The 71925-nt window shown below is 46.5% G+C and overlaps 3 protein-coding genes and 2 pseudogenes across 3 annotated transcripts; all 5 read left to right on the top strand.

Moving 5' to 3' along the window:
* Nucleotides 1-22520: 22520 nt before the first annotated feature.
* Nucleotides 22521-23457, top strand: LOC125549329 (germin-like protein 1-3). The gene is made up of 2 exons (XM_048712767.2): nucleotides 22521-22751; nucleotides 22846-23457. Exons 1-2 carry the CDS (start codon nucleotides 22616-22618, stop codon nucleotides 23373-23375), a joined length of 666 nt encoding a protein of 221 aa, XP_048568724.1. The 5' UTR covers nucleotides 22521-22615; the 3' UTR covers nucleotides 23376-23457.
* Nucleotides 23458-23625: 168 nt separating this feature from the next.
* Nucleotides 23626-25379, top strand: LOC147981875 (germin-like protein 1-3 pseudogene; annotated as a pseudogene).
* Nucleotides 25380-34691: 9312 nt separating this feature from the next.
* Nucleotides 34692-35702, top strand: LOC125547257 (germin-like protein 1-3; annotated as a pseudogene).
* Nucleotides 35703-43302: 7600 nt separating this feature from the next.
* On the top strand, nucleotides 43303-44500 carry LOC125549330 (germin-like protein 1-4). Its single transcript, XM_048712768.2, has 2 exons — nucleotides 43303-43523; nucleotides 43619-44500. Exons 1-2 carry the CDS (start codon nucleotides 43388-43390, stop codon nucleotides 44170-44172), a joined length of 690 nt encoding a protein of 229 aa, XP_048568725.1. The 5' UTR covers nucleotides 43303-43387; the 3' UTR covers nucleotides 44173-44500.
* A 6211-nt stretch (nucleotides 44501-50711) lies between these two features.
* On the top strand, nucleotides 50712-56794 carry LOC125546106 (SNF2 domain-containing protein / helicase domain-containing protein / F-box family protein). Its single transcript, XM_048710249.2, has 8 exons — nucleotides 50712-51416; nucleotides 52106-54619; nucleotides 54707-54914; nucleotides 54998-55249; nucleotides 55322-55381; nucleotides 55760-55890; nucleotides 56269-56383; nucleotides 56470-56794. The coding sequence occupies exons 1-8, from the start codon at nucleotides 50956-50958 to the stop codon at nucleotides 56635-56637; spliced, it is 3909 nt and encodes a 1302-aa protein (XP_048566206.1). The 5' UTR covers nucleotides 50712-50955; the 3' UTR covers nucleotides 56638-56794.
* The last annotated feature ends 15131 nt before the right edge of the window (nucleotides 56795-71925 follow it).

The following is a 71925-nucleotide window of genomic DNA, read 5'->3' as shown; positions in this document are numbered from 1 at the left end:
GTACGGTTCATATTTAACCGTCTGGCAATAATACCGCCCATACTAAAAGTGTTATCACTGTATAAACCTTGGAGTAGAACAATTATATCAGGGATACTATGTTTTCCACAGTTTCCGCGTCCAATTAAACAACGACTAGCAAATAATGCAAAGTAACGTAAAACAGGAAAATGTATGCTAGTGATTCGTGCATCGGAAACTTTCCTGGTTTCTCCTACAGTGATATTATTAATAAATCCCTCCACATCATCATGGTGTGGTTCTTCTGTCTTGCCCTAAAAAGGGACTAAACAAATACGACAGAAATCAAAAAGTGACATCTCCTTATGCTCATCATATAAATGAAATTCCACCGTAGGTGGTGAGTTCCTAGGATGAAAATAAAAGTTTTACACAAAGGTATTTGTGAGTAAGAGATACTGATCGCATTGGCCGTGCAGGAAAGCGGTGAGGCCTGCATTGTGAGCCAATTCATGAAAATCTTCATAGATACCGGCTGCTCTCAAGAAATCATCAGAAGGCCATTCACACGCTTCGGTGCCTTTTCCTTTGAGCTTTGGCTCGATGAGCCCCTCAATAATCTCCTCATCATTTTCTGAAAAATTCTGAAATTTTTAGTAACTTCAAACAAAAGTGAACCAACTTCAATAAAACTGATAGCAACTACTCCTACAAGTGCCTAGAGCCTATATCAAGCATTAGAACAACTTGGAACCATATAAATTTGACATGCAAGCTCAAGAACATGGTCACCTATGCAGCACCAATTTGCAAGGAATAGAGCACTAGAACAAAAACTAATTGGACCAATGAAGGAGTCACATACCAAGGAACAATCTCCCCAAGCAGTTTTGCGAGAGGTGCTTTGAGCAAGGAGATCGAAAATCACAGCAAAAGTGGTTGGAACTCGTGCTTGAGTTGATTTTTCGGGTTTGTGTGAGACAGAGGAAGAAGATGGGTGCTGGGATAAGTGGAGGAGGGCCACCGTGGGCCCATGAGGCAGGGGCGCGCCCTATGGGGGGCGCCCACCACCCTCGTGGCCAGGTGGCAGCTCCTCCCATGGTAATTTTTGCACAGTAAATCCTCAAATATTCCTGAAAAAATCATATTAAATTGGCATGGCTGAGGGAGTCCTGGATTAGGGGGTGTTCGGATAGCCGGACTATACCTTCAGCCAGACTCCAGGACTATGAAGATACAAGATTGAAGACTTCGTCCCGTGTCCGAAAAGGACTTTCCTTGGCGTGGAAGGCAAGCTTGGCGATACGGATATACAGATCTCCTACCATTGTAACCGACTTTGTGTAACCCTAACCCTTTCCGGTGTCTATATAAACCGGAGGGGTTTTAGTCTGTAGGACAACATAAACAACAACAATCATACCATAGGCTAGCTTCTAGGGTTTAGCCTCTCCCGTCTCGTGGTAGATCTACTCTTGTACTACCCATATCATCAATATTAATCAAGCAGGACGTAGGGTTTTACCTCCATCGAGAGGGCCCAAACCTGGGTAAAACTTCGTGTCCCTTGCCTCCTATTACCATCCGGCCTAGACGCACAGTTCGGGACCCCCTACCCGAGATCCGCCGGTTTTGACACCGACATTGGTTCTTTCATTGAGAGTTCCTCTGTGTCGTCGCTGTCAGGCTCGATGGCTCCTACGATCATCAATAGTGATGCAGTCCAGGGTGAGACCTTCCTCCCCGGACAGATCTTCGTCTTCGGCGGCTTCCCACTGCGGGCCAATTCACTTGGCCATCTGGAGCAGATCGAAAGCTACGCCCCTGGCCGTCAGGTCAGATATGGAAGTTTAAACTACACGGCTGACATCCGCGGGGACTTGATCTTCGACGGATTCGAGCCACTGCCGAGCGCGCCGCACTGTCCCGACGAGCATGATCTAGCTCTGCCACCGAACAGTGCCCTGGAGGCCGCACCCGCATCGGCTTCGACCCTTAATTCGGAGCCAACTGCGCCGATCAAGGATGGGCGATTGGACGCCGCCTCGGGGGCTGCGATCCCAACGGTGATTGAGTCGAACACCATCCCCGTACTCCGCGAGATTCGTGACTCCAAGGAGCCGGACTCCTCTCCGGACTCCAAACCCTCCGCGCCCCTGCCGATCGAATCCGATTGGGCACCGATCATGGAGTTTACTACCGCGGACATCTTTCAGCACTCGCCTTTCGGCGATATTCTGAAGACACTGAAGTCTCTCTCTTTATCAGGAGAGTCCTGGACGGACTACGGTCAGCAAGGTTGGAATTCGGACGATGAAGAAATTCAAAGCCCACCCACCACCCACTTTGTAGCCACTGTCGATGATTTAACCGACATGCTCGACTTCGACTCTGAAGACATCGACGGTATGGACGCCGATGAAGGAGATGATGAAGAACCCGCGCCTACTAGGCCCTGGAAAGCCACCTCATCATATGACATATACATGGTGCGCACCCCAAAAGAAGGAGATGGCAACGGAACAGCGGAGGATGACCCCTCCAAGAAACAGCCTAAGCACCGGCGTCAGCGGCGCCACTCAAAATCCCGCCAAAACAAATGCGGCGATTCCAGCACGGGAGATAATAATACTCCGGAAAGCGCCGAAGAAAACCCCCTCCAGCAAGATTTAGCACAGGAGGATGGAGAAACCAGCCCTCATGCGAGAGCGGCTGACAGAGAGGTCGAGGACAATAATTATATGCCTCCCTCCGAAGACGAGGCAAGCCTCGACGACGACGAATTCGTCGTGCCAGAGGATCCCGTCCAACAAGAGCATTTTCAACGCAGGCTTATGGCCACGGCAAGAAGCCTCAAGAAAAAGCAGCAACAGCTTAAAGCTGATCAAGATTTGCTAGTCGACAGATGGACTGAAGTCCTTGCGGCCGAAGAGCATAAACTCGAACGCCCCTCCAAGAGTTACCCAAAGCGCAGGTTCCTACCCTGATTAGAGGAGGAAGCACTTGATGTGGCCGACCGGCCACCTCGTGGCTGCGACAGAGAGGCCTCTCGGCCCTCCACACAAGCCGCACCTCATACCAAAACACGGGAATATGCGCCGGACTTACGAGATATGTTGGAGGACAAGGCAAGGCAAACAAGATCGATCTACGGATCGCGTGGGCGCCCCACGGCTCGAGACGGTAACCGTCACGCCGGTCACAAATTCGGCAAGGCCGAACACGGTAGACAAAGCTCATTGGAGCTACGCTATGATATAGCACAGTATAGAGGCGCCGCACACCCACTATGCTTCACAGACGAAATAATGGATCATCAAATCCCCGAGGGTTTCAAACCCATAAACATCGAATCATATGATGGCACAACAGATCCTGCGGTATGGATCGAGGATTATCTCCTTCGTATTCACATGGCCCGCGGCGACGATTTCCACGCCATCAAATACCTCCCACTCAAGCTTAAAGGACCAGCTCAGCATTGGCTTAACAGCTTGCCAATAGGATCAATCAGTTGTTGGGAGGACCTGGAAGCCGCATTCCTCGACAATTTCCAGGGCACTTATGTGCGACCCCCAGACGCCGATGACCTAAGCCACGTAATTCAACAGCCAGATGAATCGGCTAGGCAATTCTGGACACGGTTCCTAACAAAGAAAAATCAAATAGTCGACTGTCCGGACGCGGAGGCCCTAGCAGCCTTCAAGCACAATATCCGTGACGAGTGGCTGGCCCAGCACCTTGGACAGGAAAAGCCGAAATCTATGGCAGCACTCACGACACTCATGACCCGCTTTTGTGCGGGAGAAGACAGCTGGCTTGCTCGTAGCAACAATATGACCAAAAACCCTGGGAATTCAGATGCGAGAGACAGTAGCGGCAGGTCGCGTCACAACAAGCAGAAGCGCCGCATTAACGGCGACAATGCTGAGGATACGGGAGTTAATGCCGGATTCAGAGGCTCTAAATCCGGTCAGCGGAAAAAGCCATTCAAAAGGAATCCTAGGGGCCCGTCCAGTTTGGACCGAATACTCGACCGCTTGTGCCAAATACATGGCACCCCCGAAAAGCCGGCCAATCACACCAACAGGGATTGTTGGGTGTTCGAGCCGGCAGGCAAGTTAAACGCCGAAAATGAAGATAAGGGGCTGCATAGCGACAATGACGAGGAGCCCCAGCCGCCGAACAAAAGTGGACAGAAGGGTTTTCCCCCACAGTGCGGACGGTGAACATGATATACGCAACCCATGTCCCCAAAAGGGAGCGGAAGCGCGCATTAAGGGACGTATACGCGGTAGAGCCAGTCGCCCCAAAGTTCAACCCATGGTCCTCCTGCCCGATCACTTTTGACCGAAGGGACCATCCCACTAGCATCCGTCATGGCGGATTCGCCACATTGGTTCTAGACCCGACGGATTTCATCTCACTAGAGTCATTATGGACGGCGGCAGCAGCCTGAACCTGCTTTACCAGGATACAGTGCGGAAAATGGGCATAGATCGCTCGAGGATTAAGCCCACCAAAACGACCTTAAAGGCGTAATACCAGGTGTAGAGGCCAACTGTACAGGCTCAGTCACACTTAAAGTGGTCTTCGGATCTCCGGATAATTTCCGAAGCGAGGAGTTAATCTTCGACATAGTCCTGTTCCGCAGTGGTTATCACGCACTGCTCGGGCGAACCGCATTCGCCAAGTTCAATGCGGTGACGCACTACGCATACCTTAAGCTCAAGATGCCAGGCCCTCGAGGAGTAATTACGGTCAATGGAAACACCGAACGCTCCCTCCGAACGGACGAGCACACGGCGGCCCTTGCAGCGGAAGTACAAAGCAGTCTCTCCAGGCAGTTCTCCAGTCAGGCCATTAAACGACCGGACACCGTCAAGCGCGCCCGGAGTAACCTACAAGAAGACCGCCTAGCACGTTCCGAGCAGGCGTAGCAATGCGGCCCCAACCCCAACCCTCGTAAAAAGGCGACATCAGTGCTTCGCGTACATAACTACGCTCTAAAAATACCATGGGTACAGGGGGAGGGGCACCATCACGGCACGCCCAAAATGCGGCTTAAACCGCACCAGGGGCTGCCGATATTTTAATTTTCTCTTACTTTCAGGACTCCATTCTTCGGAAGGCCTGTTCGGCAGTTCAATTGCCGCACAAACGGTGCAAGAACCAGGGAGGCAGACAAGCCATGCCGCATTACGGAACTCACAGGTGGTCTCTATCACGAGCAGTATACCCGTTTCGCACACTATTCCGCAGCTTACCCCTGGAGCAGACATGTTAAATAGTCCAATTTTTTGTTTATCGCATTATTTGTATCGTTCTGCTTTGATTGCAGCTATTTTTAATAAACAATGCATAGCTTTTGTCTATTTTTGCATTACCTTTTCATAAATATATGTTCCTTAATGACATGTTGCACCCGTACAATTTGGTACGGCCAAAATAGGCCAGGGGCTTTAGTACCCCTCAATATGGTGTGAGAAGTCCGAACACTTTCACAAGTGCGGCACCCCGAACTTATAGCATTATATGCATCGGCTCCGAATCATATCTTGGGTCAATAGTTGGGTTTGCCCGGCTCCTATGTTTTGGTGCCTTACGTTTCGCTATATCAGCTAAGGTAGCACTAGGAGAACCACTGCGATTGTGCCCCAGTTGAGCTGGGCCGAGCACCTCAGTGGAGAAAGCTAAAACTGACTGTCATGATGAAGCGAGAGCTGGTCGCTGTTCGAGAGGTTTTTTCGAATCCCTAAAGACTTATGCCGCTTAGGGCGAGGAGTCGGCTCTGCCGGCCAAGGCGTGGATAGCGCCCCGAACTCGGTCTTCCGAATACTAGGGGCTTCGCCAAAATTTAAAATTATAGAATTCTATGACTAAGTGAGAGTGTTCACGCGTTATAGTCCGATTGCCTTGTTCGTTGGGCTGAGCGCCTCCCTCGAAGGACCCAAACATGGGAAAAAGAGCGCTCAGGTTTATCCCCGAACACCCCAGCACTAGCGGCATGTGGGCAGAAGCTGACGACTCGCCATCTCTCAGAATTGATAAACAGCCGCACAGAAGGTAATATTTTAAATTCAAATAGCATTGCTCAACGCATATGAACAATTTTTCAGCGCACAGGACAAAAACGAGCAAGTTTTACTCAAAAATTACATCCCTAGAACATTCATCCGCCACAAGGCAGGCACCCTTCAGAACATCCTTATAGTAATTCGCAGGCTTGCGATGCTCTTTCCCCGGCGGTGGCCCGTCCTTCACAAGCTTCTCGGCATCCAGCTTGCCTCGGTGCACCTTAGCACGGGCAAGGGCCCTACGGGCACCTTCAATGCAGACAGAGCGCTTGATGACTTCGAGCCTTGGACAGGCCTCCACCAGCCGCCGCACCAGCCCGAAATAGCTCCCAGGCAAAGCCTCTCCAGGCCACAGCCGGACAAGAGGCCCTTCATGGCCTGTTCGGCCGCCTTGTGGAGCTCGACCAGCTGCTTCAGCTGGTCGCTCAGGGGTACGGGGTGTCCGGCCTCAGCATACTGAGACCAGAACACCTTCTCGGTCGAGCCGCCCTCCTCGGCTCGATAGAATGCGGCAGCATCGGGTACACTCCGGGGAAGATCTGTGAACGCTCCTGGAGAGCTCTGGATTCGGGTAAGTAACAAGTAACTCATGTTTATGTGTTTGCTTTGCATAAAGAATGCCTTACCCGCTGCTATCTTCTTCACCTCATCCAACTCCTGGAGGGTCTTTTGGGATTCGGCCTTGGCAGACTTGGCATTTTCAATAGCCGCCGCGAGCTCGGACGCTCGCGTCTTTGAGTCAAGCTCCAAACTCTCATGCTTTTTCATGAGAGCCTGGAGCTCTTGCCATACCTTGCCAACCTCGGCCTCATATTTCTCCCGCTCGGTGCGCTCCGTGGCCGCCCTCTTCTCGGCCTCGGCCAGCGCCTGCTTCAGGGTCGCCAACTTAGACATGGCCCCTACAATAGCCACGATAGTCCTGTCTTTTTTGCAATTGCACCTTTTTTATACATATTCAAACAAGGTATTTCTTACCTTCCTTCTCCTCGAGCTGCTTCTTGGCACGCCCGAGCTCTTGCTCGGACTTTTCGAGGCTCTGCTTCAGCGTGTCCACTTCCGCAGTCAGTGCGGCGGACGCCAGCAGAGAATCCTGCATACGCATATTGACTCCTTTTAGACTCCTGCGAATTATTTGATCCTCTATTCGGCTTTTCTTCCCAAACGCCCAACAGAGCATCAGGGGCTACTGTCTATGCGGTAATATTATTTACACATTCTTTACTTACCTCAAAGCCTGTTAAAAGGCTAGTACAAGCTTCGGTCAGTCCGCTCTTGGCGGACTGAACCTTCTAGACCACCACACTCATAATAGTGCGGTGCTCCTCGTCGATGGAGGCGCCTTGGAGCGCCTCCAACATATTGTCCGGCACCTCCGGTTGGACGGGGGTCACCGGTGCGGTGGGCTTGCTCCTCTTGGAAGGAGGTCCCCCGCCGGACTCTGGAACCTTTGAAGGTTCCGGAGTGGTGTCCGGCCTGGAGCCGGACTTGGAGCCCTGGGGGGTTTCATCCCCTTTACTCCTGGAGTACGAGAGGTCGCCTTGCGGCGCCTCCAGGACCACCTCCTCCCGGATTGGGACCTGTCAGGACAACACTTCGGTGCCATCCGTAGGGCGGGGGGAGGAAGCCGTCGGAAGCGAGTTCACATCCGACGAATCCAGTGAGCCGCTCGACGATGCGTCGAGCCGGTCTTTGGGCGGGCTGCATAAACGTATTCGGCATAAGGAAAAGCAGTTCAAATAAACAAATACTGTGAGTTACTCCGGTATCCGGATACGTCCGATTTCGCTAGGGGCTTGGCCCTGGGCTGCCACTCCTCTCTGCCGTCGTCGGCGTCGGTGGAGTAGTCCGGAGGAAGGGTTTTCCCCTTCTTGGACCCTCCGACCTCCCCAGAGAGGGCGGCCTTCCTTTTCTTCTCTCCTCCCGCTGGAGGGGGAGAGGTTTCTTCTTCTTCCTCCTCGTCTTCACGGGAGGAATGCGCCTCGGAACCGCCGGATGATGAATCCGACACCTCCTGGCGCCGGGCACTCTTTCGAGTCCCCGTGGCCCTTTTCGCGGCCTTCTTCTCCGGCACCACATAGGGTGCCGGAACCAGCAGCTTCGCCAAGCGAGCGTCCGCTGGGCCTTCGGGCAAGGGAGCTGGACAGTTGATCTGTCCGGATGTCACCTGCCAATCCTGTCAAAGGTAAGGGAGCTTAGATCCCACATGGAGTCAAACTATGAAAAACTGATACACTGTAAAAGGAAAAAAACAACTTACCGCATGAGCGTGACGCTGCGTACTGAATCCGCGATCCTCAGTAGCGGATGCGGGGGCCTCGGTGCCCTTGAAAATCACCTTCCAGGCATCTTCGTACGTCGTGTCGAAGAGCCTGCTCAGAGTTTGGTGCCACGCCGGGTCGAACTCCCACAGGGTGAAAGCCCGTTGTTGACACGGGAGGATCAGGCGGATGAGCATAACCTGGATTACGTTGACAAGTTTGAGCTTCTTGTCCACCAGGGTTTGGATGCATGTTTGGAGTCCGGTCAGCTCTCCTTTTTTACCCCAAGACAGGCCCATCTCCTTCCAGGAGGTGAGCCGCGTAGGGGGTCCGGATCGGAACTCGGGGGGTGTGACCCATTCGGCGTCGCGCGGCTCGGTGATGTAAAACCACCCCGATTGCCACCCCTTCAGGGTCTCCACAAAGGAGCCCTCGAGCCATAAGACGTTGGCCATCTTGCCAACCATGGCGCCTCCGCACTCCGCCTGGTTGCCGCGCACCACCTTCGGCTTGATGTTGAAAGTCTTGAGCCATAGGCCGAAATGGGGGCGGATGCGGAGGAAGGCCTCGCACACGACGATAAACGCCGAGATGTTGAGGACGAATTCGGGGCCAGATCGTGGAAATCCAGGCCGTAGTAGAACATGAGCCCCGGATAAATGGGTGGAGAGGGAAGCCCAGTCCGCGGAGGAAATGGGGGAGGAACACCACCCTCTCATGGGGCCTAGGGGTGGGGATGAGCTGCCCCTTTTCGGGAAGCCGGTACGCGATGTCGTTAGACAGGTATCCGGCCTTCCTCAGCTTTTTGATATGTCCCTCCGTGACGGAGGAGACCATCCACTTGCCTCCTACTCCGGACATGGCTGGAGAAGGTTGAGGCGTGAGTGCGGACTTGGGCACTGGAGCTCGAGTGCGCAAGAATGGATAGGCAAAGGAGGAAGAAGGCGTAGGTGGAAAGTTGGATCCTTATCCCTTATATGGGTGGACGCAACTACATGTCCCCACCGGCCTGGTAAAACTCGCTTATCTCCAAGCGCCGTAATCAATGGCGCGGTTGGGTTACCCATGCCCGTATTGATGAGAATCCCGGAGTAAGGGGACACGATCTCTGTTTGGACAAGACGTGCCAAGGAAACCTCCTCGCATGACGCGCTAAGGTGGGATAATGAAATGACTCGGATGAAGGCTTGGCCATGGTGTGTCGCACTACGGAATACGTCAGCAGATTAGATTTGTGTAAATATTATTCTCTCTATGGCAATATGTGGAAACTTATTTTGCAGAGCCGGACACTATCTTTGTGTTCAAAATCTTCTATGAAATACTTGGAGGAGGAACCCGCCTTGCAATGCCGAAGACAAACTGCGCACCGGACTCGTCGTCATTGAAGCCTGGTTCAGGGGCTACTGAGGGAGTCCTGGATTAGGGGGTGTTCGGATAGCCGGACTATACCTTTAGCCGGACTCCTGGACTATGAAGATACAAGATTGAAGACTTCGTCCCGTGTCCGGAAAGGACTTTCCTTGGCGTGGAAGGCAAGCTTGGCGATACGGATATACAGATCTCCTACCATTGTAACTGACTTTGTGTAACCCTAACCCTTTCCGGTGTCTATATAAACCGGAGGGGTTTTAGTCCGTAGGACAACATAAACAACAACAATCATACCATAGGCTAGCTTCTAGGGTTTAGCCTCTCCGATCTCGTGGTAGATCTACTCTTGTACTACCCATATCATCAATATTAATCAAGCAGGACGTAGGGTTTTACCTCCATCGAGAGGGCCCGAACCTGGGTAAAACTTCATGTCCCTTGCCTCCTGTTACCATCCGGCCTAGACGCACAGTTCGGGACCCCCTACCCGAGATCCGTCGGTTTTGACACCGACAATGGCATTCTGAGGACTTTAATTTTCGGAATATTTTTATATTGCACAGATAAGACAAGAAACAGACAGAGAAATACTATTTTTTACTTTATTTCTACTAATTAACAAAAAATATAAAGAGGGTACAGAAGGTTGTGCTTCTCGTTTCATCCATCTCATGCTCATCAAAAAGAATCCACTAACAAGGTTGATCAGGTCTTGTTAACAAACTCATTCCGATAATCATGAAACCGGAGAAATTTCGAATAACACTAAGTTACCTCAACGGGGATATGCACATCCCCTATAATAAGTATATCATATTTCTTTTTGACCGTAGGAAGAGGAAATTCAAAACCTCCAATTATAATCAATGTAATTTTTCCAATGGAGTTGATACTATGAACTTGAGGTTGTTTCCTCGAAAAGTGTATCGTATGCTCATTACCATTAACATGAAAAGTGGCATTGCCTTTGTTGCAATCAATAACAGCCCCTGCAGTATTAAGAAAAGGTCTTCCAAGAATAATAGACATACTATCATCCTCGGGAATATCAAGAATAACAAAGTTCGTTAAAATAGTAACGTTTGCAACCACAATAGGCACGTCCTCACAAATACCGACAGGTATAGCAGTTGATTTATGAGCCATTTGCAAAGATATTTCAGTAGGTGTCAGCTTATTCAAGTCAAGTCTACGATATAAAGAGAGAGGCATAACACTAACACCGGCTCCAAGATCACATAAAGCAGTTTTAATATAATTTCTTTTAATGGAGCAAGGTATAGTAGGTACTCCGGGGTCTCCAAGTTTCTTTGGTATTCCACCCTTAAAAGTATAATTAGCAAGCATGGTGGAAATTTCAGCTTCCGGTATCTTTCTTTTATTAGTAATGATATCTTTCATATATTTAGCATAAGGATTTGTTTTGAGCACATCAGTCAATCGCATACGTAAAAAGATAGGCCTAATCATTTCAGCAAAGCGCTCAAAATCCTCATCATCCTTTTTCTTGGATGGTTTAGGAGGAAAAGGCATGGGTTTCTGAACCCAGGGTTCCCTTTCTTTACCATGTTTCCTAGCAACAAAGTCTCTTTTATCATAACGGTGATTCTTTGATTGTGGGTTATCAAGATCAACAACAGGTTCAATTTCTACATCATTATCATAACTAGGTTGAGCATCATCATGAACATCATCATTAACATTTTCACTAGGTTCATGTTCATTACCAGATTGTGTTTCAGCATCAGACATAGAGATATCATTTGGATTATCAGGTGGTTCAGCAATAGGTTCACTAGAAGTTTGCACAGTTCTATCATTTTTCTTTTTCTTCTTCTTAGAAGAACTAGGAACATCAATATTATTTCTTTGAGAATCTTTCTCGACTCTCTTAGGGTGGCCTTCGGGATACAAAGGTTCCTGAGTCATTCTACCAGTTCTAGTAGCCACTCTAACAGCATAATCATTTTTCTTATTATTCATTTCATGGAGAAATTCTTTTTGAGTTTTAATTACTTGTTCTACTTGAGTGGTAACCATAGAAGCATGTTTGATAACAAGTTTATGTTCACCTCTAATATTAGCCATATAATCACCCAAGTATTTAATTATATCGGAATCATATTTCAATTGTCTACCAAAATAAGCATTGAAATTTTCTTGTTTGACAATAAAATTATCAAACTCATCAAAGCATCGCCTAGCAGACTTATAGTGAGGGATATCACCTTCATCAAATCTATAGAGAGAATTTACCTTTACTACATCTGTCGGGATATCGGGATCAAGAGGTTCTTCAGTAAATAAGTGATCAAGTTCATATGTTTCTTCGACAAGCGGTAGATTAAGACCATGTATTTCTTCAATAGGAGGTAAATTCTTAACATCTTCGGCTTTAATACCTTTTTCTTTCATATATTTCTTTGCCTCTTGCATATCTTCGGGACTGAGAAATAGAACACCTCTCTTCTTCGGAGTTGGTTTAGGAATAGGATCATTAATTGGAGCAGGAGCTGGCTCAGGAGGTGGCTCAGGAGGTGCCTAATTATTTTCATTTGTCAACATATTATTCAATAGAATTTTAGCTTCATCCAGTGTTCTTTCCCTGAAAAGAGAACCAGCCCAACTATCCAGGTAATCTCTGGAAGCATCGATTGGTCCATTATAAAAGATATCAAGTATTTCAGGTTTCTTAAGAGGATGATCGAGCAAAGCATTAAGTAACTTGAGAAGCCTCCCCCAAGCTTGTGGGAGACTCTCTTCTTTAATTTGCACAAAATTGTATATTTCCCTCAAAGCAGCTTATTTCTTATGAGCAGGGAAATATTTAGCAGAGAAGTAATAAATCATATCCTGGGGACTACGCACACAACCAGGATCAAGAGAATTAAACCATATCTTAGCATCACCCTTTAATGAGAACGGAAATATTTTGAGTATATAGAAGTAACGCGATCTCTCATCATTAGTGAATAGGGCAGCTATATCATTTAACTTAGTAAGATGTGCCACAACAGTTTCAGATTCATAGCCATAAAAAGGATCAGATTCAACCAAAGTAATTATATCTGGATCAACAGAGAATTCATAATCCTTATCAGGAACACATATAGGTGAAGTTGCAAAAGCAGGATCAGGTGTCATTTTATCTCTAAGTGATTCTTTGTTCCATTTAATCAATAACCTTTTAAGCTCATATCTATCTTTGCAGGCTAAAATAGCTAAAGAAGAATCTTTATCAAAAAGATAACCTTCAGGAATAACAGGCATATTTTCATCATCACTATCATCATCGTATTCAGTTTCATCAATTTCTCTTTCTCTAGCCCTAGCAATTTGTTCTTCAAGAAATTCACTAAGGGGCACAGTAGTATCAGGCATAGAAGCAGTTTCATCATAAGTATCATGCATAGTAGAAGTGGCATCATCAATAACATGCGACATATCGGAACGAATAGCAGAAGCAGGTTTAGGTGTCGCTAGCTTACTCATAACAGATGGTGAATCAAGTGCAAAGCTAGATGGCAGTTCCTTACCTCCCCTCGTAGTTGAGGGATAAATTGTTGTCTTAGTGTCTTTCAAGTTCTTCATAGTGTCCAGCAGATATAAATCCAAGTGACTCAAAGAATAGAGCTATGCTCCCCGGCAACGGCGCCAGAAAAAGGTCTTCATAACCCACAAGTATAGGGGATCGCAACAGTTTTCGAGGGTAGAGTATTTAACCCAAATTGATTGATTCGACACAAGGGGAGCCAAAGAATATTCTCAAGTATTAGCAGCTGAGTTGTCAATTCAACCACACCTGGAAACTTAGTATCTGTAGCAAAGTGTTTAGTAGCACAGTAATATGATAGTGGTGGTAACGGCAACAAAAGTAAAGACAGCAAAAGTAATGTTTTTGGTATTTTGTAGTGATTGTAATAGTAGCAGCGGGAAAGTAAATAAGCGTAAACCAGTATATGGAAAACTCGTAGGCACCGGATTAGTGATGGATAATTATGCCGGATGCGGTTCATCATGTAACAGTCATAACATAGGGTGACACAGAACTAGCTCCAATTCATCAATGTAATGTAGGCATGTATTCCGTATATAGTCATATGTGCTTATGGAAAAGAACTTGCATGACATCTTTTGTCCTACCCTCCCGTGGCAGCGGGGTCCTATTGGAAACTAAGGGATATTAAGGCCTCCTTTTAATAGAGAACCGGAACAAAGCATTAGCACATAGTGAATACATGAACTCCTCAAACTATGGTCATCAACGGGAGTGGTCCCAATTATTATCACTTCGGGGTTGCCGGATCATAACACATAGTAGGTGACTATAGAGTTGCAAGATAGGATCAAGAACTCACATATATTCATGAAAACATAATAGGTTCAGATCTGAAATCATGGCACTCAGGCCCTAGTGACAAGCATTAATCATAGCAAAGTCATAGCAACATCAATCTCAGAACATAGTGGATACTAGGGATCAAACCCTAACAAAACTAACTCGATTACATGATAAATCTCATCCAACCCATCACTGTCCAGCAAGCCTGCGATGGAATTACTCACGCACGGCGGTGAGCATCATGAAATTGGTGATGGAGATGGTTGATGATGACGACGGCGACGAATCCCCCTCTCCGGAGCCCCGAACGGACTCCAGATCAGCCCTCCCGAGATGTTTTAGGGCTTGGCGGCGGCTCCGTATCCTAAAACGCGATGATTTCTTCTCTCTGATTTTTTCTCTCCGGAAGCGAATATATAGAGTTGGAATTGGCGTCGGAGGGTTTCCAGGGGGCCCACGAGGCAGGGGGCGCGCCCAGGAGGGGGGCGCGCCCCCCACCCTCGTGGACAGGGTGTGGGCCCCCTTGTCTTCATCTTTGGCGAGGATTTTTTATTATTTTTTCTAAGGTATTCCGTGGAGTTTCAGGATGTTCCGAGAATATTTGCTTTCTGCACATAAAAAAACACCAAGGTAATTCTGCTGAAAACAGCGTCAGTCCAGGTTAGTTCCATTCAAATCATACAAGTTAGAGTCCAAAACAAGGGCAAAAGTGTTTGGAAAAGTAGATACGACGGAGAAGTATCATCGAGCATCGCCTCGAAACTCATGGCCGGCTGCCATGCCATTTTGCCGATGTTCCGGTGTTTGGCGGCCGGGTCAGCCACGGGCGTCTGCTCAGCGGTCGCGACGAGTCGGTTGTCGTAGTGTTGAGCCGGTTGATCAGCTTTGCGCTTGTTCTGCTGGTTGTGCTGCTGTCGGCTTCCCTCACCGGCCGACTTCGGAGGCGGCACCGGCTTTGCCTTGCCGGCTTCATCCAGTGCCACCTGGATCTTCATGGCGGAGTCGGCGTTGGTGTACTTGTCCGCCGTTACCATGAGCGCGGCCATAGTGGCCGGCTCGGAGCGCAAGAGCTTGTGCTTGAGGAGGGTGCCATCTCGGCACACGTTGACGAAGTACTGGATGGCTTGAACTTCATGGACGCCCTCGCAACTGTTCAGGAGCTCAGTCCAGCGTCCGAGGTACTCGCGGCTAGTTTCCACCGGCCCCTGCATGCACATGGCGAGCTGACTGGGGCGGCCCGGTTGCTTGTAGGTGCCGGTGAAGTTGCGCACGAAAGCCTGCTCGAAGTCGACCCACGTGTTGATGCTGCCGACCGGCAGACTGTTCAACCAGGTGCGGGCCGACCCCTGGAGCATGAGAGGCGCGTAGCGTATGGCGAGGCGGTGGTTGCCGATGGCGGTGGTGTAGTCGGTGAGCCAGTCCTCTGCCTTCACAATGCTGTTGTACTTGGGGGTGTCGCGGGGGAGCGTGAACCCTTTGCTGAAAGGCTCACCCCGAATGCGTGGCCCGAAGCACGCCGGTCCAACGAGGCCGGTCTCCTCCAGCTCCTGGGAGAGGGCGAGTCGGTCGAGGCGGTGACGGGCGTCTGTGTTATCGATGTCGAGTGGGCCCAGCCGGTCGGTGACCGCGCTGTGGGGGCGGATCACCTGCAGTCGGACGCCGGCCGGGTTGGAGCAGGGGATCAAGGTGGCGCTGGGCCTCGGAGGCCGGCTCGTCCGCCAAGCCGCCAGCGGCCGTCAGGGCGGAGTTGGGTCGGGTCCGGGTGTGGCCGGAGTGCACCTCACCGGGTGGCGAAAGACGTCGTGTGCTGGAAATCGTCGGGTCTGGCGACACGAGCGGAGCTAGATCCGGCCGGCTTGGCGAGTTGGTTGAGGCAGTCCTACTACGCGTTAGCCGCAGCGAGGAGGTCGTTCACCCTCTTGAGGCGATCCTGCAGCTCTTCGCCCACAAGCTGATCCAAGCCGGCCGCGGCTGCCTGGGCGGCATGCATGTTCTTCGCGGGAGTCTCGTAGACGGGAGGGAAGGCGCCGAAAGCGCGCCCTATCGCACCACCCCGGGCTCGCACGTCGGCGACCCGGCTCGGCTCGGGGGGGCAGGAGTGAAGCCGTAGGCGGCGTTGCGCTCCAGCTGGGCAGAGTCGAGGCGACGCTGCGTGGCGGCGAGCGTCTCGGTGAGGTCCAGCAGGCGCTGGCGATCGGCGTTGAGGCGAGTCCGGACCTCGGCGATGTTGGAGGCGTGGATGTCGGTGCCGATGGGACTAGGAGGCTCTGTATCGTGGCGCGCAGCGGGTTGGGCGAGCCGGCCCTATCCGTCGCGGCCTTAGCTTCAGCGGCCTTCCTCGCTGCGCTCAATGATGAGGAGGCATCGATGTCGGTGACGAAAACCTCCACACGGAGGTCCATCGCGCCGGTGGGAGCGCCGTCGTTGATGTAGAGCGGGGAGTCAGAAAAGCTAAGTACCTCGCGGGGTACTCATCGTCTGTAGGCATGTCGGAGATGCGCAGCATGGCGAAGGAGGCGGCAAGCGCGTCGATGACGTCGTCCGCCAGCGTGATGGGCTCGTCGGAGTCGGAGAAGATCCCCATCTGAAGCATGCTCCCGGCCAGGACCTCGAGTTGCCCCACAGTGGGCGCCAACTGTCATGGTGAGCGCATGGCAGATGCCATGGGATGGCTAACGAGAGGAGGAGGCTCGAGGGCACTGGTGGGCTCCAAAGGCGAGGTCGGCATGAGCGAGCGCGGAACGCAACACATACCCAGGTTCGGGGCTCTCCGAAGAGATAACACCCCTAGTCCTGCCGAGTGTGGTTTATATGTAACAGTACAGAGTTGCTCCTAGAGCTGTATGGAGGGAGAAGGAGGTCTGGCCAAGGCTTAGGATGCTCCCTCTCCTCGGGCGTTGCTTTTCTGGGTGTGTGTGATCGATTCTGTGAATGAAGTGGGTTCTGCCCGTTTGCATGGGGGTTTCTGGGGGGTTTATAGGTCAACCCCCCAGGGGTACAAGGGTAATATTACAAGACTGTAGGGCCGGTTTGTTAGTGTCCAGGAACCCGATGCTGGGACCCGCCGGGTACCAGGGCTTGCAGGGTTCTTCGGGCGCAGGCCCCATACGCCTAGGGGGCACTGTGTGCCATCTTGTCGATCGTCAGGGCATCTCCGTGTTGAGTCGGCTACAGTGACGCTCCGTCAGGTCGCCGCTTGTGGGCGTCATTGGTCACGCCGGGACACTATTGCCACGCCAGGCCTAGCCAGTGGGTGGGCGTAGGGCACTATAGCCACGCCAGCCCTAGTCAGCGGGTAGGTAGAGGGCACTGTTGCCTCGTCCGGCTGACTAGAGGCATGGGCGGGGTACTGTGGCATTGATCATTAGCTGACGGAGACTCGTCCCATCGTATGGCTGGGATGGGACAGCCGCTGACCATTGGCTGGGTTTGGAGAACACACCAAGGGCGATGCTGGCTTGCTGGAGAAGTCTTGAGCTTGATTGTTGGGGCCGAGTCGAGGAGCCTGGCCGGGTCGGCCTGCTTGGCTGGATCGAGCGACCTGGCCGAGTCGAGCAACTCAGCCAAGGTCGGGTCGGACTGAGGGGCGATGCTGGCCCCGTTGTTTTTGAAAAGGATCCAGGTTCTGTTGCCTGCCTGGGATTCATCCCCCCGACAATATGCTTGAGTATTTAAATTATCATGTCAAAACTAGACTATTGCGTTGAACAATATAAAAGTCCAAAATGTCCATGCTATAAAGAAAGAAATACGATATGACATGGTAAGCAGCATTCCACATCAAAAATTCTGTTTTTATCACATCCCTACTCGAGGACGAGTAGGAGTTAAGCTTGGGGATGCTGATACGTCTCCAACGTATCTATAATTTTTTATTGTTCTATGCTGTTATATTATCAATCTTGAATGTTTTATAACCATTTTATAGTCATTTATATCATTTTTTCGTACAAACCTATTGACATAGTGCCAAGTGCCACTTGCTGTTTTTTCCATGTTTTTTACATTGCAGAAAATCAATATCAAACAGAGTCCAAATACCACGAAAATTTACGGAGAATTTTTATGGTCTAGAAGGAACACAACGGGCCCTGGCTGCACCTGGGGGTGCCCCGAGGGGAGCACAACCCACCAGGGCGCGCCAGGAGGCCCAGGCGCGCCCTGGTGGGTCATGCCCACCTCGGGTGCCCCCCCCCGACCGCCTCTTTGCTCTATAAATACCCCAATATTCCAGAAACCCTAGGGGAGTCGACGAAATATTGATCCAGCTGCGGTAGTGTCCAGGACCACCAGATCCAATCTAGACACCATCTCGGATGGGGTTCACCACCTCCATTGGTGCCTCTCCGATGATGCGTGAGTAGTTCTTTGTAGACCTTCGGGTCCGTAGTTAGTAGCTAGATGGCTTCCTCTCTCTCTCTCTCTCTCTCTCTCTCTCTTGATTCTCAATACAATGGTCTCTTGGAGATCCATATGATGTAACTCTTTTGCGGTGTGTTTGTTGGGATCGATGAACTTTGAGTTATGATCAGATCTATCTTTTTATATCCATGAAAGTATTTGAGTTTCTTTGATCTCTTTTATGCATGATCTCTTATAGCCTCGTATTTCTTCTCCGATATTTGGGTTTTGTTTGACCAACTTGATCTATTTATCTTGCAATGGGAAGAGGTGCTTTATAGTGGGTTCGATCTTACGGTGCTGGATCCCAGTGATAGAAGGGGAACCGACACGTATGTATCGTTGCTACTAAGGATAAAACGATGGGGTCTATCTCTACATAGATAGATCTTGTATATATCATGTCATCGTTCTTATTGCATTACTCTGTTTCTTCATGAACTTAATACACAAGATGCATGCTGGATAGCGGTCGATGTGTGGAGTAATAGTAGTAAATGCAGGCAGGAGTTGGTCTACTAATCTTGGACGTGATGCCTATGTAATGATCATTTACTGGATATCGTCATGCGTATTTGAAGTTCTATCAATTGCCCAACAGTAATTTGTTCACCCACCGTTTGCTATTTTTCTCGAGAGAAGCCACTAGTGAAACCTACGGCCCACGGGTCTCTTTCTCATATTATTTGTCTTTGCGATATACTTTTATTTGCTTTTATTTTTAGATATATTAATTAAAAACTCAAAAATACTTTGCTGCACTTTATTTTATTTGCACTCTACTTATTCAATCTATTACAACTTTCTCTCGACACGCTTAAATTTCTAGCACTGTTACCCAAAAGGGATTGACAACCCCTTTAACACGTCGGGTTGCGAGGATTTGTTATCTGTGTGCAGGGATGTTTACCTTGTGTTGCTTGGTTCTCCTGCTGGTTCGATAACCTTGGTTTCATATCTGAGGGAAATACCTACCGCCGTTGTGCTGCATCATCCCTTCCTCTTTGGGGAAATACCGACGTAGCTTCAAGCGACATCAAATACCTTTTTCTTTCATAGATTTCTTTGCCTCTTGCATATCTTCAGGACTGAGAAATAAAATGCCCCTTTTCTTTGGAGTTGGCTTCGGAGTTGGTTCACGAAAGTGTCCAATCATTTTCATTACTCAATATATTATTCAATAGCAATTAAGCTTGCTCAATAGTTCTTACCCTGAAAACACAATCAGCATAACTATCCAGGTGGTCTCTGAAAGCAACGGTTAGTCCATTATAAAAGATATCAAGTATTTCATTATTCTTGAGAGGATGATCATGCAAAGCATGAAGTAATTGGAGAAGCCTTCCCCAAGCTTGTGGGTGCCTCTCTTCTTTGGATTGCACAAAGTTAAATATTTTCTTTAAAGCAGCTTGTTTCTTATGAGCGGGGAAATATTTTGCAGAGAAGTAATAAATCATATTCTCGGGACTACGCACACAACCAGGGGCAACAGAATTAAACCATAACTTAGCATCACCCTTTAATGAGAAAGGAAACAATTTGAGAATATAGTAATAGCGATTTTTTTTCCTCATGAGCAAATAGTGTGGCTATATCATTCAGTTTAGTAAGATGTGCCACAACAGTTTCAGATTCATAGCCATGAAAAGTATCAGATTCAACCAAAGTAATTAACTCAGGATTGACAGAGAATTCATAATCCTTATCGGTAACAAAGATAGGTGAAGTAGCGAAAGCGGGAGCATATTTCATTCTAGCATTCAAGGATTTTTATTTTAGCTTAGCTAACAGTTTATTAAGTTCCTGTCTATCATTGCAAGAAAAGAAGTCTTTAGCAGTTTCTTCATCCATAACATAACCCTTAGGAACAACAGGCAATTCATATCTAGGGGGAGAATCATAATCATCATTTTCAATAATATCATCAGTTTGAGTAATTTCATTCTCTCTAGCCATAGCAAGTTGTTCATCAAGAAATTCACCTAGTGGCACATAGTATTATCAAGCAGAGAAATAGTTTAATTATAAGCATCATGCATAGCAGAAGTGGCATCATCAATAGCATGCGACATATCGAAATCAATAGCAGTTTTAGGTGTCGCAAGCTTACTCAAAACAGAAGGAGAATCAAGTGCAGAGCTAGATGGCAGTTCCTTACCTCCCCTCGTAGTTGAGGAAAAAATCTTAGTTCTTTGATCTTTCAAGTTCCTCATAGTGATCAAACAGATATAAATCCCAAGTGACTCAAAGAATAGAGCTATGTTCCCCGGCAACGGCGCCAGAAAAAATGTATTGATAACCCACAAGTATAGCGGATCACAACAATTTTCGAGGGTAGAGTATTCAACCCAAATTTATTGATTCGACACAAGGGGAGCCAAAGAATATTCTTGAGTATTAGCAGCTGAGTTGTCGATTCAACCACACCTGAAAGACTTAATATCTGCAACAAATTATTTAGTAGCAAAGTAGTACGGAAGTAGCGATAATGATGGGAAAAGTAACAGTAGCAATTTTGTAGGAATCATAACAGCGGCAGCGGAAAAGTAACTTAGCAAAGATCAATATGAAACGGGCTCGTAGGCAATGGATCCATGATGGCTAATTATGTTGGATGGCATTCATCATGCAACGGTTATAACATAAGGTGACACAGAACTAGCTCCAATTCATCAATATAATATAGGCATGTATTCCGAATATAGTCATATGTGCTTATGGAAAAGAACTTGCATGACATCTTTTGTCCTACCCTCCCATGGCGGCGGGGTCCTATTAGAATCTAAGGGATATTAAGGCCTCCTTTTAATAGAGTACCGGACCAAAGCATTAGCACTTAGTGAACACATGAACTCCTCAAACTACGGTCATCACCGGGAGTGGTCCCGACTATTGTCACTCCAGGGCTGCTGGATCATAACACGCAGTAGGTGACTATAACTTACAATATCGGATCAAGAACACAAATATTTCATGAAAACATAAATGGTCCAGATCTGAAATCATGGCACTCGGGCCCTAGTGACAAGCATTAAGCATAGCAAAGTCATAGAAACATCAATCTTAGAACATAGTGGATACTAGAGATCAAACCCTAATAAAACTAACTCGATTACATGGTAAATCTCATTCAACCCATCACGGTCCAGCAAGCCTACGATGGAATTACTTACGCACGGCGGTGATCATCATGAAATTTGTGATCGGCGATGATTGATGATTACGATGGCGACGGATTCCCCTCTCCGGAGCCCAAAACGGACTCCAGATCTGCCCTCCCGAGGAAGAACAGGGCTTGGCGGCGGCTCCGTATCGTAAAGCGCGATGAATCCTTCTCTCTAATTTTTTTCTCCCTGAAAAAGAATATATGGAGTTGGAGTTGAGATTGGTGGAGTTCCAGGGGGCCACAAGGTCAGAGGGCACACCCCAGGGGGGTGGGCGCGCCCCCCACCCTTGTGGCTAGGGTGTGGGCCCCTACTACTGATTCTTTCGCCAATATTTGTTATTAATTTCAAATCTTGACTCCATAAAGTTTCAGGTCATTTCGAAAACTTTTTATTCTGTACAAAAATAATATCATGGCAATTTTGCTGAAAACAGCGTCAGTCCGAGTTAGTTCTATTCAAATGATGCAAATTAGAGTACAAAACAAGAGTAGATACAGAACCGTGTTGGATGGCTAAACATATCGGGACCGCACAGTTCGGACGGTTGTGGGCGGTTTGAAGCTCCGCTTTGGAGATGCCCTTAGCCGTAACTGGTGGGGTATCCCTGAGTGAATCACCCAGCCACTACTGGCCTTTCATTGTTGACTTGTCACTAGTAACCATTCTTCCGCAAACCCTTGATCTGTAACATACAGCTTTCTCCCAACTAAGAAACTTTGTATGCGTTGTATGTCCAAACTGTACGTCCAACCTCCACATGCATCGTATCGCTTACACTGACACAATGGTTGCATTGCTTGATTTGGATGCAAAAGATTGCCATGGATCGAAGCCACATTAAAACCGTACGTCGACCAACTAATTTCGCCATACGCCCATCGGTCGCGTCTCCGTTACGCTGCGCGGCACTATATGTGCATGCGCGCTGCATGCTTCCATTCTCATCGATCCTCATCTCCACTCTCACAGCTCCTCATCTCCACTCTCACAGCTAAGTTCAAGAGTGAAGACCAAGCATCGAAGCAGTACTTGACAATGGCGAGCAAGCAGCACCCGGCTGTCCTCCTCGCCGCCTACGCCGTGCTCCTGGCCCTCGCCGCGCCCTTGCTCGCCGGCGACCCCGACATGCTCCAGGACCTGTGCGTCGCCGACTACAAATCACTCGACGGCCGTAAGTGTGATCGTCCATGTACACTATCTGTCCAATACTTGCTTCTATGGATAATGAACGGGTCAAATGTGCATACGTACGTGCTTGTGTGCAGCACTGCGGCTGAACGGGTACCCGTGCAAGAGGCCGGAGAGCACGATGGCAAACGACTTCTTCTCCGATGTGCTGTCCGTCCCTGGCAGCACGGGCGGCAACCCGTCAGGCTCCGTGGTAACGGCGGCGACCGTAGACAAGGTCCCGGGGCTCAACACCATGGGCGTGTCCATGTCTCGCATCGACTACGCACCATGGGGCGCGAACCCGCCGCACACCCACCCGCGGGCCAGCGAGCTCCTCTTCGTCCTCGAGGGCTCCCTGGACGTTGGATTCATCACCAGTACCGGCAAGTTTATCGCTCGCACCGTCTGCAAAGGGGAAATGTTTGTCTTCCCACGCGGCCTCGTCCACTTTCAGAAGAACAACAATGGTTCTCCCGCCGCCGCCATATCGGCCTTCAACAGCCAGCTTCCGGGCACGCAGAAGTTGGCTGAGGCATTGTACACTGCCTCGCCGCCGGTTCCATCCGACATGCTGGCCAGGGCGCTCGATGTCGACGACTGCATGGTCGAGCCATGCGTAATTTAACAACTTAATCTCGCGCGCAGCACTTGAATTCGCTCGTCACCTTTTGTATACTTTATGATGTTTATTATGCCATTTTTTGTCATTTCGCTGTTTACTGTTGCTTTTTCTTCATTGCTTGCTGGTGATATATATGTATGTGTGGTTTTGGTTTATACTCCTATATATGTACTACCCCAGATTATAATTATTATTGTTGAAATGATTGTGCTGAGAGTTTGACCAAAATGCAACTTTATGAGACATAGCTAGCATGGAAAATCATAAAGTATGCTTGACTAAACAGTTTTTTTAGAAACACAATACAAATGCATATCCCATGCTCATAAACAACAGACGTACACTCACGCCACGAACGCATGCTCACACATCCTATCCCTATACCACTATGAGCATCTTCAAGAGATTTTTTTTAGAAAAGGAAGATGACCTCTGGCCTCTGCATCTGGGCGATGCATACGGTCATTTTATTAATTATTCTCACAAAACCTTACAAAGCTATACAACAGCAAGACTAAAGCCACCGTCTAAGCAACAACTGTCGCTACACCTATCCAATTGATGAAGGGGCACAGATAGTCTGAACCTAGTACCAAACAGACATCGCAACCAAACCTAAACATCTAAAACCTGGGGTCCCAACCAGGACGCCTGTCGGGTATGGGGCACCTACTAGTCCGGCGCACTCCTCAACCAGGACGCCTGCCGGGTATGAGGCCGCCGCAGCCACCTGCCACCAATCCATCTTCAGAGCTGTACGGTTGCATGTACCGTGCCAGGTCTCTCTGCCATCGGCGCCACCACGACGCCCGACAGCGTCATCCTCCTGCGCGAGTCCATCCTCCCACAGCGAACTCCGAATCTGCACTGCGCCCCACCGTCAAGATCCGTCGCCATCAGTGTGTAGGATGAATCATTGCTCCACCAAAGAATTCATCCTCTGGTCCCTCGATCACGTGTGTACCTCCAAGAATGACACCCCCAAGGGAGGAACGACACCAAAGCGCCGCCGTCATCCGATCATCCGATTTAGAGTTTCCTCCGGAGATAGCAGAGAGTGGCCTTGAACTTCTCCACGACGATGTCTTAAAAAAGGGAATGACGCAGATAACGCTGCCACCGCCGGCCTTAGCCGACGCCGAACGTAGACAAAGTCCCAGGGCTCAACACACTGGGCGTGTCCTGTTGGTGTCTAGCCCTAGCTCTCCTCCTCACCTTCAGCTCTCTCTCTCTCTCTCTCTCTTGCACAGACGTAGAAGAAAGAAGCAAGAAGAACGAGAAGAACACAGCAAGAGTTTGCCCCGACGCACGTACGCCGCTGGCCGCACGAACGGCCGTTTCTCTCGCCTCGAGCAACAAACTCCAGATCCATCTGTTACAACGCAGGGGTATTTATACCCTGGGACTCGCCGGGCAGGTACCCACGATCTCAGATCACGCTGAGCACTTGATCCAGCCCGCGCCATCCACGGCCCCCGGCGACATGCACGTACATGCCCAGGTCATGCCTGCCCGCCAGGACCGACTCCAACGCTCCCCCGATTCCCGTCAACAGAACACGCACACACTACACGCAGCTAATACATGCATGCACTCACGTTTAGCTAGCTCACGTATGCATGCACGGGTTATTTGTCTAACATGTCCATGTCTCGCGTCGACTACGCACCGTGGGGTGCAAACCCGCCACACACCCACCCGCGGGCCAGCGAACTCCTCTTCGTCCTCGAGGGCTCCCTCGACGTCGGCTTCTTCACCAGCTCCGGCAAGTTTGTCGCTCGCACCGTCTGTAAAGGGGAAGTGTTTGTCTTCCCACGCGGCCTCGTCCACTTTGAGAGGAACAACAATGGTTCCCCCGCCGCCGCCATATCGGCCTTCAACAGCCAGCTTCCGGGCACGCAGAAGTTGGCTGATGCATTGTACATTGGCTCGCCGCCGGTTCCAACCGACGTGCTGGCCAGGTCGCTCGATGTCGACGACTGCATGGTCGAGCCGTGCGTAATTTAACCAATTAATGTCCGTGCGCAGCACTTGAATTCGCTCGACACCTTTTGTATACTTTATGATGTTTATTATGCCAATTTTTGTCAATTTTCTGTTTACTGTTGCTCTTTCCTCATGGCTTGCTGGTGACATATATGTATGCATGGTTTTAGTTTATATATATGTACTACCCCGGATTATTAATTGTTATTTTTCAAATGATTGTGCTGAGAGTTTGACCAAAATGTAACTTTATGAAACATAGTTAGCATGGAAAATCATAGAGTATGCTTGACTAAATAGTTTTTTTTAGAAATACAACACAAATGCAGATCCCATGATCATAATTAAACAACAGATGTATACTCACCCCATGAATGCATGCTCGCACATCGTATCCCTGTATCATTATGAGCACCTTTAAGAGATTAAGCCGGTAAATATTTAGTTCATTGAGTTGATAAGCGAAAGAACTCTAAATGTGTTCGAACTGGAGCTGGACAATGTTGGCAGTCATTTGGTTTTATCCTTTGGACTAAAGTTTAGAGTACCTTATAATACATATGGGCTATCTACGCATGAAGATCCAACGGCCCAAAGTGATGTATATGGTTAGAATTTGGTTAGAAATTAGATGCACGGGGTGCATTGTTCATTCAACGCGCATTTGGTTAGAAATTAGAAGCACGGGGTGCACTGTTCATTCAACGCGAGTGAATAGGTGATTTGAGAGCAGTCTTGGAAGATCTTATGTTTTCAGTCTGCCAGACAGATCATGGTGATCCACGCATTCTCTTTCTGTTTTGACAGCGGGACCGCCTCCTTTTGTCCGCATGCCCGTTTTCCCCTTCTCCTCCGTGCTCGTAGAACGACGCCACTACGGTTCTAGCCTCCGCAGGCAACGAGCACCCGCGCCCTCTTCCTCTTCAGGCTCACCTTTCGCCTTGTCATGTCATCAATTGAAGTTGACTGAAATTGATAAAAATGAGAAAAGTTGAAGTTGGCACACCCATAATGAACGCCTCTGAGTTAACATATCGTACTAATAAGTGGATCTGTCTTTTCATTTTGGAAAAATAGGAAAAGAAATGAAAGTTCCATGGTGAAATGAGGCATTCTGCTTGAAATGGCACGACTTTGTCACAACTAGAGAGAGACATACACCTTTGTTGCGGAAACCCTGTTACTAAGAAATGCACAATGTGTTGTAAAAATAAGTATAGCTAGTGCAAAACCAACAGCATGCAAGTGTTCTCAGTTTTCTTCCTTTTTTTAAGTATACGAGACCGTGTGACCAAATAATTATAAAAAAAGAAAGTGTTTGGATTGAACTTCAATAAAAGGTCATGTTAAACAAAACTAGATGATACTCCGCGCAATTGCTGCGAGAATTGGTTGTGACATATGTTAGTGAGATTTGTTTGCATGGAAGATGAATATTTAATATATATGAGAACTAAAAGGGAATATATGTATAAACAGAATATAAGTCGCATGCGAGAATGCATGGTTACATGCTGTGGTGGGCTTCGTGCCCTCTTTTAGGAAATCAAACCAAGTTGATGCATGTCTTAGCATAGTAACCAGTGAGGGTGAAATAGAGAGAGCATCTCGCATGCCTGCAGTTTTGTATGGTAAAATTCCACTTAGTTTTGTTCACACCATTGTTCCCTGAAGACTTTGTATTGGGAGGTAGCATTGTCCATGGAATTAATGGCTAAGAATCGAAAGATGAAAAAGCTTATCAGCAATATTCTGAAGAAAAGGAAAATAAGTTCAGAGATAAATGCTCAACCTGCAGTAAACTATTAGTGTATCAAAAACATGTGTTAGAGATATGTACAGAATTACACGGGTAAAAGAGGTGCAAGCAAAATATGCATGTTATGTGTTGCAATGATAAACATTAGATGGATTGAAGAGTAGATACAAATCTCCGTCCGTCAGACGTGAATGTTGTCCGCCATCGTTGTTGTGCAAGGTCATATTAATTTGGGAATGATAGAAAAGAATGCCTTCACTGCATACTGCTAGCATACACGAATAAACCAAGTTATTTCAGATTGTAACATAGAGATAATAAAATAACTCTAGGCATCTATTTCAATGTTATGTAATCATTGAGTTCACTTTTCTGTTCGACTTTTTTTGCAGCTACCAACCATTTTCTGTTGAGAGAATTCCTTATTTGGCCCTTCCTTAAAATTTGCTTCCCTTTTTGGCCCAAAACAAAAGTTTCTTCTCTTTTTGACACTTAAACTTCATTTTGTCCCCTCAATGACATTTCCGTCTATTTTTGCCACTCACAGTGTTAAGTGTGAGATACAAAGACCATTTTACCCCTACTGCACTATTTGACTATCCCGGATATCTAAGTAAAAAAGAAATCAGTTCACCAATTTTTTTAAAGATGTTCACAGATATCTTGCATCTATGTGTTTCAATATTTTTTCCTTATAGCTAACTAAACTGACCTGTGCGTACAAAAGACGTATACACCACGCACATGGCAGGCAGACGTGAACGGAGAGAACGCTTACTGTTGAACACGAGTAGCCGGACAGGCGGACACCACGCACACGGCCCGGTAGTTGAGAACAATCAAGTTGTCTGTGTGTTTGTTTAAGGCTAACTTTGCACGTATGCATACCAGCTTATCGTGGATTTATTCTATCTATCAATCAAGTAGTTTCGGTCATAACGCTTTCTTCCTTTTTACTAGTGAACTAAAGCAGGGGTAAAAAAGACTTTTTAGGTTGCACTTGACCGTCTTAGTGGCCAAAACTAACGAAAATGTCATTGAAGGAACAAAATGAAGTTTGGATGTCAAAAAAGTAAGAAATGTTTTGTTAGGGCCAAAAAGGGCAGCAGATTTTAAAAAAGGGCCAAATAAGGAATTCTCTCTTTTCTGTTCATGCGAATTTGAAGTTTCATATTCTGTTTATAGAACTTGAACGATCATGCAAGTATTCAATTCCCTTTTCATTTGGATGCAACTGATACCTTATTATAGTTTTAATAAAGAAATTATATGTTGAATCATTGCTATATGAATTCTGAACATATACTCTTAACTTGTCCAAAGTGCGCTATATATAATTCACTATTATGTCATTCATATATATTTAAGCCACTCACTTATCATGCCATCTCCCAATGGTGAGCCTTTGACTATATGCTAATGAAAATATAGCCAAATGTGTCATACGTGGACAATGTATATGGAAATTAAATTCATGCATGAGAAGTCAAAGCAGCAAACCTGAAAGTGACTGAAATTTGCACTCATAAAGATTAGTCAGATTCAAGAATAGAGAAATTTTTCGTCAATCATTCCAATGCGACATACTGATTCAGGATCAAAGTTGTCGGCCATCAGTGTTGTGTGGTCATACTGATTTTGGTAAAATATTCCACTGCATACCTGCAAGGATGAACGAACCGACCATGTTATTTCTGAATTGCCGACTGTCTAACCTCCACATGTTATCGTCCGTATATTATTTTTTGGAAATGGAGGCATACCCCCGGCCTCTGCATCATAATGATGCATGCAGCCATATTATTAAGAAGTCGCAAAGTATAACAAAGTCGTCTTATAGCTCGCAAGTGGAGGGAAAAAAAAGTAAAGCAAAGTTCATGCTAACAAGCTCAACCGGAATGGCAATAAATAAGGATAAGCTCCCTAGACTCCTATCCTGTTATGCGACCGCCATCCGAACCGGTTGAATATAGCCCGTGCGACCATCTCCCACTGGTTGCACCCAGTAACCAAAGCCTCTCTGAAGATAACCTGCAAGAATGTTAAATTGTGTTGTCTGTTAAAAATCAAATCATTCCTGCAATTCCATATAGCCCACAATAGCGCACAAATTTCAATCCGAATACGTGTCGCTGTAGTATGTTCGACCTCAGTTAACCACATTCCAAACAACGATGCAATGTCAACTGGAGGAGTAATGTTGAAGGCTATATGAATCGTTCTCCAAAGCAATTTGGCCAATGGGCATTCAAGAAATAAATGTTGTATTGTTTCATCATGATCACAAAAGCAACATCGTGGACTAGCTACCCATCGCCTCTTGATTAAGTTGTCCTTTGTAAGAATGACTTGCTTGTGGACAAACCACATAAAGATTTTAATGCGCAAAGGAACCTTAATCTTCCAAATATGCAACGATCTCGGGACTGGGCCAGAATTAATCAAATCCATATAGAAAGTTTTTACCGTAAAAATCCCATTCTTAGCTAGCTTACATTGCATGGAGTCCGATTGATCAGAGAGTTGAACATCCATCAATCTCCGAACCAGGTGCATCCATGCATTCCATCGCTCACCAACTAGTGCTCGTCGGAATTGAATATTTAAGGGGATCGTATGTAAAACTGTGGCTATGTAATCCTCCTTCCGTTGCACAATGTTATACAAGGTAGGATATTGTACGGATAGGGGCGTCTCTCCTAACCACGTATCCTCCCAAAACCTTGTTGACATCCCATTGCCAACCAGGAATTTGACCCTCCGAAAGAACAAGTCCTTTACCCGCATAAGACCTTTCCAGAATGGCGAGTCTGTTGGTCTGATGGTAACCTGAGCGAGTGTTTTGGACTGGAGGTATTTATTACGCAAAATCTGTGCCCACATGCCGTCCAACTCTGTCTCTAACCTGTAGAGCCATTTACTCATGAGGCACTTGTTCTTGATTTCTAAGTTCTCAATACCGAGACCACCCTGGTCTTTTGATCGACAAAGAATGTCCCAACGCGCGAGATGGTATTTCCTCTTGGCCTCATCTGACTGCCAGAAGAACCGAGATCTAAAGAAATCAAGTCGTTTCCGTACCCCTTTCGGAATTTTGAAGGACGATAGAAGGAACATCGGCATACTAGTCAGTGCTGAGTTAATCAACACTAGCCGACCTCCATAAGACATTAGCTTACCCTTCCAGCAACTAAGCTTTTTTTCTATTCGATCTTCGATACATTTTCATTCTTTATTGGATAACTTACGGTGATGAATCGGTATACCCAAATAAGTGAATGGTAAAGAACCCAATTCACACCCCGAACAATTGTCTATATGTGTCTTGTTCGTTTTTGGCCTACCCAAAACAGAACAACTCACTTTTGTGAAAGTTTATCTTTAAACCAGACAATTGTTCGAAAAGACAGAGAATAAGTTTCATATTACACGCCTTAGCAATGTCATGTTCCATGAATAGGATAGTGTCGTCAGCATATTGTAAGATGGATACTCCTCCATCAACCAGATGAGGGACTAACCCCTCCACTTGGCCATGCTGCTTGGCCTTGCCAATATGAATGGCTAACATATTGGCCACGATATTAAACAAGAGAGGAGACATGGAATCTCCTTGTCTCAAACCCTTGTGTGTCGGAAAATAATGACCGATGTCATCATTAACCTTGATTCCGACACTTCCCTTCTGGACTTGAGAACCCACTTGGTTCCGCCAGACCTCACTAAAACCTTTCATGCGCATTGCCTGTTGTAGGAAAGACCACTTAACTTTATCATACGCCTTCTCAAAATCCACTTTGAAGATAACCCCATCTAGCTTCTTTGAATGAATTTCATGTAGCGTTTCATGCAACATGACCACCCCCTCTAGTATATGTCGTCCTGGCATGAACGCTGTTTGGCTCGATTGTACCACTGAATGGGTGATCTGTGTCAGTCTATTAGTACCCACTTTTGTGAAGATTTTGAAACTCACATTGAGAAGACAGATTGGCCTGAATTGTTCAATTCGAGCTGCCTCTTCTTTCTTTGGCAATAGCGTAATCATGCCAAAGTTAAGATGAAACAGCTCTAAATGACCGTTAAAGAAATCCTGAAACATAGGCATAAGATCACCCTTAATAATATGCCAACATTTCTTATAGAAATCAGCTGGAAACCCATCTGGTCCCGGTGCTTTATTCGATTTCATTTGTGAGATTGCATCAAGAACCTCTTTCTCAGTAAACGGTGCAACCAAAATATCGTTCTCTTCTACCTGTAGCTGCGGAATATCACCGATTACAGACTCGTCTAGGGACACCGTACTTGCTTCCGGATGTCCAAAGAGTTGTTTATAATAATTAGAGATATATGCCTTCAGGTTCTCTTGCCCTATAATTGTCCCCTCGTCCTGTTCCAGCTGAATAATTTTCTTCTTCCTATGTTTGCCATTCGCAATCATATGGAAAAATTGTGTATTGTCATCCCTTTGGACAACCTTAAGCACTTTGGCGCGTAGTGCCCATTTGAGCTCCTCTTCTCTAAGAAGCGCTCGAAGGTTTAGCTCAGCTTCGGACTTAGAACTTTGCTCATTCACCATAAGCAAGGCACTTTCTGCTTTTAAATCTAAAGCTTCAATTAAACTAGTCAGTCTCTCTTTTTCTTGTTTGTAAATCCCACTTTCGTTTCTGGCCCAACCTCGCAAGAACTGTCTCATATGTCGTATCTTATTTTGCCATCTCTCAAGACTAGTGTTTCCACTAACCGGAATGGCCCATTCATGGGCGATGATCTCCAAGAAGTTTTATTTCTCGAACCAACTAAGTTCAAAAGAGAAAGCATTCTTATTCGCAACGTTAGTGGCCTCGCCCGAGTCTACAAGCAATGGTGTATGATCTGAGACCGCTCTTTGCATCGCATGAACACACCAAAGAATATTTTTGTTCCCACTCCACACTAGCAAGTACCCTATCCAACTTCTCATACGTTGGAATGGGCAACGAGTTGGCCCAAGTAAACTGTCTACCGGTGAGTTAAATTTCTCTCAAATTCAGACTCTCGATAATCATATTAAACATCATAGCCCACCGACTATCAAAATTGTCATTGTTCTTTTCATCTCTCCTCCGAATTATATTGAAGTCACCACCGACAAGGATCGGTAGAGTCTCATCTCCACAAATCCGCACCAAGTCGGCTAGGAAATCTGGTTTAAGTTCAGGTTGTGCTGCACCATACACCGCTACGAGAGACCATCGAAACCCATCCAATTTTGATCTCACCCGAAACTTAACCGCAAAATCACCCCGAACCACGTTAAGGACCTCAAGTGTTTCACATCGAACTCCTAGTAAGATCCCACCAGATCTTCCTCTAGGAGGTAAGATGTGCCAATCAAAATCAATTCCTCCAGCAAGAGTTGCAAGGAATTGAGAGGTAAAATTATCACGTCGTGTTTCTAAAAGTGCAATAAAATCTAAATGTTGCTCAACTGTTGTTTCTGCCAAGAACCTTCGTTTAGCCAAGTCAGCAAGACCTCTGCTATTCCAAAAGATTCCTTTAATATGTCATCATGGAATTTTTTTTCTTAAGCTTAACTCTAGCGCTTCTACGAACTGCGGAGGTAGGATAAATCTTTCGTTTCCAGGGTCGCTTAGGCTTCTCCCCAGCACCCTCCATACACGTATGTGCAACATAACACAAAACAGTGCCCTCCGTGCCTAGAGGCTCTACCGTGTCCATACTTTTCGACCCCTCCTCATCCTCGGCGTCATCACTTGGCAAAAGATTATTGCAAATGTTTTCTAGGGCTACAATTCCTAGATTATTCGTGTCATCCTCATTCATGGGTTTAACTGATGCAAGGTTCCTAATTATTTCAGAGGCCCGTTTTGCTTCTAAATCCAAAAGATCATTAACAGATTTCGCTACCTCTTTTTCATTTGAACCCAAAGTAATTCCTAAGTTGTTTGCCTTATCCATAATTTCATGCTCTGAAAAATTCATAATTGAACAACTTTTATCAAAAGATATACCTGTAGTTGCCTCGACATCTCGAAGCATGGCCGCCCTCTTGGCGCGCGCTAACTGCAGGTCATCAGCATCAGGTTGTTCCTGGATCCGGTTGCTGACCCGCCTGCTAGACGTAACCGGATCCGGGATCCCACCGAAGGTGACGAGCTCCTCCATAGTCCTCTCCGGAGGTGAGTGCTCCCCACTCGGACGCGCATCCCTAAAGGCCGGTGAAGAAGGGATAGGCGCGGCCGAGCGAGCAACCTCGGCCACAATGGTGGGGGCCAGCGACCGTGGAGCCACCTGCTCCATAGTCCCGCTCCTCCCCCCCCCCCCCAATCCGGCATCGTGGCGCGGAGTCGACGTCGATGAGTTGCGGGTCTCCTGCCCGCCCCCCGCTCCAAGCTGTCCAGGGCTGCCCCGTGGTGAGAGAGCAGGGCGGGCCTCCTGCCCGCTCCACTCCCCCAGCTGGCCAGGCATAGACGAAAATGGACTGGGGATGTGAGCCTCCTGCCCATCATCCCCCCCCAATCGCTATTGGAAAATCGGTGCCCTGCGAGTCCTGAACCTCGGAATTAACCCTCTGGGACAAAAGCACATTAGGCGAACCAACAGAAGGGAGCAACACCGGTGGTAACTCGAGGTCCTCAGGGTCATCCGCCTCCACTCGGTTGCTCCATAACCGACTAGGTGCAGACCGAGCACCAAAAGAACCAAACCTAAGCGTGTTAATCGGTGTCATGGAAGACGGTCCCTTGGCCGTAGCCTCCTTATCTGTCTGCGACTCCAGCCCCTTGGCCGGCTCCTATGGATTACTCTCAGGCCCCTTATCCTGATTCCCGGGGGCTCCATCGATCTCCCTCAGTCGTATCCATGTCCTGAAGATCATCTCCCTCCTGTGGTACCGGCGTATCCTCAATCTCAAGCTCGAGCACATATGTAGCCCCGGCATGTGTCCACTTGACCACATCCGGCACGTGCTGCAAACTGAGCACGCTCACAAGAAGCCTCGCAGCTCCGTGAGCTCGAGTAAACGGCATGTCAACCTGCTCCGTCTTACCAATGAGTGAGCCCAAGCTCCAAGCAACCAGAAAATGATTAATATATTTGCGCGGTGCCTCAAAGAAACGAACCCACACCTTCTCTAACGGTGTACCCTCGGGCTCCTTCTCTGTCCACTCATTAAACGCAATGACAATATTCGTGCTCTGAACTCTACACAAGCCATATTTGAGAACATGCAACTGATCCTCCTTAGTGGGGAAGTCCACCTTGTAAATCTGATCCTCCAACTTGACAAGGTCCCACTGATAATCGCCTGGTACAAGATCCCTCAACTGCCGCACAATTTGTGCCTCTGTCAAAATCCCATTAGTAACATTGACTACTGCGGGGAAGCTACTCTCCATCACATGTCCCATAGGTGCCATTTCCGGTGACTCAAAGAACATCAGCTCTTGACAACATACTCCATAAATGTTAACCACCGGTTTGGGGCCTGGAAGAAGTGGGCATTCCGCAGACACATGTTGCGATCTACTGCAATAGTCACAAAGCTTAGTCGTGCACTCTGCCACAAAATGTCCTGGCTCACTACATCTATAACACGGTAGCTTTTTCTTCTTAAGTGCCCACTTGGATAGCTTTTCCCATCAATAGTTATCGTCCGTATATATGGTCACATAATCGTCCAATCAATGTTTGCTTTGCTTAGTTTGTATACAACAGCCCTTGCAAAAAACAATTGTATACAACAGATTGCTCTGGATCAAAGTCATATACTGAAACCGTACATCCAACTAACTCTTCGTCGCATGCCCATCGATCAATCGCGACTCCATTACGCTGCACGGCACTAGCTATACGTACATTCGCTGCATGCCTCCGTCCTCATGACCTCATCGATCCTCAGCAGGAAGAGCTCAGTAACAACCAGTAGAATTCAAGCAGTACTTGACCATGGCGTCCAAGCAGCTCCCTCCTGCCCCTCACCGCCCCATCGCTTGCCGGCGACCCTGACATGCTCCAGGACATCTGCGTCACGGATTACAAATCTCTGTACGGCCGTATCTCTGTACGGCCGTAAGTGTGATCTCCGTCATTCTGGTCTTCCATGCTTATGTACCCATGTTTAGATCATGATGAGTAAGGTCGGCCAAACATACGTGCAGCATCAGCACTGCGGCTGAACGGGTACCCGTGCAACAAGCCGGAGAATACGATTACACGATGGCAAACGACTTCTACTCCGACGTGCTGTCCCTCCCGGGGAAACCTGGCGGCAACGCGTTCGGGTCGATGGCGAACGTGGAGAAGGTCCCGGGGCTCAACACACTGGGCATGTCCATGGCGATGGCGTGAACCCGCCGCACACCCACCCGCGCGTCACCTAGCTCCTCTTCGTCCTCGAGGGCTCCCTCGACGTCGGCTTCATCACCACCTCCGGCAAGCACCTCGCCCGCACCATCTGCAACGGCGAGATGTTCGTCTTCCCACGTGGTGTTGTCCACTAGCGTGCCGGCCCATGGCAATCTCGGCCTTCAACAGCCAGCTTCCTGGCACACAGTCTGTTCTTCGTCGCCTTGCTGTCGATGCCCACGGAAGTGCTGGTCAGGGCGATCCAGATCGACGGTGGGGTCTGGGGTGGTGGAGTCCATCAGGTTCATACAATAGGATGACATAGGCGGGCTGTAAGCCTTTAAATATTATATTTTCGATGACTTGAAGGAGAGAGAAGGGAAGCGGGCTACATTTAATAGTCGGCTGCAGCACATGCTCCTAGGCATGTTGTGAGAGAGGAAAATGAGTCATGTATAAAAAAGGTAGTACATATTTACATGCAACTATTGTACTTGCCGGCTATAAGATTGGCTATAGATGATGTGGCAAGACAATATAGCTAACAGCTGGCTATACTATTAGCCATGCTCTAAAGCAGTATCCGGCCGACCAAGCTTGCATGTTGTTCATGTTGTACTACTAATGATGACAAAGACCACGTAAAAGTGTCATTTTAATTGTTCTGGATGCAGTATACTGGTTTCTATTCATTGGTTTCCTTCTTTTGTGTTGGTGGGTGTTAATTTCATGAATGCATAATAGGTTAGGTATATAGGCATCGTAGTCTGCTATGTATCGCAGGATGTGGCATTTTTGTAATGTCTTCTTTCGTTTTGCACTAAGATTATGGGTCTTTTGTGACCCTAAGACTCTTTTCCTTTTTTAATAAGAGGACTGCATGCATCGATTGATGCAGGGCTCGGGGTTTTTTCTTCTTTTCCAAAAAAAATATCCGTGGATGCAATGAGTCCTGTCAGTTTCACTAGCTAGTAGTTTAACTGTCAGAATCACTGAAAATCTTATGTCAGATTTTTAGCTGTTGTGATCGACGTATCCTGGACAGTTGGATCCAACCTGAATCTTGGAGCATGTGAGACCAGCCACATCATCGAATATTTTCGTTCGGAAAATGAAGGGGCCCGTCGTGTACGCTTCCATCTCTTCACGCCGCATGGCTCTTATCCATTTCTCCTCACCATAATACTGCATATATGAATAGCTTGCGTAAAAGCAACGTAAAACTTACCACTCAACTAATAATGGGGGTGGGCGATTTTCCAATCAAACTGTGCCAAGCAAGCCCTTACGTAAAGTTATATGTTTACGTACTTCCTCCGTTTCTTTTTAGTCTGCATATAAGGTTTGGTCAAAATCAAGCTTTTATAAAGTTTGACTAATTTTGTATTAAAAAATATGAACATTCACAATATGATATCAACATTATCAGATGCACCATGAAGTGTATTTTCATACTATATAATTTTAGTATTGTAGATGTTTATATTTTTTGGTATAAATTTGGTCAAATTTCGTATAGTTTGACTTTGACCAAATCTTATACGCGGAGTAAAAAGAAATGGAGAGAGTACGTCTAGCAAAGCCGTTCTCCTCACACCCAGCGCCACTCCCAAGCCAAACCAGGAACAGATAGTGGTGCCTCTTTCTCCACACGAACTTTAATTTCTCCGCACGTATTTTAATTTGACTCTAATTCAACATGCTGCATGTGATGCCTCTTTTTCTATTGCCGCATGCAACGTTTGCATTAATAAACACCATCATACCAGGCAAAAATCTAATCAATTCTTTTCGGGAAGGGATAGTGGCATCGTATAGATGCAAATTGTATTTTTTTTATAGGGACCTTGTATTTAAAACCAGAGGGGAATTCCAAGTTCTGTAAGTTTACCAAACCGTATCATTCACAGAAAAAAAGTTTAACAAACTCTATAGATAATGATATCATATAGTATATGATATCCAATTTATATAATGAAAATATATGGTGGGTGATTTGGTATTGTGGATGATATTGTTTTCTATGTGTTTGGTCAAATTTAGAATTTTACTAGTGTCGGTGTGGTAGTAAGGCTGGTTGTAATGGGGAGTATCATATACTAGTATCATGCATATGATACTAGTGTATGATACTACCTCCCTAATGCATAGTATCATGTACTAGTATCATATAGTATTTTATTTATTGCCATGCATGACACAAAGTAGCATAGCATTTATTATGATACAGTATCATGATATGATACTCTACCTTCTCTTTCTTTATTTAATTCTATTACACCTCATCAAAATTGCCTAGTTGGCATGCATGATACTAGCTATGATACTACCATTACGACCAGCCTAAGAGTATGAGGGAGTGGCGCTCCTCTCATTTTCGGACTTCCTGCCATGTTGCACATATGTGGAGGAAGCCGAGAACAAGGCTTGTATTGCAGGATTGTACATTTCAGTTACTTTGCATAAGCCTTCCGTTCTGACGACTGTCTCTCCGTTTTTTTTAGGGGTGAAGCTAAGTTTTATTGATCATAAACCACATAAAGTGGTGTACAAAAAGGATCATGGAGATGGATCAACCACAAATGGCGCCCCTGCTCTAGTGTATTAGAGAACTTAGCTAACCTATCTGCCGGTTCATGAAAATGACTTGTCAATAATGCGTTAGATGGGTCGGCTCTCGTTGACCTGAAGAAGGAAGCATTAGAAGCGTTAGGAGTTCTTGGTCCAATTCCTCAATGCACTATAGAGAAAATCAACCGAGAGACGAAGAACAAGGTGGCATATGAGATTGCTAGGTTTTGTTTAAATCATAGAGTTAATGGATTGTTATACGGGGATGTCCCGTCATGCATGACAAAGTTTGTAACGACGGATTGTAATCTTGTAGTGGTTAAAAAAATTACTAGTAATGCTACACCTATGGACTTTTATGAAGCGGATTTGCGTAACTCCACCTTTGTAAGTTATTTCCTATAAGTTTGATATATTTGCTTAGTATTGAACAACACAAAGTCAGAAAAAAAAAACGACATTACGTCCTTACAAAATTGAACGCAAACAAACAACAACCATACTAACACAAAATAAAAAACATAGTTTGAACGTGAACAATAAAATAATGTTGTACGCCATACACTAAACACTTACATATACACAACTACCTTCGGTTCTTATAGCAACTCTACCAGGGTCGCCATATTTGCAATCGCCATCAGTCATATATGAAGCACACTTCATATGGATATGGAGGCTGTTGGGCTTGTGTGCAAACATAGAGTCACCAAAACGGATGCCTCTATCTTTTGTTTTCTCTTGTTGCATCAACTCAATAGTAAACCCCTCAATTGAATGGATTAAAATAATAATTTCTGCTAATATTGCATTAAAATTTCTTACATAGGGGGAGAAAAGTTAATCGGTGATTTTACATTCACAAAACTAAATTAATTTTACTGAACTACTTGCAGTCATGGTGATTGCGATGAAGGGATTGGGCGCTTGCTTTTTGTCGAGAACGTTGGGGAATGCTTCGACAAGGGGCCGTGTGGCCTGGAATTCCTTCTCGACAGCCGGATCTCCGGGCACGGGTGCTGGGATAGAGACGAGTGCGGTTATGCGGTCCTAGTTCATTGCCTCGAGGAGGTGCAATACCATATCATATTAGTCCCAATGCGGCAACAGGAGATCCGGTTCGCCCGGCTTGGATTTTCATCCCCAAAGCTGGATGAGGGGTAGCTCATACTACTGCACCATGGCATCAAGTTGGCTTGGAGTTGGGGTGGTGGGGAGGGGATTGGGAGGGACCGGCAGGTGGGTTCGAGTAGGGGAGAGAAGGGAGGGGTGGCTGCCTTCTATAGGCCACTGCGAGCGCCATCAAGGGGGACATTCCCAGTGAGAAAACTTTGCCGCACTCAGTCACCTTCCGGTTTGCTCACATGGAAGGTAGGAGATGATGTCACGTGGTGTCCATCCGATGGGCTGCCACATAAATCTGATGAAGGGAGTGTGGTATTAATGGCCAGGTGGTTGCTCGCCTATGGCACATGGCAGGCCACACAACTTCAAAATTCGGTTGTGGCATGAGGAGGACGAAGTTGAAACTTCTCTCCTGCAGTGACGGCTGGGATTTGGGGCAAGCTTCATACCGAACCTTTACATTCTAGAAATATGGAGGTTATGAGGTTGTTTATGGAGCGTCTTTTATAAATTATGATGATCCAGAGGCATATTGCAACCTTGTAAGTGCCGTTTTTGCCCAAAATTTCTGTTTTGGTGGTTTATTAGGACGATTGGTCCAATATTGCAACTCTGATAGACCTCAGTACCTACTGCACACTTTGTGTTTAGGCGAATGGGCATGTACACAAAATACATGTGAACGTGCACACAAATATAGCGTGCACGTCATCATAAAATAAAAAGAAAGAGACATGCATGCGAGTTTAGTATAACTAAAGACGTACGTGCGCCATGCTGACACTTATGCAAAAGATGCATGGATGCGTGACAGTTTTGCAAGGATAGTTCGTACGTACGATATGGTTAAGCAACGCTATTTGTCCTGAAAAGGAGGTATTAAGCACTGCTCACCGTCGCACCTCCCACGTACTACGTACGTCGCCTAACAAACTTGAAACTCCAACAACCCAGACGATCGATCAAGCTCGTACGTACGTACCTATACGTAGCCTCCTCTTCTTCTACCTCACACTTGATTAGTGTACTGATCACATGAGACATGACAGATAGACCCATCGTTCACGCGCCTTCATTAGGACTTAACCTACTACCATCACATCCCAGGCACCCCCTCTTCACCAAGCCGAAAGTTCGTCTCATCGACGTAATTAGCTAGCTCACGGGCTATATAACTACCAGCCAGCTAGAGATCGAGCCAAGTCTAAGGACCAAGCAGACTAACTACTAATCATGGCCAAGCTCTGCCCCGTCCTCCTCGCCGCCTACGCCGCCCTCCTGGCCGAAAATCTTACATCAGATTTTTAGCTGTTGGGATCGAACGTACCATGGACCGTTGGATCCAACACGAATCTTGGAGCAAGTAAGACCAGCCACGCCATCGGATTTTTTCGTTCGGAAAAGCAAGAGGCCGTCGCGAACACTTCCATCTCCCACATGTATCTTGTCCATTTCTCCTCGCACTCACCGTCCACTCCCAAGTAATCTTGTCCAAACCAGGAAGAGATAGTGGTGCCTCCGCACGTTTAATTTCTCCGACGTATTTTAATTTCTCATGGCATATTTTAATCTCGGGCTAATTAAACACGTTGCATGTAGTGCCTCTTTCTCTACGACTGCATGCAATGTTTGCATCAATAAACATCATCGTACAATGCGAAAATCTAATCAATTCTTCTCAGGAAGAGATAATGGCATTGTATAGATGGACATTGTATTTTTAATAGTGATATTGTATTAAAACCGGAGAGGGGGGGGGGATTTAAAGTTTTCTTTAAGTTTAACAAACTGTATAGATAAAAGTATCATATATATGATATCCAATTTATATTTTGAAAATATATGGCGGATGATTTGGTTGGATGATATTTTTTCTATGTGTTTGGTCAAATTTAGAATTTCACTACCGTTGGCATGGTAATAAGAGATCATGATGGAGTGGTGCTCCTCCCATTTTGGGACTTCCTGCCATGCTGCACATCTATGGAGGAAGCAGAGAACCGGGCTTTGTATTGTAGGATTGTACATTCCAGTTACTTTGCATAAGATTTATGTTCTGGAGACTCCCTGCTGGTTCACAAATAACTTGTCTACTAATGTCCAAGATGGACTGGCTCTCGTTGACCTGAAGAACGAAGCGTTAGGAGTTCTTGCTCCAAGTCCTAAATGCACTATAGAGAAGATCAACCGAGAGAATAACAAGGTGGCCTGTGAGATTGCTAGGTTTTGTTTAAATCATAGATGTAATGGGTTGTTATATGGGGATGTCCAGTCATGCATGACGAAATTTGTAACAAACGATTGTAATCTTTTGTACTAGTTAATATATGCAGTGTTTAAGAAAAGTATTAGTAATGTCACACCTATGGACTTTTACATAGAGGATTTGTGTAACTTCAAAATGTAAGTTATTTCCTATAAGTTTGATATATTTGCTTAGTGTTGAACAACACAAAGTCAGAAAACTAATAACACAATGTTACGTCTTTACAAATTTGAACGCAAAATAAGAAAAAACAAACAAACACAAAACAAAAAATCATAGTTTGAACGTGAACCGTAAATTAATGTTGTACACCACACACTAAAAACTTACATATACGCAACAAGCTTGACTTCTTATAGCAACTCTAGTGGAGTCGACATAGTTGTGATCGCCATCCATCATATATGGAGCGCGCTTCATATGGATATGGTGGCTACTGGGCTTGTGTGCAAATGCAATCACAAAAATGGACACCTCTATCTTTTTTTGCTTTCTTGTTGCATCAACTCAATAGTAAAACCCTCAATTGAATGGATTTAAAACATTAATTTAAGCTAATACCCCATTACAAACTTCTTACATAAGAGGAGAAAAAATGGTAAGTGATTTTATGTTCATAAAACTAAATTAATGGACTAAACTACTTGTAGCCACGACGATTGCAGTGAAGGGATTGGGCACGGGCGCTTTGTCAGGGGCATTGGCGAATGCTTCAACAAGGGCCCGTATGGCCTAGAATTCTTCCTCGACAATCGGATCCTCCGCCACAGGCATGAGATGGAGATGGGCGCGGTTACGGGGTCCTCTTCTGTCGCCATGAGGAGGTCCAATACTATATCATATTGGTCCCAATGTGGAAACAGAAGATACAGTTCACCCGGCTTGGATTCATCATCCCCAAAGCTAAAGGTGAGGGGCAGCTCGTACTGCTGCACCAAGGCATCAAGGTGTCTTGGAGTGGGGAAGAGAGGGGATTGGGAGGGACCGGCGGGTGGGTTCGAGTAGGGTAGAGAAGGGAGGGGTGGCGGCCTTCTATAGGCCACTATGGGCGCCATCAAGGGGCACGCTTCCCAGTGGGAAACTTTGCCGCGCTAAGTCGCCTTCCGGCCTGCTCACATGCAAGGCAGGAGATGATGTCACGTGGTGTCCATCCGATGGGCCGCCACGGAAATCCGGTGGATTAATGGCCAAGTGGTTGCTCGCCTGTGATGCATCGTAGGCCGCACAACTTGAAAATTCGGTCGTGGCGCGAGGAGGACGAAGCTGAAACTTCCCTTCTGCATTCAGGGTTGGGATTTTGAGCGAGCTTCATACCGAACCTTCACATTCTCAAAATATAGAGGTTACGAGGTTGTTTAAATTATGGTGATGCAAAGGCATATACCAACTTTGTGAGTGCCGCTTTAGCCCAAATTTTCTGTTTTAACAGCTTTGTGTTTAGGCGACTAGACCTGTACACAAAATATATGTGAACGTGCACACAAATATAGCGTGCACGTCATCATATAATAAAAAGAAAGAGACATGCATGCGAGTTTAGTATAACTAAAGAGGTGTGCCATGCTGGCACTTGTGTATAAGATGCATGCATGCGTGACAGTTTTGCATGAATAGTTTGTACGTACGATATGGTTTGCACCGTCAGTTCACGTGACAAGCAACATTGTTTGTCCTGAAAAGGAAGTATTAACTATTAAGCACTACCTATACTAGTAGCTAGCTCCACCAACCCAAGCCTTAAGACATGATTGGTAATTAACTGTAGTGATCACATGAGACATGACAGATAGACCCACCGTTCACGCGCCTTAACCAACTACGTTCAAGTCTATAAATACCACCTCCCAAGCTCCCCCTCTTCACCAAGCCGAAAGTTAATCATCTAATTAGCTAGCTCACGAGCTACCAGCAAGGTAGCGTTCCAGGCCCAAGGACCAACAAGGTTAACTACTAATCATGGCAAAGCTTTGTGCTGTCCTCCTCGCCGCCTGCGCCGCCCTCCTGGCGCTCGCTGCGGCGCCGTTGACGCTCGCCGGCGACCCCGACATGCTCCAGGACCTCTGCGTCGCCGACTACATCTCCCTCCAGGGACGTGAGTGACTGGCCAATTCTCATTTCGTTGTACATGCATGATCGACCATTGACCGGAATGCATGCGTTTGTGTCATGTTTCATATGTGTGTGCAGCGCTGAGGGTGAACGGGTACCCGTGCAAGCCTGCGGAGAACGTGACGGCGGAGGACTTCTTCTACGCCGGGCTGGCGAGCGCGGCCGACGTGTATGGCGGCGGCAACCCGATGGGCTCCGTGGTGACCGCGGCGGACGTGGAGAGGCTCCCGGGGCTCAACACGCTGGGCGTGTCCATGTCCCGGGTCGACTACGCGCCGTGGGGCGGCACGAACCCGCCGCACTCGCACCCGCGCGCCACCGAGATCCTCTTCGTTGCCGAGGGGACCCTGCAGGTGGGCTTCGTCACCACCTCCGGCAGGCACATCACCCGGGGCGTGCCCAAGGGCGGGGTCTTCGTGTTCCCGCGCGGCATGATGCACTACGAGCGCAGCGTCGGCGAGGCGCCCGCCGTGGCGATCTCAGCGTTCGACAGCCAGCTCCCCGGCACGCAGAGGCTCGGCGAGGCAATGTTCGGGGCGGCACCGGCGGTGCCGACGGACGTGCTGGCCCGGGCGCTGCAGACCGACGGCGGCGTGGTGGAAAGCATCAGGTCCAGGTTCCAGCCAAAGTAGGCCACGAGCACGTACGTGCGCCAAGCGTAACACGCACATTAAAGGCACGTAAAAAAAAGAGTGCGTACATGATTTAGCGTGTGCTTCATTTCGGCTCTTTGATTGCAAGGTAAAAGGCTACGTGCGTACTACGTAAATTATCACCGCACGGCCTATATGTCCTCTCATCCTCGTCTGCCTTTTAGGTGAAAAGCGTCTTGTTGTTTGTTCGTTGTTGAGCTGTATGCAGGTATTGATGGTTTTTCGTAAGACGTCCTATGTTTGTTGTAATATTTGCAATGCGTTTAAATGTAATAAATAAATGCGTCCATGAATTTTCGGTGACTCAGCATGCTTTACTTTGTCCCAATCCACACAAAGAGTATTCTTTAGACTAGCCACAATGAAGAGTAACATACACTATTAACATACACATATTCTAGACTATGTTACTACCTTCATAGTGGGTAGTAACATAAGTGTGGTAACATGCAAACAATCATTTATTAGGTTATAGACGCATATTGCTTTGGGACATGTGATGTTACAGTAACTAGCTACTACCTCCGTCTGGGTTTATTAGGCCCTCTTTCATTTTGGGTTCAACTTTGACCATGTATTTAACTAAAAATATATAAAGTTTATGCTACAAAAAGTATATTATTGAATTTGTATTTGAAAGAGGTTTCATATGGTATACTTTTTGTGACATGTATTTTATATTTTATTAATTAAAATTCATGGTCAAAGTTTGGCTCAAAATGAAAGGGGGCCTAATAAACCCGGACGGAGGGAGTAAGTTACTGTAACTATCTCTCTCCTCATTAACTCAATGTGACATAAGCAAATTTGCTGAGTTGGACTCGATGTTACTGCTGAAGTTACTCCCACTGTGGCTAGTCTTAGGCTAGTCATAGTGGGAGTAACTTAGCTAGTAACACAGCGCACTCCAAGAAATTTTTGCTTATGTGGCAAGTAATTAATGAGAGATGTTAGCATAATATGTTACTGTAACATAACGCTTTTCAAGACAAGATGAGTCTACAAGTTAATAAATGAAGCCATCTAAGATACTAGCATTATGTTATTTTGCATTATGAAGGTAGTAACTTAGCCTAGTGTCATATGCATGACACTAGTCTAAATTACTCCTCACTATGACCAGCCTTATGAGGAGAAATGTCATTTACTAACCTTCAGTTGTTTTAAAAGTCAAAGTTTGCTATTTCAACTTTCAAAAACAGACAATTTTAACCCTTCATCAAAACTATTAGCTTTGATTTGCGTGCATCACTAAAAAAATAGTTTTGAATGATGGCATGACAACGCTTCTCGCACATAGCAGCCTGCTGAATAAAAAATCATGCTTAGTAGCAAAACCAAATATTGATACTGAAGTTCATTAATATTCTAGCGAGGTGATAAGAAAAATCTGGACGCCGATAACGCCCACATATGTGGGCGTTAAAGAGTCTGCCCACATTTTTTGTGTTGTATCTAAGGGGATCAGTCCACATGTCTCACGTGTGGGTAAAAATAACTAGCGTCCACACATCTATTTTTTTTTGCGGTCCCTCTCACACGTCCATGTGTGGGCAAAATGCATAACGCCCACACGACCTCTCTCAGCCACCTACCTCACAGTCCCACACGCCCCGCGTGACAATCATCATGCGTCCCCGTAGTTGCCATGGTCCGGACCCTCTTCAATGTCCGTTTAACTGCAATTGTCATGTCGTTGAACTACAGTTGCCATGTCGGACAACTACAGTTGCCATGGTTGCTCAACTGCAGTTGCCATCTCAGGTCAAGTGTCAGATGCCATTTTGGACAACTGCAGTTGTTGTCATGTATGGTCTGATTTACTATAGTTGTCATGATTTGAAAACTTTAGAGGTTGCCACCTACTAACACTAGGCAATTGCCGTGTAGCGCTACAAAGAGACATGGCAAAACAACATGTTGAGATAAAAGAGAGAGTTGCCATCTGCTTACAAGCACACTAGGGCAGTTGCCGTGTACCCTGCAAAACACATGGCAACTGACATGTTCGGGGTAAAAAAAGAGTTGCCATCTGCTTACAAGCACGCTAAAGGCAGTTGCCATGTACACTGTGAAACGCATGGCAACTGACAGCTTGGGTGTGGGAGAGAAGACGGGCGTGTGGGTGAGATGGCAAATGCCCACACACCAGCCCTTGTGCGTGAGTGAAAACTAGCGTGTGGGTGAACTGCTAAACGTCCACACACTGGCCCCTCCGTGTGGTGAAACGGACATGTGGGCGACTGGGTGAATGCCCACACACCAGTCTAGTCCTATGTGGCACCACAAACATGCCAAGATTCGTGTACCCACAAACGGACGCAGATCCATGCGGATGGGCGAGATGCAAACGCCCACACGTGTGGGCGTTGGTGTTTCCGAAAAATATCTAAGTTCCCAATTGTAATAAATTCAGAAATCTTCTTGTAAAATCATACAGTATATATAGAGCTATCTAACTGTTCATTGTTTCTTCTATTTAAATTCTCATAATTTATAGTATCTGTTTTGAAATATGCCTGACTTATTTAGACAATCTTTTAAATAATCAAATTTCCTAAATTATTCACGTGCTTTTTTATTGCAAATTTCTTGACTAGATTTCCACGTGTGCCAAAACTGGTGCGGATCATTGTTAAGGACGCCTTATTGCCGTAAAAAAATCCATGTGAATTGTACGATATGTTTAGTATTCTTATAACGATAGATGTAAGAAAAGAAAGGACACTCTTGATCCTTCATGTATTAAAACTATATAGATTTGGTTCCTCACCACATGACAATGCTTATCACATATCGCACTCTAGTGAGTAAGAAAACATATTGGTAAAACCAAATACAACAATGGTGCAAGTTCATCGATATTATTGAGAAGCTATCAAAACTTTCTTTGGATTTCCAATTGCATAAAAAACCTTCTAGTAAACGCATGGCGTGATCTAACTTTGTGTCGTTCCATCTTTTTGAAGTTTAATAATCTTAGTGCCATTTTAGAAATATGTCCAACTTATCTAGATTATATTCCTTTGTTCCTTTTTTATAGATTTCTTAAAATATTCATGGGTATTAGTTTTTATTACATAGTTGTTGACTTGACTTCCGCACATGCAAAACCCGTCGTAGTCTGGTTAAGACCATCTCTAGCATGGTAATAAAAAAATTTGTGAATTGTATGATATGGTTAGTATTCTTATCAGGATCCTTCTATTGTTTCAAAAGTTGAGGTTTGGTATTTCAACTTGAAAACGAACATTCTTCACCCCTCACGTATTAAAAACGTATAGCTTTGGGCCTTCGGCTCGTCATGTCACCAAAAAAAAGAATTTCATGACGCTATGATGGGACTTCTCGCACATTTCCGGGTGTGTAGAAATAATATTAAAACCAAACCCATATATGTATAGGTACATTAGTACTCACGCTGGGGGTATCATATAGAAGTCTTAAAAAATGTATGAATTTTAAATTGCAAAACATTTATATAAAACCATGGTGCCACCTGGCTTGTAGTTGTTTTTTTATTAAAAAAACACTCACAATTGTAGCGCAATTTTGAAGTCCTGCATGCACTTTTCGAGTTATTTCTAGAAACACTCTAAAATTGCAATGCAACTATGGGCTTTTCTTTTCCTAGCTACAAAATTGTTTGCTTTACTTCACGAGTGCAGAAATCACAACGGGCGATTGCTACGGCCGGCTTCATAATACATCGATAGAACAAGTCTGGGGTGTTTTCCTTTGTAGTCGAGGTACAAAATTTACATCCTAGTCGAGGAGCCAACACCTTGTGCAGAAGTCGAGGTGCCAAATTTACATCTTAGTTTTTCAGGGGTAATTTACATTTCGGTGATGTTGGATGAACTGAGAATGCCAGTTTTCTTTTGTAGTGAAAAAAAAAATGGTGTGGAGAGTCTATATGGGGCTGGGGTGTTTTCTTGAAATCACTAGTTGAGGAGTACTCGTTGCAAAGATCACTCCAACTCTGCAGGTTGCGATAAGTGGCGCACATGCAGCACGCCACTTGTCGCAACCTGATTTTTTTTTCTTTTTTGATAGATTTGTTTATTGAAAACGTTTTATCTCTCAAACCGTGCGTCCAAATCTCAAATCGCTTTTACCGTTGGATTCCTCGCGTCGAGATCTTCAAACTAGATCTCATGTTGATAGGTTTTCATAAACTTTTTTTTCAAAAAAAAAGCGGCTAAAAAAACTGAACCGGGAGCATGGGTTTTTTCCTTTTCGAAAGAGGCACGCCCATGCCTCTCACGAAATCACAACCGTGCCTCTCATGGAAGCAAAACCGTAACTCTCGCGAAAGAAAAAAAATGAAGAGAAAACGCGTTTTTTTGTTTCCGAGGAGGTACGGCCGTGACTCCCGTGAAAGGCAACACGTGCCTCTTGCGGAAGCAAAACCGTGACTCTCACGAAAGAAAAAAAAACAGAAAATGTGTTTTTTCCGTCTTCGAAAGACACGGCCGTGTATGCACCGCGGTACAGGATGCAGTCATTAGGGCATGCATATATCTTCTCCACCTCCAATCCTAGAGGGCATACGACCTTCTTTGCTGCGTATGTACTGTCGGACAATTCGTTATTTTTTGAAAGCTTCTTCTTCAATATTTTCAGTAACTTCTCAAATACTTTGTCAGCCACAGCATTCTCTGCCTTCCACTGCAGCAATTCCAGTACGGTACCGAGCTTTATGTTGCCATCTTCGCAATTGGGGTACAACCCTTTTTTGTGATCTCTAACATGCGATCGAACTTCAGCTTCTCCTTTTGACTTTCGCATTGCGTCCTTACATCGACAATGACCCGGCGGAGATCATCATCATCGGGCACATCATCTGGTTCCTCTTGATCTTCAGCAGCTTCACCCGTTGCAGCATCATTGGGCACATCGTTTGGTTCCTCTTGATCTTCACCAGCTCCCCCCGTTGCAGCATCACCGTATTCAGGGGGCACATAGTTGTCATCGTACTCTTCTTCTTCGCCGTCTTCCATCATAACCCCTATTTCTCCGTGCTTCGTCCAAACATTATAATGTGGCATGAAACCCTTGTAAAGCAGGTGGGAGTGAAGGATTTTCCGGTTAGAGTAAGACCTCGTATTCCCACATTCAGTGTATGGACAACACATAAAACCATTCTGCTTATTTGCCTCAGCCGCATCGAGAAACTCATGCACGCCCTTGATGTACTCGCAGGTGTGTCTGTCACCGTACATCCATTGCCGGTTCATCTACGTGCATTATATATAATTAAGTGTCCAAATTAATAGAAGTTCATCATCACATTAAAACCAAAGTGCATATATAGTTCTCATCTAACAACATACAACTCTCCACAGCATCTAATTAATTAAACCATACATTGAAACTATGTAAAACATTTCAATGCGAAAACAAATGCGATCATAATCGCCAACCAAGGTAACAATTGATCCAACGGCATAATGATACCAAGCCTCGGTATGAATGACATATTTTCTAATCTTTCTAATCTTCAAGCGCATTGCATCCATCTTGATCTTGTGATCATCGACGACATCCGCAACATGCAACTCCAATATCATTTTCTCCTCCTCAATTTTTTTTATTTTTTCCTTCAACAAATTGTTTTCTTCTTCAACTAAATTTAACCTCTCGACAATAGGGTCGGTTGGCATTTCCGATTCACATACATCCTACATAAATAAAATCTATGTCACGTTGGTCAGCATAATTTTCATAAACAATAAATGAACCAATAGTTATAAAGATAATATATATACCACATCCGAATCATAGACAGGACAAGGGCCGACAGGGGCGGATACCAAAACCATCACACTATATAAGATGCAATAATAAAAGCTTAAGTAGTGTGGCTCGGGCATTCCATCGAACACCTTGTGTGCATAGAAGGTGAGCTAGAGCACCACCAAGCCCTCTCCCCCTCGGCCAGAGAAAAACAAAGCAGTGTGCTCTGCTCTTACGCGAGGGGGTATATATAGGCACCTCATTGGTCCCGGTTGGTGGCTTGAACCGGGACCAAAGGCCCCTTTGGTCCCGGTTCAAGCCACCAACCGGGATCAATGGTGATGGGTCAGGAGCGAGGCCCATTGGTTCCGGTTCGTCCCACCAAGCGGGACCAAAAGGTCCAGATGAACTGGGACCAATGGCCCACGTGGGCCGGCCGGCCCTCTGGGCTCACGAACCGGTTCCAATGCCCCCATTGGTCCCGGTTCTGGACTGAACCGGGACTAATGGGCTGACCGGGCCTGGACCAAAGCCCTGTTTTCTACTAGTGGTTGCGAGGCTCTTGAAGGAGCGCTCGTTAATTAGTGGCTCCCGTGTTTTCTTTTTCCGCGTGTCGTGGCCTCCGTGGGTTACAATAGAGAACCCCCTATGCCATCGGGTCCCGCAAACCCGCCGCCCCCACCAGTCAAAAAAAAAAAACAGACGTAAGCACACACCGGGGCCACACGGGCGCATCCGATCCGATCAAGGCTCAACCGCGAAGAGACTTTACCCCGCGTGGGTCTTCCGGTCGTTACGCCACGCCTCGCTCCCCTCCCCTCCCATCCATCCCCTGATCTCCTGCCGCCGTTCCCTCTTCCACCTCCACCTCGCCGCCCCAGACCCCAACCCGAAATCAGGCCGAAGTTCCCGCGCGATCCGCCGCGGCGGCGACCCGTCACACCCCCGGACTCCCCCAATGGGAGAACACTAGCCCGCCCTAACCCTAGCATCCACTCCCCCCTAACTGACCGATCGCCCGCCATGGCCGTTGTCGTGGCCGCGGGCGGCGGGGACGCCGCGCCCGCGCACCGGAAGCTGGGCGGGTACCTGCGCGTGGTGGTCTCGGTCCCGTCCTCCGACGCCCAATCCATCCGCCCGCTCGCCCCCTGCTCGCTCTCCGCATGCGGGGCCGCGCCGCTCGCGCCGCTCCCCGACGACGCGGCGGGCGGGCGCCCGGGCCTCGCCCCGCGGGGCTCGGTCAGGTGGCGGGCCACCGGCGGCGGCGGCACCAGCGTCGTGCGCCAGCTCAGGGCGCTCGTCGCCGCGCGCTGCGTCGAGGTGGAGGGCAGGGTGCTCCGGGTCGTCGCCAGGGGGGAGGAGGAGGCGGAGGAGGTCAGGGTTGTGGTGCTCGTCGACGTGTACCTCCCCGTCGCCGCCTGGTCCGGGTGGAAGTTCCCGCGCTCGCGCTCCTCCGCGGCCGCCGCCGTGTTCAAGCACCTCAGGTCAGTGCCGTCCCCCCTTCCTCTGCATCTGTTTCCCCTGGCTCTGCCCGGTGGAATTTAAATTAAAGTGGCACGATCGCCTTCTTCGGATCCAGGGCGGCACTTGCCCGCCTTTCCGAGGCAATGTGTAGAGCCTGGTGGGGTGTCGGGCAGGCAGGATTTTGTCATTTTAGTGGCGATTTGTGGCGGTTACGGGCTTCTGACGCGGGGAATTTATTACTGCTACTGTTGGTTCTCTGCATTGTGCGATCAGTTTAGCACTGCTACTACTATTAGCTGGCTGCCTTGTGTAACTGTGATGATCTGAAGCGTCAGAAATTTTGTCCTCCTATGTTCTCTGCATTTGATACTTGCTAGTCAGTAATGTGTCAAATTTGCTAATTCCTAGTCAGTAATGCACTTGGCCTGCATCTCAAGTTGTGATGGAAGTTTTTGCAACTCAGATGTTGACAGATCACCATGATTTGACTGAAATTAATAAGAAGCTTGTAGGCTTGTCCACACGACATTTCGAAAATTAATCAAGATAGCTTCCTAATTCCAGATGGTTAGTGCATTTAATTTTAGCTATCTTATTATGCACACGGTTGATCAGTACTGCAGCTCTGCGTGTAGGTTTGGTTTACCATTTCAGCAATCCTCCTGTTGATGCTGCTTAACTCCTAGTCTAAGGCAATGTTCTTTTGCAGTTGCAACTGGGATGCTAGGAATGCTTTAGTTGCTTTTGACTGGACTTCTCATGACAATCCACATCCTGATGACCAGTATATTTGGAGCTGCACTGACTGTCATGTCCTTGGCTGCGAGCTTCATCAGATATCATCTGTATCGAATAATGACAAGTCATTTGACCTGCATGAAATCTTCAAAGTTCTCCCCAGTGTTAGGGTGGAGAAGGGGATGCAGATAACAACAATAATACCAGATGTTATATCGGATGAAATAGGTATCTGGTCTATCCCTGATGATATATTGAATAAGGTGCTGATTCGCCTTAAACCCGGGGATTTGATAAGAGCGGCAGCTACTTGTCATCACATAAGGACTCTTGCTGCCTCTATTATGCCTTGCATGAAGCTTAAGCTTTTTCCTCATCAAGAGGCGGCTGTCGAATGGATGTTGAGGCGAGAGCAAAACCCTGAGCCCTTACCGCATCCTCTCTGCAAGAATTTCTGCACTGAGGATGGCTTTCCTTTCTTCATAAATGTTTCCTCTGGTGAAATATTCACTGGGATTGCTCCAACCATAAACGATTTCTGTGGAGGTATGTTCTGTGACGAACCTGGATTAGGGAAGACAGTGACTGCATTGTCTCTTATTCTCAAAACGCATGGAACGTTAGCGGAACCTCCAAGAGGGGTGGATATAAAGTGGTGCACTCATAAACCAGATAAAAAGTATGGATACTATGAATTCAACACCAGCAACTGTTCAAACAATTTGTCTGAATCAAAAAGGCTCATGGGGAAGAACGTTGTTAAAGAAGATCCATGTTCAAGTGAGCTATCTCATAATGGTGACTCTGTTCCCAGTACAAGATCATCAAGGAAGAGAGGCAGGTTAGTAGACCCTGGTCTATCGCCGGTCAACATGCATGTTTCAAGTGAGAAGTCGCCAGAATCATGCAATCCACATCCAACGCCAGCTACTCAAGTACTAAAGGTCACCAAAAACTTAAAAAGTGTCAGGAAAAACCTCATGGATGCTTACAGCAAAGATTCAGTTGGCAGTAAAAGGAAGAGAGGCACCGCGTCCGAGTTAAGTGAGACATGGGTTCAGTGTGATGCTTGCAGAAAGTGGCGGAGGTTATCAGATGGAACTGTTCTCGATTCTACTACGGCTTGGTTTTGCAGTATGAATGCCGATGCTGCACGGAAGACATGCACTGCTTCAGAGGAATCCTGGGATTTCAAGACAAAGATAACCTATTTGCCAGGATTTTACAAGAAAGATGCGTTGCCGGGAAATGAGCAGAATGTATCATTTTTTGCAAACATATTGAAAGATAATATTTCTTTGATCAACTCTGAAACCAAGAAGGCTTTATTGTGGTTGGCACAGCTTCCTCTCAGGAAACATCTCGAGATGGAATCAGTTGGTTTGACACGTCCAGTTCTAGATGCACGGGCAACCACAGGCAAGGGTGCCCGCCCATATTTCAAGTTATTTCAAGCATTCGGCCTTGTGAGGAAGATTGAGCAAGGTGTGACTCGGTGGTATTATCCATCTATGCTTGATGATTTGGCCTTCGACTCGGCCGCGCTTGGAATTGCTCTTGAAAAACCGCTGGATTTAGTGAGGTTATATTTATCTAGGGCGACCTTGATAGTTGTGCCTGCTAATTTGATTGATCACTGGACAACACAAATACAACGTCATGTTTCTTCAGATACACTTAATGTTTATGCATGGGGAGATCACAAGAGGCCGCCTGCTCACATCCTTGCTTGGGACTATGACATTGTCATAACCACATTTAGCAGATTAAGCGCAGAATGGGGACCAAGTAAGAAAAGTGTTTTAAAGCAGATCCATTGGTTTAGGGTAATATTAGATGAAGGACACACTTTAGGTTCCAGTCTTGCCCTGACAAACAAATTGCAGATGGCCGTTTCTTTGGTTGCTTCAAACAGGTGGATTTTAACTGGTACACCTACACCGAACACACCAACTAGTCAGGTTGCTCATCTTCACCCCATGCTCAAGTTTCTTCATGAAGAAGCTTATGGTGAAAACTACCACTCATGGGAGTCTGGAATTCATAGGCCCTTTGAGGCACAAATGGAAGAGGGGCGCATTCGTCTTGTGGAGCTACTTCGGAGGTCCATGATTAGTGCAAGAAAAGCAGATCTCAAAAACATCCCTCCTTGCATAAAAAGAATAACATTTGTAGACTTCAGTGAAGGGCATGCGAAAAGTTACAATGAACTGGTCGTTACTATTCGCCGGAATATACTGATGGCTGATTGGAATGACCCTTCCCATGTTGAATCACTTCTGAATCCCAAGCAGTGGAAATTTCGTACTACTACTATAAGAAATGTCCGGTTGTCTTGCTGTGTTGCTGGGCATATTAAAGTAGCAGAGGCTGGTCATGATATACAAGAAACTATGGATGAGTTGATGCAGGGGGGTCTTGATCCTTCTTCAGAGGAATATCAATCCATAAGATTTGCTCTTTTAAATGGCACCGATTGTATCAGGTATGGAAGTGTTTAATAATAACTAAAGCATATTATCTATCAATCAGATAATCTGACTTGCTCAAACATTCATATTGCTCTCTTCAGGTGTCGAGATTGGTGCCGCTTACCTGTTATAACACCTTGTCGGCATCTGCTGTGCCATGATTGTGTAGCTTTGGATAGTGAGAAATGCATAGAATGTGGGAACAACTACGAGATGCAGTCTCCCGAAACTCGTGCACGTCCAGAAAATCCGAACCCAAAATGGCCAGTCCCAAAGGATCTAATTGAACTGCAGCCTTCATATAAGCAGGTCTGTACTCAGAGCTATGTGATGCCATGCAATTTTTTCAGGCACTTTGTTGTCAGAGTATTTATTTTCTCCATTTTATGCAGGATGACTGGGATCCAGATTGGCAGTCAACGACTAGCAGCAAAGTTGCTTACTTGATTGACAAGTTGAGAAGTTTGCGAGAAGCTAACATGAAACATGTGCACTCGACTAACATAACCATTGGTGCTGGTCCTGCTACTACATCGTCTTATCAAGATGATGATAACCTGCAGACCAGGTTACCACAGACATTGCCTGACAAAGTAATCATATTCTCTCAGTTTCTGGAGCATATTCATGTTATTGAGCAGCAGGTAAATTGTAATGCCCATGCTTGTATTTTACTTAAGAGTATGAATTAGTTGGTTAATGATCCTTCTGTTCAGCTGACTATTGCTGGAATAACATATGCTGGAATGTACAGTCCCATGCCTTTAGGCACTAAGGTATGTGTCATTCTTCTTTCTTCTGTCTACCTGTAATGTAACACATATCTAGGTAACTAGGTTACTAGGTGTATTTGCTACAGCGTGCTTATCTTTCCCCAAAAAGGCAACATTTTTATTGAATTGGGACATGGCAATTTTTTTTGGCTTGGTGGACCTTACTGGTGATCATGTATACCACGTTTCCCCATCTTGTTCTCATCCCTGTCCCTTCCTATCTAGTGTCTCCCATTCCCTTCCACTACCCTGATGGCCTGCATGTCCTCCTTTTTACAATGGAGCAAATTTGACTCTCTAATTAGGGAAAATTTGGTAAATGATTGGCATGTGTCAAAAACATTTTGTGACTCATCTGGGTATTGCCACAATTCTTTTCAGAGAAGTGCATTGACGAAGTTTAAGGAGGATCCAACATGCATGGCTTTACTGATGGATGGCACTGCAGCACTGGGCCTTGATTTGAGTTTTGTGAATCATGTTTTTCTGATGGAACCCATATGGGATAGGAGGTAATCTAATTGCTGAATTACTGACATACTGTCATTTGGTCATGCATTAGACTAATAGGGTACACATTTTTTTGGGGATGCAAATAAACGTACTTCCTCTGTAAATTAATATAAGAGCATTTAGATAACTAAAATAGTGATTTAAACACTCTTATATTAGTTTACAGAGGGAGTATAAAATAATTGACTACCAAATGCTATAGCTAAAAAAAATCATACTGCTTTACATCTATCAACCATGGGTAATTTGTATTCCTACTGGTGTTTGGCACTGAAGTTAACCATTTGGGGGATGTCTTATTAACTATCAAGTTGTCACCACTTGCGTGTGTGTGACTGACCGGTATTGATGATGGTCCTTTTTTTTGCGATTATTAGTATGGAGGAGCAAGTTATTAGTCGCGCACATAGAATGGGTGCAACCCGTCCAATAAATGTTGAGACCCTGGCTATGCGCGGTACCATCGAGGAGCAAATGCTCCAACTTCTGCAGGTTTGTGTGGATCCCATCGTCCGTAACATTGCATTGTGAAATATATCATCAAACCTTGCCGATAAAAATATATGCTTTGTTCGCAGGACTCTAGCGCTTGCAGAAATATGGTTAATAAAGGTGCAGGCGGCACCGAGAATGAAGGGGCTCGTCCTCACCGTAGCCTACACGATTTCGCCGAAAGTAGTTATCTGGCGAAACTCACCTTTGTGAAAGGATCTAACACGGCATGCATAGATGCTAGTATAAATTGAACAGTCACCATAAGTTCTTTGTTTGTTTCTTTTGTTTTGAGATAACGTGGTCCTTCCAAGTCATTCTTTTGCAGCAGAAATAAACAGAACTTTGATGGTCTTTGGGTGGGAACTATGTGCTTTTCCTTTTAACAGATGTTCTTGTTTTTTGGCTTCAGACTGCAGTCTCGTTGATAGGAGCGCGATATAATCTCCACTTGATTTCTTATAACAGATGAATAATACTCCTACTAGCTAATTAAATGAGGAAAAAGTAAAATCGAAGTAGTGGATTTCTGCTGCATACTCTACATAGCAAAATATGCGCGTGCATACTCTACATTATTTCTCTGAAAGCAGCTCCCTGTAGCAACTCGCCTTTGTGACAGGATGTAGCAGGAACTAATTTTGGATTTGCAACTTAAATCTATACCCATGCATCTTCTTTCCTACTTATACAGATTTGAGTTGGTGGTACATGCACTCTCCTCCATGTGGGACCCATCGAATTAGAATAAGAAGCAAGCAGTGGCACTCGAATTGGGTAGTGGAGTCGACCGCTGCTCTTGCCCAAATTGCCATCCTCCGGACTGTTACTTCCCAATAGTCGATACTCCCTCCGTTTCTTTTTAGTCTACATATAAAATTTGATCAAAATTAATCTTTATAAAGTTTGGCTAACTTTATATTGAAAAACATCATCATTCATAATATGAATTTAATATTGTCAAATGCATGATAAACTGTATTTTCATACTATATAGTTTTAGTATTATAGATGTTCATATTTTTAATGTAAATTTGTTAAACTTTGTGTAGTTTGACTTTGATCAAATTTTATACGCGGAGCAAAAGAAACTTTGTGTAGTTTGACTTTGACTAAATTTTATACGCGAAACAAAACGAAACTAAGCAATCGACAGACGGTCTACGTGGAGGAAAAAGAAGGAGGAGAGAGAAGAAGGGCGTCTGCAGTTTCGGCAGACGCTCAAGTGTTTGTAGTTTTCAGTTTCTCCCCCAAAGCGCCATAGATCCCGTTCTCCAGGAACCCAATCCGGTGATTTTTTTTCTTCTCGATCGCTGGACGGATCTGGACGAGACCATCCCCTGCATCGTCATCCTCACTGAAGAAAGGCAGGACGTGTGGTGCCCGGAAGAGGGCAGGGGCAGTGGTTATTGTTTGGGGCGGGGAGAGAGGTGATGACCGGCCCGAGGGTGGAGACGGTGGGGGCGGCGACGGCCGGAGATGGAGCTCGCGCTTCTTCTTCTTCTCCCGCTGCAGGTGCAGCGACATGGGGTGGCGGCCGGTGACGGTAACTACGAGGATGACAGGGTCGAGTTCATTATGCTCACTGCAGCAAACAAGAAGAACGGTGGTAGATCATACATGCCGTACTTCATGCATTTTTACGGTTTCTTGTACAGACATCTAAAAAGACAGCTTGTGTCTACATTACAGTCTTTAGGTGACATGGACACATGCTACAGACGATGGCTGTCTAAGCTAATCTACATGCCCTTCGGCCCGGGCCGGTCCGCTGCCTCGCCAGCCCGACGGTTACAGCCACTGCCAGGTGGGCCCAGCTTGCGGCGGCGTCGGCATCAGAAACGTGGTCGTGGAGGCGGAGCGTAGTGAGACATGCTCTTGGGCGTGGTCAAGATGGCCCGAGTCGCCCGCGCGGACAAACCCCGAGCATTGAAAGAATTCCTTATTTAACACTGTTTTAAATGTTGTTTCTCTATTTAACACTGAAAAACTTTTCTTTCCTTATATAACACCAAGTCTAAATTTTGTTCCTTTTTTGACACTTTCATCCGTTTTGAGTACTTACGTTGTTAATTGACATGTGAAAAAAACGATTTTACCTCTAGTGCATTATTCACAGGAATAAAAAGGCAACAATATTTTTGGTGGTTACATGAACAATGAAGTTTCAGTGCACCATGACACCGTCAGGTATTTCAGGTCCATGGAGAAACAATATACGTGCAGATGCTGAGGTACTATAGGACAATATAGAAACCCTTTTTTTCTACGAGTGTAGAGCATACCTTTTGAGGTCGATCATCTCCTGCCCTTATGGACTGATGTTGCTTGGTGCGTGCAGGCGTCTCTGCATCTTTGCAAGACACCAGTATGTAGGTTGGTTGACTTGTTTTTGAACGGCTAATTAACAAGAAGAAACGCGATAACTAACATCCAGCTTAAATTATGTTGGCAACTTTGTTTTGTTTACTCGACCACTAAGCTTGGTTGGCCAGCGTTTATTCGAAATGTCTGCCAGCTTCTTCAACCATGTAAATAACGCCTTCTTTGGTCGTTTGAATAATTTTTGTCACAAATTGCATCATGGGTAAAGTCGTCTTTTCAGGTGCCATTTAACACCATTAGTAGTCAAAATTGATGAAAGTGTTACAAAAGGAACAAAATTTAAACTTTCTATTATATAAGGAAGAAAAAGTTTTTCAGTGTCAAATAGGGCAAGAAAATTTAAGATAGTGTTAAATAAGGAATTCTCTCCCGAGCATTTGCAGCATGGAAGCTCACGCCAACTCCAACGCACAACTCCAAACAAACGTTCGTTTTGTTCGTATTTTATCTGTTTATATCGAGAAAAGGGGTGGTGTCCGGCTGTTTTTCTGGATGCGTTGGCAGTGCGCCCAACACAGCCAACGTATATGGTCCGTCATGGCCAATCAAAGGTCAAATGCAGACAATCTTTAAACTAAACATCGCAAATAGTTTTACTACCAAATAAACTAAACATTGCAAATAGTTCCGCAACCGAATAAAAAACATAAAGTTTACAACCCAATCGAAATTGTCTTGAATACATGGAAAGAAAATGAACCGGTACATCCACTAGTTGCCAATGTCATTCTACATGTGCTCAACCAAGTCATTTTGGATTTGCATATGAGTATGTCAATCATGCGTCTCATGATGGAACTGGGTAACGTCTTCAAACATTGCCGATTCTTAGTGCTCAGGCAATATATTTTCACCCTGATATTCGAACCCTTGGTCGCATATGTTGTTATCAAGTTCATCCTTCATGATCTTGTTGTGCATGATCATATAAGCAGTCATCACCTACCAAAGATTCTCGGTGCTCCATATCAGTTTAGGGTGTCGAACGATACTCCATCGAGATTGAAGCACACCAAAAGCACGTTCCATGTTCCTCCGAGCACTCTCTTGTGCTTTGGACAAGTCTCTGTTGTTTCTCTCCATCCAGGTTGGATATTGTCTTCACAAGAGTTGACCACTGAGAATAAATATTGTCAGCTAGGTAGTATCCCTTGTTGTAATCATGGCAATTGATATCAAAGTTGACCTCTCGGCAGCGGCCTTCCACAAGCCTTGCGAACACTGAAGAACGCTGAAGCACGTTGATATCATTGTTAGAATCAGCCATGCCGAAGAAAGAGCATCATATCCAATGATATTGTGAAGCCACCGCTTCTAGTATAACAACGCAACCTTTCACATGCCCTTGTACTACCCCTGCCAACAAATGGATAGTTCTTTCACTTCTAGTGCATACAATCTATGCTGCCAAGTATTCCCGAAAAGCCTCTATCTGCATTGATCGCCAAAAATGGGGTTATATTTGCGGCATTTGGCTCCCTCAAGTACTCAGGGCCAAACACTGCTACCATGGCCTTGCAAAAACTGTACATTGATTTGACACCTCATACAAACGTACTCATCCACAAGATCTTTATGCAAGCATACAAATAGCTACAATGCATCTCTGGTAAGCGAAGATGCCAATTTTGCCAAGGGCATCCTCCTTGCACTCAAAGTATGGGTCCATATGCTACCACTCCCTCCCAAATACGATTGAGCACATGTTTCGCTATCCAGAAGCAGCGCTGGAAAAGATGGGGTTTGAAGAGCGGGGAATCCTCAAAGTAATCGGCACAGAGCTCTTTGTCATCCGATGAACAAATGTAGTTGTTGAAAAAACTATTCGTCCCCACTATCCATTGTACCTTGCAGGCAAATTGTCGAACACCTTGTGGACGAGGTGGAGGCGCGGTCGGTGAAGACCCCGGCCTCTTTTCACAGGTAGCAGACTTGTAGGAACATTGACGGCTGGCGACAGACAACCTTGCAGTGCTAGGTGGACGGTGTTGTGGCCGATGTTCGTCGCCGGCTGACATAGTTTCCCTGGTACTTGATGCGGCGACAAAACCCCACAAACGCCGACAAGAACTTCTACGAAAGCAGGAGGGGCGGTGGGATTGTGGATGCGTCGGGGGTTTGGGTGGCCGGGCTGGACAGCAAAGAAGCAGTCGGAAAATGGGCGACGACGGTTATGGCGGGGGGCAGGCGCTGGGGCAAGCCGCGTAGGGGAAGGGGAAAAGGGGACTATTCCACTGACAGACGAGCCAGAGAAGAACAGGGAAGGGGACTATTCCACTGACAGACGAGCCAGAGAATAACAAGGACGTGTGTCCCGCCCATCCGCACCCTGTCCGTTTCAATGCAAACGGGGCCCAAATTTGGGCCGAAAATAGATCGATGGCGGATAAAAAACGGACTAGCATCCATTTGCTCCCGCATGTTGGGTCGCGATTTGTGTCCGTCTCGCCTTAAACGGACACGCCCGGACCAAATGACGCATTGGAGTTGGCCCACCTCGACATAGCTGGTCGGTTTTCTTATACCGACTAGTAGTTGGGGCGCCACCTGGTTGCGCCTCTTGAGGCGGGATTGTGTGCATCAATCTAGCTATTATATTTGTTAACGTGTCTGTATGACAGTAGGCTTAGATTAGTGAGGAGATAGGCAGCCCAAGATGATACAACAACAAAAATCCTTTATGGGCAATGTACATGCATAAAATATATGAGGCTTAGAAGCACTGACATGAGCATCTTGGTGTTGGAAATATAAGATACAATAGCAGAAATACATTACGAACAATGCACATGCATAAAATCTATTAGGCTTAGAAGCAAAGACAAGCATCATGGATAATGATAGGCGCACATGAACAGGAGTAGCAGTTTTATAGCTTAGACCACTCATTACAGATACGGCATGTAGTTCAAAATTAACAGATAGTACTATACAACTATCTCTAGGGAGCTCCATTTGTAGAACATTGTGCCTGATGATCACCAATATATGTTTATTCAGGGAAGAATGCCATCCATGCGCATACCATGATTCATTTGGATATACTCCCTCTGTTTCTAAATATAAATCTGTTTAGAGTTCTCAATAGGGACTACATATAAATGTATATAGACATATTTTAGAATGTAGATTCACTCATTTTGTTTCGTATGTAATCCGTATTGAAATCTCTAAAAGGACTTATATTTAGGAACGGAGGGTGTAAAATACAAAACATAGACAAAACATGTGTCTGAGTAAGGCTTGATGACTACATGCAAATTTCAATTATTAGAACTCATAACCAAAGGTCCCCTGCAAAGAATGACTGGGTGGAAGGCTGCTAAAGATAAAAGCATATGTAATATTTCTAGTAGTACAAATCCCACTATTCTTGTGTACCCTGGATAGCAGGATAGAGCGTACCATCATTCTAACTTCTAGACTGCACTCCATCTGTGGTCAACCATATTAACTGAAATCTTCCTACATGTTAGTGGGAAAGTGCAAATTAAATTTTAATTTGGTCGTCGCTCAATGCTAGATGATGCTACTGTCAGCCATGTCACCAATAGAATCCATTTAGAGTTTCAGACCATGTCTAAGAAAACCAAAGCTGCCATACAGGAATAGTTTGGACAGACATTATACAGAAAGGAAGGCAAGAACTACATTATGTTCCAATTTCCGGGTTGTGAATAGAAAGTATGCATTAATATTTGTGTGTTATTAAGCATATTATAACATGCACTTACAAATATTCAGAATTACAAAGATCCATTTGACATCATGCTCATATTCATCAGAAGAACATAAGAAGGTAAAGATTTCGCTTACAACTAGGAGTGGTCAGCTTGAGAGTGTCCTTTCAGATGTTATAAATGGCCTCATTGTCAAGAACCATGCACTTCCCCGTGTGCTCCTATACTGTAGAATACAAAAATGTAGAAAAATGCTGACTTCCTATAAAAAGGCAATAATAGAGCATAGAACCCAAACTGTAGTTGGGATAAAGATGTACTTGACCAGGATGCTGTCCATGAGAGCTCGGATCAGTAGTTAGTTCTTGGTGAGATGAATACTGCAAGTATACATTTCTTCCCCTGATATGGCAGGAGCATGGTGACGGTCGAATAATGGCATGAAAATCATTATCACTAACAGTGATACTGGATTTTCTTAATTGACCGAGGCATAATAACATTAAGTAATACAATGCAACTTTAACCTCTCGCAAATCCAAATCACAAATGATATAACTCTGACATTGTGGTCAATCACAACACATAAAAACATAATGTAAAAAATAATTCTACAGACAGAAGATCGGCTGACACAGAAGCACCAAAAGGAAAATTTCACTTAGATGTACCCACATCAGGTAAGAACAAGATTACCTCACGCTATATTGAATCATAGTGTAGTATTGGATCACGCTCAATGAAGAAGCCAAGTCATCCATCTGGACAAGGGCATGCAGTAACAGCAGCACAAACCCCATGTTACAATCACAAAAACCGCAAACGCACATCCACCACACAACTGGAACTTGATCAAATGCATGAAATCGAGAGGGCTCCTGATTCTTGGCACAGAGCATGATGAACTTGGCTACCACGCCAAAAGGCTGCACGACCTGGAGCGCTCTGCACACAAGCAGAACACTGAGAAGATCAAACTTTGAACCAGAGAACTTTTGTGGTGCCAAATTGGAGCTTTCATGACTGTCATATATGCCCCTCGTTTCCTCGCGTCGCCCTCTCGAGGGCGACTCGCGGGCGACCAACCCCCCCTCCGCGTCCTTCCCTTCTTGTTTCCTGTCCTCGCCGCCGCAGGAGACGGGCGCCGGGTCCCCCGTGCGGTCGCCGATGAGGGTGGCGGCGAGGCCCTCGGCTGCGACGCCGCTTGGGCTTGGGCCTAGGGTTTGAGGCGGCGGCCTCTGCTGGTGAGGGCGGCGTCGTCCTGGCGGCGGGCGGCGCTTGCCGGAGTTGAGGGCCGCGTCTACTTGGCCGCGTGGGCGGCAAGTTGGCGGTGGACGCGGGCGCCGCATGGGGGGATCCCCTGCTGATCTCCTTCGCCAGATCTTAAGACGGCGCCCCGTGCTGCTGCTTCCTCCTCGTCAGTCCGGCCGGATCCGGTGGCGGACTGCGCGGATGTGGGGTTGGGAGCTCTGGATCGGAGTAATTTCTTGGCTGGCTGCGGCGGCCACGACGCCGGCGGCGCTCCAGGCGTTGTTTCCTTCTTGAAGGCGGCTTCTAGATCCATCTCCCTCTTCCTCATCCTCCCCCTGCACCCGGGTGAAAACCCACAACTTTGGTTGGGCGGCGGCGGTGCCCGGCTCCGTCACCTTCTTGAAGGCGCCGCTTTGGGTCCGCGGGGAGGTGGGACAGCTGCAGCGCGTTCTTGGCGTTCCTGATGGCGGCGGTTCTCTTTAGTGGTGTCGCTTCGCCATGGCGGTCGGCTGAGTCCGGCTCTCGTGGTGATTGTGGTGCTCAACTCTTCGCCGTGTCTTCCTGGGGTGCTCCCACCCCGTTCAGAGAGGCTGCAGGTGGAGCGGCTTCATCTTGCACGGAGATTCGGTGGAGATGTCAAGTCATGCCTGGCCGACAGGTGCTACGCTTTGTCATGCCTGGTCGGGAGGTGCTACGCACGACAGATCTTCCGAAGACTTCAAGCTGTGTCGGCTGGTGGTACTTGGCAGCATGGTGCTGAGGTGTATCAGTGGCGACCGCGACGTGCTCAGTTGTTTGCGCGCAGGGAGGAGGTGCCGTTGGGCACCGTGGTGGCGTCGACGATAGCTGGACCGAGCAAGGTTGATGCATCAGTACAGTTCTGAAGATGGATCGGTGGCACTTGGCGGCGGCGGCCTCTGAGTGCACGCCGGACCGGTGAGACCCATACCTGGCAGGCGTCCTGGATGGGACCTCAGGTCTTAGATGTTAGGTTTGGCTGCGATGTCTGTTTGGTATTAGACCCAAGCTATCTGCGCCCCTTCATCAACTGGATAGAGTTGCTTAGACGGCGGCTTTACGCTTACTGTTGTATTACTTTGTTAGGTCTTGTGACAATAATTAATAAAGTGGCCATATGCATCGCCCAGACGCAGAGGCCGGGGGTCATCCTCCTTTTCTAAAAAAAATAAAAAAAATTGGCAGCCACTCTTTCCATTAGTTTTTAGTTGTTATTGCTAGCATGGATGCATGTACAACTTATATATTAGTTAGGCATTAATCAACGACAGTGGAAAAAATCATTATAGACCAAAGGTGGTCCAATAAGACTTCCAAATCAACAATAGTGTGCCTGCAAATTTGAGGCGAAGTAATTAAAGGACACAATAGTTATAGCTAAACTAATATTTTTTGTACCCTAGAGCAACATCCCCTTGGCCTTTGAGTTCTTGCTCCTTCTTTCGGACAATTTTATGGCCACTTTCTTTCATTTCTTTGTGGAGAAATAGATGCCCAAGATGCTGCATCTTCTTGAATAAGCAAAGCTAGTTGCCTGTAAATATAAAGGGATAATTAATTTGGTGCCCTTAGTTGTGCCCCCCTCGGCAGGTTTGCCCCTAGTTTCCGAAAACCATCGTTCTTGCCCGAACTAGTTTGGTTTTCTTATGCTTTTGCCCTTCCTTCACGGTTCCGTCCAGTCAGCGCCGTTTGACCACTACCGCCGCTAGTTTTTGGACACGGCTTGCCCGTCGGTCGACCAAACCAACTCATTCCCACTCTCACTCTATCGTTCCCCATTCTCACTCTCTTCCCCCCGTCAGAAACCCTAGTCGCCATTGGTGGCTCACCACTAGATCCACAAACCAATCCTCGCACCACATCTGTTTCCAGGCCAGGCGATGGGGGAGGACGGAGAAACCCTAGGTGGCGGCCGCGGCCGCCGCAAGAAGGGCACCGCTATCGGGACCCCGTTTCCAAATCACATCGATCTAGCCGGTAACACCTCATATCACTTTGCGGCCTCACGCACGGTATCCCCACGGGTGTCGCCTTACCCTGGCCCGGGACCGTTTGCGCCTTTTGGCTCGCGTATATGGTTGTGTCGCTAGCATCCATATGACAGAGAACCCGGGCCGACATGGCTAGTCGTGAACCCAAAGAGGCACTAACCTGTGGGAACAGGCATACATGATTCACATCGAGCGTGTCGGTCAGCAGCGTGTGAATCCGGGCTGTAGCACTGGGCTAACAGGACTCCGGGGAACCCGGGCTGTAGCAGGCTAGGCAGGACTCCGGATGTCACCGCATGACATTTGCCCGAAGGGACAGACACAGGAACGTAGTGAAACACATGCCGGCCAGTCAAGTGTCCTGAGCAGTAGTGCTGGGCTAGCAGGACTCCGGTGAACCGGGATGTAGCGGACTACTATGGCTCAAGGAAGCACTAGACTACATTTCCCCATAAGAGAGACTGTCAAGGATAAACAACTAGATTGTCGGATCCCACACATAGCAATACACGTCACACGTACGCATAACATGAAAGTATGTGCTGTACAACATGGCACCACAACATAATGCAAACTCATATAGATAAAGGCTCAGAAGAGCCACATAGCATTAATACAAACAGGGGTCACATGACCCATCATTCAGAGCATACAAGCAACGGAAGCATTACATGTCTGAGTACAGACAACTACAAAGAAAAAGGCTAAGAAACCTGACTATCTACAAGTCCCTCCAAGGTACAAGATCGTAGCTGAGGTAACAAGCTACTCATCGAAGTCCAAGCGGTACTACTAGTGAGACAGATGTCTCACCTGCAAAACATAAATAAAGCAAACGTGAGTACAAAGGTACTCAGCAAGACTTACATCAGATCCTATCATACATGCATTTGTATCAAGAAGGTAATGTGGGGTTTAGTTGCAGCAAGCCAGCTTTGACTCAGTGGCTATCCTGTTCTACGACAACGAGAAACTTCTTTGAGATGAGGCAGCACACACGAGTCCACTAATCACCACATCAATACACTACTATGGATCCATCCTCGTCTCCTTACGAGAAGGCCATCCATAGCACTCACACTTGTCTTGAGCATTTTAGAGTATCCACTTAAAGTTGTCTATGTACCACGTAAGCATCCAAGAAGTCCATAACCGAGGACACGGCTATTCGAATAGATCATGATAACCCTGCAGGGGTGTACTTCTTCACACACGCTCTCACCACTTATCACCATATACACTTCATGTATCTCGGCAACCTTCAAGCGGAAGCCTGGCGAGGGTGTTAGCCACGACCTAACTAACCACACAAGACTCTAGTCCAGGTTTATCGCCTATTCGGGTTCCATCCGCAAGGAGATCCGGCCGGGGTTTCACTCACGGCCCCAAACGATGTGTATAGGGTTCCCGAGCCCACCATCCGGGTGCCACTCGGTACACCGGGCCACGTGTGCCTAGTCTGTCCCAAGTCCACCCTGCCGGGTGCCACTCGGTAGAAAAATAGCACTACCTACAAACACCAGAAACTATCTGCAACTCTTGGATAGAGTTCAAGGCGGTTAATAAGTCGAGAGAGCTTGGAGCGCCCGGAGCCCAATGTGTGGTAGTAGCTAGTCATTGGACAACTTACACAGAACTTAGTTCTTAAGGACGGTCCCAATGAGACAACCCACCATGTACTCCTACATGGCCTCTCACCGCTACCTTTACCAAATCGTGTTCACACGCTTAACTCTCAGCACCAGAACATATCATAACACTCCAATTCATTCCAGATGAATCAGACCTGACACAACTCTAAGCAATAGCAGGCATGGCATGGTAGGAACACCACATGGCTCAATCAACTCCTACACATGCTAGTGGGTTTCAACTATTTACTGTGGCAATGACAGGTCATGCAGAGGAATGGGTTCAACTACCGCAGCATAAAGTAGCAGTTGAATCGTTGTTGTCCTAATGCAATAAAGGAGAGCAAGAACGAGAGAGTGGGATTGTATCGGAATGAACAAGGGGGGTTGCTTGCCTGGTAGATCAACAGGGGGCACTGCTCCACTGATAGGTACTCTCGAACACTTTCCGGAGCAGGACCTATCAAGGAGGAACGGTGTCGGAAATCAAGACACAAACATATGCAACATTATGATGCATGAACATGGTAATAATGTTATGATTTGCACTAATGCATCTAGCAACAATTTAAATGAAGTCCATATGGACCAAGGTTTCATATGCAAACTCCATATTTAGCATTTAAAATTCCATTATCATGTTTTCACTTATACAGTGGGTATAAGTTGGTTCAACATGCATGAAAGTGGTACAGATGGATAGATTGAATTTTTTTGATAATTTTTCATATATAAATTATTTAAATCTGAGCTACGGTTGAATTTCTATGAATTTTTGAAGTTTAGAACATTTTCTGGAATTTCCTGATTAATTTTAAACCAGAAAATGAAATATTGCGTCAGCATTGCGTCATGCCTGCGTCAGCAGGTCAACGGAGCTGACCAGGTCAAACCTGACGTGTGGGGTCCACACGTTAGTGACCAGTTAGTTAACAGGGGGTTATTATACTAATCTGATTAAAATTAGTGGCGTTGGGCCCACTATCAGTGTCAGGGGGTTAGCAAATGGTGATTAGCCTTAAGCTAATCACCTGGCAGGTCGGGCCCGCACATCAGGCCGGCGAGGTCATCACCGGTGACCTCTGGACGCGGCGGCGTCCACGCTGCGGGGCACGGGGGCGGCGGCTGGGAGCACCGGGGCGTAGCCCATGCTCTCCCGCATCTAGTGGGGTAGGTAGGAGGAGGAGGGGTGGCCGGAGCTCGCCGGAGCGAGGCTCGCGGCGGCGGCCGGGGCACGGCTTCGAGCAAAAAGTGGCTGCAGGGCACGGCAGAGGCTGCGGAGGGCCTCTACGGCCTCCTGGCGTCACCAGGAGCACGGTGACGCGCGCGGGAGCAGTTGGCTCGGCCTCTGGCCACGGTGGCGCCATGGCCGGTGGCGAGGTACTACGACCGTGGTGGTAAAGCTAGCTAGGCGAGGCAATCGAGCTCGAGAAAGGGGGAAACAGAGTAGGGCTCATAGCGATTCGGTGGGCGTGCTCAGCGGCTCGGGGCAGGCTCTGGAGGCGACGAGGCGGCGCCGGCGATCTCTGGCGGCCGGGGGTAAAGAAGACGGCGGTGACGGCTCCACGGGGCGTCCCCGGTTGCTTGGCTCGTCGAGGACGTAGGGAAAGTTGCGGCGGAGCTTGCAGACACGGAGAGAGGGCGAGGGGGAGGCGGTGGCTATGGCCACGGCGTGCGGCGGCGACGGCAGCGCTCGGGCGTTCGCGGGGAAGGGCGAGAGAGAGGAGGGGAGGCCACTGGAGAGAGGGAGAGAGGTGCGGGGCGGCACGTGGCGTCTCCGTGGCGTCGTCTAGGCGCACCGGGGAGGAGCCAGGCAGGCAGGGAGGGAGGAGGTGGCCGGCGCGTGCATGCGCGCGCCGTCTTCCTGGCAGGAGGTAGACGATGACTTGGCCTGGGCCAACAGTGCTGGGCCGGCACAGGAGCTGGGCCGCCAGCTGGGCTGCCAGGCAGGTAAGGCCAGGTGAGCTTTTCTCCATTTTTGTTTTCTTTTCTATTTTCTAACCTTTGTTTTGATTTAATAAAAATACTAAATCAATTTATTTTCTTCTGACAATTTTTGCAGGGGCCTAAAGGATTATTCCAAAGCCCCTCACCAAAATTCAGAATTATTGGATAGTATTATATATATATATAAATATTTATCCAACACAAATAATTACTGGATTAATTCCAAATGGCCAAAATAAATATTTATGAGCTCCTAAAAATATTGGTTTGAATTTTACCTCTGCCCAATATTTTCAGAGAGAGACATGAACATTTTCTTGGACCCTTTTTGAGCAATTTTTATCTGGGTCATTTCCAGAAATGATTTCTGAGGGTTTTACAAATCCCCATTTCAAATTTAAATGAAATTTAAACATGATGCACACATGACTAGCTAGCCTAGGTCATACCGGAACTAGGGATGTGACAACCGCATCGACACAGGAGGGCGGCACATCGCAACGTAAGGGCTGTGGCTGCGCGCACGGCCAGACGATGTCCCCATCACCACTGGATGGCGGAAATGGCGGTGGTGGCGTCGTCGACGGTGGCAAGAGCACCGCATCGGCACGGGAGGGCGTTGAAGGCGGCTGTGGTGGCAGTCAGGGCAGCGAGGGCACCACATCTGCACGTCAGATCCTGGCGGGGTAAGTTTCAGTCTCAGATCTACTCATGCTTAGTGGATTCAGATAAGTTTTAGGCTAGCTTTGGTTCAATTGCTCATGGGAGATGGTATGCTCATTACTGTAGGATGGATCCAGAGGTTGCATTCTTTCTGTCTGTTAGAATGGAGACGGCAATTATATTTTCTGCTGGTACGGAAGGAAAGGAGAGCGGATTCACATTTCCATTAGTTGTGGATAGCAGTAGTAGGTCATTTAATGACTTTAGGGCTGCTATTTGTGCCAAGTATCCATGGGGATTGTTTGATGCTGTTGAAATTAGATATTGGGATAGTTTAAAGGAGTGTTGGAACCCTCTACAGTGTGATGATGAGTTAGGTGTGATGTTTGCAAGTAATGCAGAGACAAGGCCATGCAATCTGGAAATAACAGTAATTCAGAGAAAGAGAGGACAAAGGTGTGAAAAAACTGCTGGAGGGATAGGGGGTAGAAGAAGGGGTAGGCCATGTGGATCCAGGACAGCTGCTGCTAGTACTCCTAGTGCTCCTAGAACTAGTGCAACAAGTGCAAGTACCACTCCAACTACTGCTGAATGTGGCACTAATAGACCAGAGGATCAGCCTGATCCAGTTGTGGAAGAGGCACTGCCTGATGCACCTATTTTATCTGATGAGGAGGATGAGAAACTTTACCCAGGTTATGTCCAGCACAACAATGATGAGCATACAACACATGAAGAGTACATTCCTGTAGAATTTTCAGATACTGATGATGATGAGAGGCAAGAGGATAATGACATGGGAGCTTTTGAGGATGCAGATGCGGATAGACCTGTAATGATGTATGATAGAGATAACCCATCCATTGAGGAAGCTGTGGTCTTTCCTAATGCAGTTGATTGCAAGAATGCCGTTGGAACATTCTCAATCAAGTCTGAAACTGAGTACATTACACTTAAGAGTGACCCAACTAGGTTTACTGTGAAATGTGCCTATGAGTGGTGTAAGTGGAGGCTGCATGCATCTCTGATGAGGAGGAGCACTCTGTTTCAGGTACTGTTTTAGTAATGTGTTTTTAATAAAATGTGCCTATTTGTTTTACTAATATTATCCTGACTGACTATTTGTTTTATTTTCAGATCAAAGTGAATCCCCACCCTCACACATGTCCTAGTGTGAATAGATCTCAGAGATTGAGAGCTGCAAAAAGAAGGTGGATTGCAGATGCTTCTATGGTTTGCATCAGAAAAAATCCAGGGATTGGAACAAAGGAAATTCAGGGTAGGTTGTTAGAGAAGTATGGTCTTGAGGTGCCATACAACAGATGTTACTATGGTAAGGAGATGGCACTTGATAAGATCTATGGTAAGTACAGTGATAGTTTCCAGTTACTTTATGCATTCAAAGCTGAAGTAGAGAGGGCATCAGCAGGAAGTGTTGTTGACATAGACAAGCACACAGTGGAGTACAAGTTAAAAGGAAAGAAATTCTACAAGGAGTGTTTTAGAAGGGTTTTTGTATGCTTCAAAGCTTGTCAGAAAGGGTTCTTGGATGGGTGCAGGCCATACTTGGCTGTAGATGCAACTGCATTGCATGGTAGGTTTAGGGGCCAACTTGTAGCAGCATGTGCTCTAGATGCTTATAACTGGTTATTTCCTGTTGCATATGGTGTTCTGGAGGTGGAGTCAAATGAGAGCTGGACTTGGTTTTTCAAAAACCGGAAGGAAGCAATAGGACACCCTGAAGGTTTGGTCATACATACTGATGCTTGCAAAGGACTAGAGAGTGCTGTTGATGATGTTTACCCAGGAGTGGAGCACAGAGAGTGTATGAGGCATCTTGCCCAAAATTTCAGCAAGAAATTCAAAGGAAAATTTTATGATGACAATCTATGGCCTTGCTCACTAACTTACAACATTAAGAAGCACAACTTTCATCTGAACCAGCTGAAGAGCAGACCAAAAGTAAAGGAATATCT

Source organism: Triticum urartu, chromosome 3A (assembly GCF_056163025.1).
Source record: "Triticum urartu cultivar PI428250 chromosome 3A, HENAU_Tu73, whole genome shotgun sequence".
NCBI lineage: Eukaryota > Viridiplantae > Streptophyta > Magnoliopsida > Poales > Poaceae > Triticum > Triticum urartu.
Note: the sequence above shows the minus strand (reverse complement) of the source record. Positions and strands in the feature narration are given on the sequence as shown.

What these genes read in the sequence shown, in the direction of transcription:
- LOC125549329 (XM_048712767.2), top strand. Translation starts at nt 22,616, where the DNA reads ATGGCGAGCAAGCAGCACCCGGCTGTCCTCCTCGCCGCCTACGCCGTG. An exon ending in CTACAAATCACTCGACGGCC is followed by an intron (nt 22,752 to 22,845) that starts GTAAGTGTGATC and finishes GCTTGTGTGCAG; the next exon opens with CACTGCGGCTGAACGGGTAC.
- LOC125546106 (XM_048710249.2), top strand. Translation starts at nt 50,956, where the DNA reads ATGGCCGTTGTCGTGGCCGCGGGCGGCGGGGACGCCGCGCCCGCGCAC. An exon ending in GCCGTGTTCAAGCACCTCAG is followed by an intron (nt 51,417 to 52,105) that starts GTCAGTGCCGTC and finishes GTTCTTTTGCAG; the next exon opens with TTGCAACTGGGATGCTAGGA. An exon ending in TTCATGTTATTGAGCAGCAG is followed by an intron (nt 55,250 to 55,321) that starts GTAAATTGTAAT and finishes CCTTCTGTTCAG; the next exon opens with CTGACTATTGCTGGAATAAC.
- LOC125549330 (XM_048712768.2), top strand. Translation starts at nt 43,388, where the DNA reads ATGGCAAAGCTTTGTGCTGTCCTCCTCGCCGCCTGCGCCGCCCTCCTG. An exon ending in CTACATCTCCCTCCAGGGAC is followed by an intron (nt 43,524 to 43,618) that starts GTGAGTGACTGG and finishes ATGTGTGTGCAG; the next exon opens with CGCTGAGGGTGAACGGGTAC.